Here is a 72089-nt window from a genome sequence, read left to right on the forward strand (position 1 = left end):
TTAGTCGGTTTGTCCTAATTTAAATGTCAATCAACATGATTTTTTACAAAAAAATAATAACAAATCACGCAATATTGTAATATTGCATTTAATATATTATAAATAGCGTTGGAACTGGGTTGGGTCGGTTAATTACCAGCCTAAAAACCTACCATCCAACAAACAAAATTTGCTCATATTTGAAAACCATTGCCGATCCAACCTTTGGGGGTCGGTTAATGGTTGACAACCAAATATGTTGTTTCGGAATGGGTCGATTGATGGTTATGCCCGCTACATTGTTCACTTCACAAAAAATAAAAAAATTGGCGTGAAAATACATGCACATTATATTCTGCCTAGGGCCACTCCCCGTGATCGTTTATCAGTTCAAAATAGTTAATATCAATTAGACAAAAAAATCTAATTCCGAAATTTTATGTCAACCTTTTTTCCTTGTTAATTTTTTTGTTTAATTTAAAATGCTAACTATTTTGGTAATTTCAATACCCACTTAAAAAAACAACACCCTTAATTTTATATTTTTTTAATATCGTTTTACTACTATAGTTGGTTGACATATAATTATCGGTCAACCGACTTTTTATAATATTAGAAACCGTCAACCGATCCATTACAGATGGGTTGGTCGAAATTTCCGACACGATCCAGTCGGCGATTAAAAAAATATTATCTGCTTAAAATATGGTTGATAATGGATCGACTGTTGTGTAAAAACCAAACCAGTCTCAGCCACAGCCATAATTATAAATATATCACATTACTATTTTATTTATCACAATTTGTGCATCTTAACTTAATACTAACTATATAGATATAGATTAATTATTCAAGCTGGTGATTTTTTTTTCCTATATAGTGTTTCATAATTCGAAATCAAGTGTTTGAATAAGATTACATTAATAAAAAAAATCATGTCGAAAAATAAAAAAATAAAATCAATAAACTTTTATAAATAATTTATTTGTATACAACTTTAACATAATATAGTTGCCAATTTTATATACTTATTGCTTACCTATGATATAGGTTTACAAATAAATCCGTCAATGGGTATTTATTCATAAAAGGATACAGACAAAAAACTTATTTACAAAAGAATCTACACATTTTTCAGAGGTTTGTAAAAATAGCCCCTCACAATTAATATGCTCCAATTTCATCATTTAATTTAATTTAGCCTTAATTTGACCCCAAACTTCACAAATTATTCAATATTGACCCAAAACACAATTTTGAGTATAATTTCGTCCGTCGCCGCCGTTGACTTTTTTTTTCTTCCTGATTCTTCCGTTGGTTTCCGGCTTTGACTTTTTCAAAAAAAAATTCCTTCCTGATTTTTCCGCCGGTCTCCGGCGTTGACTTTTTCTATTTTTTTTTCCTTTAAAATCTTTTTGCCCCCGTTTAAACAGCAATATTGCTGTGGTTGACAGTATTATTAACTATATTACTGTTAAACGAATGGTTGACAACTTAAAGAGAAGGTGGAACTATAATGGGGTTGCTGTGGATAAAATTGGTCAGTGTGGGGGTTTGGTGATGATGTGGCATAAAGGAGTAGTGGTCGATCTTCAGAGCTTTTCGCGGAACCACATTGATGTGGAAGTGATCTGCCCACGCACTAATTTCCGTTGGAGGTGTACGGGATTCTATGGTTTTCCCGAGCTTCATAATCGTCATCTCTCTTGGGCATTGTTGAGGGACTTAATGCAGCATAGTACTCTTCCATGGGCTGTTGGGGGAGATTATAACGAAATCGCGTTTAACTCGGAAAAAGAGGGAGGCAACCCGAGACTTCCCCACCATATTGCGGAATTTAGAGGAGCGCTCGACGACTGTAATCTGTCCGACATAGGCTACGAGGGTTTTCCATTTACCTGGTCCAATAAACGAGAGGCCCCCGATACAGTTCGATGTCGTTTGGATCGAGTCTGTGCGAATAATAGTTGGACGGCTCGATTTCCGCATGCACAGGTTACTCATCTGAATTATGCAGGATCAGATCATTTACCACTTCTTTTGTGTCTCGAGCCGGAAGATTTGCGTGTTAGATTTAGAAAGCATAGACCATTTAGATTTGAGTCTATGTGGATTAACAAAGATGAGTGTGAGGAGGTGGTCAGACGTGCATGGGAGGATAGTGAGGGTACTGATCCGATAGAGAAACTTATCCAAAACACTAGAGCGTGTAGAACGGCCCTCATTCAGTGGAATCGTTCGGTGGGTTGCATGCCTCAGAGAGAAATTGCCAAAACCCAGCAACGTATCCATTTACTTGACTCGCGCAATCAAACATCAGAAGTTAAGAAGGAGTTGAGGGAGCTCCGTAAAAAACTTGAGCATCTGTACAATGATAACGACGCATACTGGAAGCAACGGAGTCGAATTCAGTGGATGAGAGAAGGGGACAGGAATACTAAGGTCTTTCACGCTAAGGCGACGGCGAGGAAGAGGGCAAACACGGTAGATAAATTAAAGGACAAACATGGAAATTGGCAGACTCGGGGAGAGGACATTGAAGGGGTTATAGCAGAATACTTTGATCATATATTTCGTTCGACGAGACCGGAAGAGAGTGAGATAGATGGGGTTTTAGACTGTGTGACTCCAAGAGTGACAGATGAGGCTAATCAGATTCTCTCGTCTCCTTTCACGACTCAAGAGGTAACACATGCTCTTTTTCATATGGCCCCTTTGAAATCTCCAGGCCCAGATGGCCTTCCTGTTCTATTTTTTACTAAGTACTGGCACATTTTGGGCTCTAGTGTCATTGCATGTGTGCTTGATTTTCTTAATAAACGAATTCTTCCATCGACCCTTAATTTCACCTATATTGTGCTCATTCCCAAACTATCATCCCCGGAGAAAATTACTGATTATAGGCCCATAAGTTTGTGTAATGTGGTCTATAAAATAGGGTCCAAATGTATAGCTAATCGTTTGAAACCAATTTTGCCTGGTATCATCTCTCCAACCCAATCTGCTTTTGTGTCGAAACGCCTTATAACAGATAATGTTCTAGTCGCTTTCGAGGTTAATCATTTTATTCGAACAAACACTAGCAAAAACTCGAACTTTATGGCGGTTAAACTTGATATTAGCAAAGCTTACGATCGAATTGAATGGATATTTCTAAAGAAAACCCTTACCCGACTTGGTTTCTGGCCTGATTTTATTGATCTTATAATGCTTTGTTTATCAACCGTCTCTTATTCCTTTTTGTTTAATGGTTCCCAGTTTGGAGCTGTCACACCCTCTAGGGGTCTCCGGCAGGGTGACCCTTTGTCCCCGTATTTGTTTATATGTTGTGCAGATGTTCTTATTGCATTAATTCAGCGGGCAGTGGAGAGAGATGACCTTAGTGGCGTGAAAATTGCACCAGCAGCACCTATTATTTCCAATTTGTGCTTTGCAGACGATACTCTTCTATTTTGCAAAGCCACGGAATCCGAGGCTTCGAAACTTAAGGAAATTCTGACTCAATATGCTTTGGTGTCGGGTCAGGAGATAAACTTTGAAAAGACGACAATGTGTTTCAGCCCAACGACCGATCCGGACATAATCGATCGTATTCACGGTGTTCTTGGATTTCATGTTGTGGACAGTCATGACAAATATCTCGGCATGCCGGCGGCATTGGGAAGGTCTCGTAGAGAGATCTTTTTACACCTCCGAGATAGAGTGTGGAGTAGAATTAAAGGATGGGGCGAGAAACATCTATCTAGGGCGGGGAAGGAGATTCTAATCAAATCCGTTCTACAAGCAATCCCATCATACTTAATGAGCTGCTTTGTCCTTCCGAATGGGCTACTACAAGAAATCGAGTCAGCTATCGCAAGGTTTTGGTGGGGCGAGGACTCAAGGCGAAAAATCCATTGGATTTCTTGGCGCAACTTGTGTGAATCCAAGCGGAATGGTGGTATGGGCTTCCGGGACCTTAGGATGTTTAATTTGGCTTTGCTGGCGAAACAATTATGGAGAGTGTTGACGTCCCCGGATTTGCTTCTTTCACGTATTATCAGAGCTCGATACTTTCCAAGTGGAGATATTTTTAGAGCTGTTGCAGGCAAAAGACCGTCGGCGACATGGCAGAGTATGCTCAAGGCTCGCCCGTTCCTAATTAGAGGGCTTCGTCGCCGTATTGGAGATGGCAAGGACACTTCAATCTGGGCCGATCCTTGGTTGCGAGATGATGGTAATTTCCAGATTATTACTAGACGGCCCATTTATTCGAGCTTCCCAGACAAAGTTGCTGATCTGATAGATCCATTGACAAATACATGGAATGTCGAGCTCATTCGGGAGCATTTTTGGGATATTGATCAAAATAGAATTTTGGAAGTCCCTATTGGAAGTGTATACGCTAAAGACCGATGGGTATGGCACTATTCCAAGAATGGCCTATTTTCAGTTCGGTCTTGCTACCATGTCGTTATGCAGGGGACTCAAAACTGGAATGGTAATTGCCGAGGTGGGATAGAGTCGACAAGTGGTCTTCATCCTTGGAGATGGCAACTTATTTGGAAGGTTAAAGTCCCACCGAAAATTAAGGTTTTTCTTTGGTATGCATGCTGGGGCATACTTCCGACAAACGCGGAGCTACGAAGACGCAAAATTATTCACTCGCCGGAGTGTCCTCGATGTGGGTCTCCCGTGGAATCCATTATGCATGCTCTAACTGAGTGTGGTGGAATGAGGGAAGTTTGGGAATCGGATCCATTTAGACTAGAGCTGGAAGATTACTCATCTGTTTGGAAATGGATCGAAAAGCTACAAAGTAAACTTCGCGAAGAGCTATTCTTACTAGCTGTGGTGGTTATGTGGAAGGGGTGGGAAACACGGAATAAAGTGGTGCATGGAGAGACAGGGCTGAAGTCAGAGCGGATGGTGGATTGGAGTCGGGACTACCTACACGCATTCTGTCAGGCATTACTTCCATCAGCAACTAGAATCGAAGCTACACACCAAAGTCAATGGAAAGCACCTCCTATTGGGTCGATAAAAATTAACTGTGATGTTGGATTTCCATCGGGGAAGAATTTCTACACAGTAGCGGCTGTGGCTCGAGATAGCGAAGGCAATTGTTTGCGTTGGGGTATTCGAAGTTTGGAAGGCCGTCCACGGGTAGAGGATGGTGAAGCCTTTGCTGTTCTTCATGCACTAAGGATGGCCCAACTCCAAGGTTGGAGCTCAATCATTATTGAAGGAGACTGCTTAGAGGTGATCAACACGTTTAAAGACGGGATTCTCACGCTCAACTCTTTTGGCTCATTTGTTGAAGAAGGTTTAATTATTGCTCGTTTATTTTCTCATTGTGTATTTCAATTTGTTAAACGTTCCGGAAATCTTCTCGCTCATAGACTAGCTACTCAAGGCTCTTTTATTTGTACTGAGGATTTCTCGTTGCCTCTAAACTTGGCCATGGTGGCCTAATAATATTGCTATTCTTGCTGTCAAAAAAAAAAAAAACTATACTATAGCTTAACAAAGTAATATTGTTATATTAATTTCTAGCACAATAATATTAACACAACAAAAGTCATTATTATTGTGTAATAGAGTAATATTAATATGTTGACCGTTCAACAAAGGTAAACATAATGAAAAGCCAAAAGAATATTGATGTGGTTGTCAACTTGACAGTAATACTACTGTAACAACAGTAATATTACCGTGAACCACAGTAAGATTATTGTGTTTACAGTAATATTATAATAGTAGACCATAATATCATTACGTTACTCCATCAACAACTCAAACAAACAAAAAGCCCAAAAAAAATAATAATATTGATGTGGTTGACAGTAATATTATTGTATTTACAGTTATTTTACTGTCAACGACAGTAATATAATTATGTTGACTTGTCAACAAATCAAAAAAATTTAGAAAAAAAACGTCAAAGATAATAATACTGTCGCTGACCCTAATTGTACTGTCAATGACAGTACAATTACGTTAATGTACTGTCAACGACAGTATAATTACGTTAATGTACTCTCAGTGACAGTATAATTACTGTTAATGACAATACAATTATGGTTAACGTTTAGCGGCTGGCGTAAAATATGGATAAAAATTTAAGGAAAAAAAATCGAAAATGTCAACGCCAGAAACCGGCGGAGGAAAAACATACCACAAAAAAAATCGAAAAAGTCAACGGCGGCCAAAAAATAATTTTAGAAAAAACAAAGTTTAAAAAAAAAGTCAAAATTTATTTTTGTGGTCAAAATTGATTAAATTGGAGTTACAGTTAAGAATTGCATGTAAATGGTTGGGGTAATTTTATCATATATACATTAATTTTTCTTTTATTTATAATACATATTAAAAGGATGAGCTTATTGGCGAAAGAAATATAGCCCTTGAACCTAGAATAATAAAGAGGGTTGGTCAGGGACTTATGCACAAAAGCCCCTATGATTTATACAATTAATGAATTTCCATCAACCGGATTTTTAAATTTCCAAAATTAAGCATAATGTTGACATATTTTTTGATGATTTATTTCCACCAATTAATTTGCCACATTGGATGAAATTGAGGACATATCAGTTATCACCAATTTTGAAATCGTCAAATATCAAACAATTGATGGTAAAATTATTTAGGCCCGATTTCCATGTAACAAGTAATTATATTATCTTCGACAACCGATTTATTTGATAACGTATTCTATTATTTTGTACATTAACGCGCACAAAATCATATTCCATCAAATGTGTTAGTGTAATATATAATAATCTTCTTTTATATATATACATATACACACACTGACACACACATATATTCAATTCAGCTCGTGCCGCTAGAATTTTTGAAGAAGTACTCACACTTTTTGTAAAATATGCCATTTTGAGATTTAGTAGTGGAAACACTGGGTCGGTTCGCGTGAAGAAGATGATGGATATTGGATACGGGTGAAAAAAAAAATTCTTAGATCGATAATAACATTGAGAAGCACGATTTGTTGCATGACTCGTTTATTACCGAATCGGTCATGTGTGTAATTGCTTATGATATTAGTGGGTATGAGATGCCAGGATTTGGCGCCAACTTCTTAGATGTAAGTCGATGTTGAGCAAGAATTGAATATCCAGCATGTGTGAGATATTGAGGTGGTTACCGGACAACACCTTTCACGTGTACACATTTACGCTGCGAATTTCACAGTACACCTTTATATAGTAATGTAATTTTATTAATTACCTTGATGGAGATATTCTTTTTGCTTATTATTGTACTATTAGTATGATGTTGACGAAATGATTGACAACTACCATGAAGAACCCAACCATGACGAAGAAGCGGAGGTTGACGGTGAAGATGCTAATGACGAAATGGATGAAGAATATAATACAACCATAATGAAATTAAGTTTGAGAAAAAGATGACATATCCAATAAATCAAGAATTGTAAATTCATCGGCTGATTAGTTATTATACATATGAATTAAGCCACAGTCTTTCAATTAATAATATAACTCTTACCGATGCAGACCATTTGCACTGGATTTTGTGAATGCGGCAGCTAGCTTTCACAAAAACAACACACGTCAGTGTGGTGTAAGGAGGGCAACAATCTACGTGATGAATCTCTACGTCAGGGATAATAATGGCACCTGAAGATTTGAATTGACGACTGGTTGGCGAGCACTTTTCAATAAGCATAAGATGATTGTTGGAAAAACGTATTCGTTTAAGTACATTGATGACAAAAAGGTTGTTGAGGTGAAGTCGGTTGGTGGCAATTAGCGTGTTTTGTTAGTAATTTAGTTTGAGACTTTTGCTGAACTGATTTTTTTTATTAAAGATATTAATTCTTGTTTTTGAATACCATTACTTGTTAGGTAAGATTATAAGTTTTGCTTATCAGTTTATTTCACAGTTGATATGAACTAAGTTTTTTATTAACGACTATTTAATTTGTGTTTTATCATTCTTATTATTTGTTAGGTAATATTATGAGTTTTGATTATTATAAGTTTACATCACAGTTGAGTATTATTTTCTCGTTTTGCTGAATTATGTAACGAAACAAAAAGCTAATATGCTAATTCTGTAAGATACAAGTTCGTATAAAATAGAGTAATGGTAAAAAAAAATTAAAAATAAAATAAAATAAAACACAATCAATCAATGCAAAATCTGTGGATATGTACATGTTCGAGTTGAATTCGACCAAAACAATCGTCGGGGTAGGGGTGATGTATATCTAATACACGTTAAGCTTATTTAAATTATATTATTATGAGTTCAGACATGAGTTTATGATTCCGTTTTAAAATTTCATAATTCTTGATTAGTAAATTAGATTAGTAATTAAATTAGATTACTAAATTAGATTAGTAAATTAGATTAGTAATTAAATTAGATTACTAAATTAGATTAGTAAATTAGATTACTAATCTAACAATCTAATTTACTAACAATCTAACAATCTAACAATCTAATTTAATTATGTTAAATATGTAAATTAGTTTAAATATGAATACAATATGTAATAGTTTCTCCTCCATAACAATCTAACAATTATTTAAATTATTCTAAATTTAATTAACAAAATATAGGGCTTCTTTTGCATTAATTGAAATTTTGGGTGGGCTAATTAATAAAATTTGGGTGGGCTAAATAAAAATATAGTATAATATAGGGGGAAATTGCAAAATGAGGGTGGGCTTGAGTCCACCCTTACCAAAGGGTGGACTCGCCCATATATATACAGTAGAACCTCGATAAATTAATAACCTCGCTTAAATAATAAATTTTCCCGGTCCCGACTCGGGGACAACGTGCTAAATTAATAATTCGCTAAATTTATAAAATAATACACATTTGAAAATTTTAAGAAGTCCCATATAATATATAAATTAATAATGTATAAAAATAATTCTTAAATTACATGGTACAAATACATATTTTATAGATCTATGAAGGCTTAATACAATATAATTTAATTGTCGATTGTCTCTTGTTGAAATTCACATTTCCATCAATCTCGTCCCTCACTTTTCTTAATACGGTTAGGACTTTCAGTATAGTTTTCTCAAAACTCAACATAAAATCGTTCTATACCATTGTTGCTTTAAGAGTTTCCGTTCGTGAAATGGGCTCTATAGTGCATTGAATTAATGGTACAATAAATAATATACACGTAAAAATTTAAAAAAAAATGTATTTATTGAAAATAATAATAAAAGTAATTTCATAAATTAATAAGTTATTAATTAATGTATAAATTAATAATTATTAATTTATCGATAAGTTAATATTTCGCTAAATTAATGAAATTTTGATGGTCCCAACTGTATTAATTTATAGAGGTTTAAGTATATATATATATATATATATATATATATATATATATATATATATATATATATATATATATATATATATATATATATATATATATACTTATACGCTTATCTATTAGCCGTCTTAATAGGTATCCTATAGCAAGAAGCCCGCATGGGTGTAGCTCAACTGGTTCCGGATAGGGATGGCAAAAAAATCCGAACCGCTAGCTATCCGCGGGTATCCGCTCCGTTTAAAATCCGTTACCGAAACCATTAGGGTTTGGTAATGGTTTTGGTAAGAGAAAAGAAAACCGTCATGGTTTTGGTATGGTTCTGGTTTTACCTTCACGGTCATGGGTACCCGACCATTTAATATATATATATATATATATATATATTAATTCAACAAAATATGAATAAAAAAGATATTTTGGCAAAATTTTAAATAAAGTATTAAATAATTTTGGGAGGATATATTTTTTTCTCTTTTCTTTTTTTCTTCATCTTGACTTACTTAAACGTTATCGGACCAAAAATTATTTTTTATTACCGTAATTTAAATGGTAAATGGGTACCCGTGGGTACCCGGATATTCGCGGTGATGGTTCTGGTTTTTCCATGAACTTTTTAAATGGGTTTGGTATGGTCATGGTTTGAGCTATATTAAATGGTAATGGTTCTGATATTGCACTTTTTCGAGGGTACCCGCTCCGCTGCCATCCCTAGTTCCGGAGGTGGTAAGTTGGTGCAAGGTCCTAGGATCGAATCCTGGCAGCCGCAGTGTGGGAATTTCAACTCCAATGAGATTGGTTCCTTGTGGGCACCAGGTCCGGGTCCGCTACCTTAACGGACCGTTGAGTTACCATGATTTACATTCCTCCGTCAATCCTTGTCGGGCCAAGGGATGGGGGCCCTGAGGGCGAATGATTTCACCTTTTGATACAAGGTATCCTATAGCAACGACTTTAAAATACCGTCACAAAAACTCAATTTTCTAGTAGTCTAGACTATTTATCTTATCTGACATAAAAAAATCGCATGGGGAATGCATTGTAATTATGTGGGACTGGGGTCCAAGTCTGTCGTACAAAACACTATTTTATTCCGGACACAAATTAAATACATACTAAGTTAAGATGGAATACAGATATATTGTATTGGATGTAAACAATAAAATATTATAGGAAGAACAATAAAATGTAAACAATAGAGATATTTAACTGTGGAGAGGGGTAGAATTTACAATAAAGTTTCACAAAAGAGCTGAACAATGAGGTGTTTACATAAATTTTAGAGTTAAATACACTTTACACCCCTAAAGCATACTTATGTAACACTTACCCCTTACAGTATCATTTGTGACACTTACCCTCTCAAGCACCATTTAATTTGCATTTAATAAATTTTCATACCTTAATATTTTCTCTTTTATTGAAAGGAATAACTAAAAAGAATAATTAAATTATATCATTAAAAATATCTATTAGAAAATGCAATATTTTAAAATTTAAAAATATTGTCTTGCTTTGGGTACATATTTAATAAATAACATTCACTTATTATTGGACCAATTAATCGGATATATTCATATCCATAAATTTTAAGAAAACAATACATAAATAATAATAATAATCTTAAGTATTTTAGTTTATTTTAGTTCAATAATTTCTTAAAAATATATTTTTTCATGCATTATTATTCAATAATGTTTTTATTCCAATAATTTTTTTTTATTAATTTTAGATTTTACATAATTCAATAATTGTTAGACTGTTATGTTATTTATTCTACCAAAGAAATATCAAATTTTAAATTCTTTCCATTGAGTTTCAATTAATATTTTTGATGAAGTATTTAAATCATTTTTCAATTATTCCATCAAATGAAAGTGGAAATATATTAGTATTATTATTAGGTTTTAAATTTAAAATACAAAACAATTGATGTTGAGGGGTAAGTGTTACAAATGTTACTTTAAGGAGGTAAGTGTTATATAGGCTATATTTTAGGTGTGCAAATTGTATTTAGCGCTAAATTTTATTGTAAACACATTAGGCCTTCACCGTGTAATTAGAAAATCATTAATTTTGATACATTTAGAATATTTTTCCTCTCAATAAAGTTGATATATTTAGAGCATGTTATAAGTGGTATGATATAAATATATTAGTAAATAATTAAATACATTTAATTTCCTTTAAATTTGGAAAATTGTGACATGCTTTATTGCTTTTTGATGATTTATTTCCACGATTTGTTTGATGTTATACCTGGTGAAATACATCGAGTGATTATTAACCGTTGACATGTACTTAATTTCATTGTTTTCATTTATTCTTTACTAAAATGAAAAAAGAAATGTGAAATCAAGAACTGAGTGTTAAAAATGAAAGAAAAATATATCGAATAAAAAGGGACATCTTCTGTTGCTTAATACAATAATACCAACTAAGAATAACTAATTCAGCAAAAAGTTATATGTAATAGTTTGATGGGCAAGAATTTAGAAAATTTATTAATATTTAGGATTTATATAATAAATAACTTTATTATTATACATTTTAGGGGTTATTTGATATAACCCTTCAATATTTTTTTAATAAGGCCATGCCCAAATTATTTTGCACTATTTGAGAAACATTGACTCCTAATTTCAGTTATTTATTTTTCCAATTATGTCTCTTTTTTGCGACCTCATCAACACTATCCGTCCCCACCCATCAGCGTTTCCCCTCCTTTTTTTTTCACTTTTTCTTTAATTTTTTTAATTTTTTATTTTATTTTTCGTTCTTTTTTCACTTTTTTCTCTATCAGGTATATTAATCGACTATGAAGCATATTAATCTACTATGATGAATTATAGTTGATTAAGGAACCGACTACTAAAAATAACAAATCACAACTACAAAAAAATGCAAACTCAACTATATTTTACAAAAATAAAAAACTTACAAGCATTATAATTGATTTATACAATTGGAATCCATAAACAAAAAATCCAAAAAAAAAAAATTAGAAATTAGAGTCGATGAAGTATATTAATCGACTATGATGAAGCATAGTCAATTAAGGAACTGACTACTAAAAATAACAAATCACAACTACAAACAAATGCAAAATCAACTATATTTAAAAAAAAAAGCAAAAAATATACAAACATTACAATTCATCAGTAAACAAAAAATCCAAAAAAAAAAAAAATAGAATCGATTAACCTTAATCGACTATTAGAGCATAGTTGATTAGCTTAATCGACTATTGAACATGTACGTAGTCGATTAAGGTTCCAACCTGCGCAAATTTCTCAACACGCACTGTCCTCCGCCAGATCAACCAAAAAACCCTAGATCTGCCTCACCATGCCGTCGCAACACCACACCATCCCATATCCCATAATCCTTGCAACTTCATCTCATTCCATCCCACACACAAACCTTGAACCCAAAACAAACCATTTTTCTTCCACAACGAGATAAGTACAAATTGTGAACGGGGTTTATAATAGCTAGCGAGTCCTCCACGTGTCTTTCCATCACCTCGCTTTCCTCTTCCACTGCCGTGATATTTATTTTCTGCACACCCAAAATAATTTAAAAACCAAATCGACAACAAATAAAAATCCAATCTACTTCAGTGTAAAAACATAACCTGGTTCCATTGGAGAAGAGAATCGATGTAAACACGAAATTGATGTTTTCTGGTGAGAAGTCAAAGTTTGGAGGCTGATGGATATGTGCAGGAAGAGAGATAATCGGGATTTGATTGCTTGGGTGAGGGAAATGAGGAGAGAGGGGAGAGAAATGGGTAGGATTGGGAATTAAGTTATTAAATTAAATAAGGGTAGCTTACGAATTATTTACAATTCATTTCGCTGAAAATGTACATAAAAGAGGTTTTCTCTAATTATTTTGGGAAAGGTTTCTCTCAATCATATTTCCTAAATGGGAGTTGCTAATTTTCCCTACATTTTATGGAACTTAATTAGCACCTAAAATGATTTTAGTTCTCGAACAATTTTGGCCACGATATTTTAAACATGTAACTATTCTACCTTTTTTCTGTTTGCCATTCCGTCAACTTTCTTGGTTATGATGAATAAAATTTTAAACATGTACACATTTTGGACGTGTTACACATTTCAACTTCCATTCTTACCTCTAACTTCTATTTTGGCTCCAAATTCAATTTGTTGATAATTTTGTCAAAAGTTCACGCCCCGCATTCAACCCTAGACCATCTTGCCCAAATTCCTAATTTCACAAAAGGGGGACTGAATTACAACAATTCGCACTAGAAGAAAAAAAAAAACATTTGATCAAGTTGCCCCAAAATAAAGTAGCATATTTTGTAGCATTAATAAGCCTTAACAAGTGATTCATGTGTTCAAGTGGGTTGAACGAAGTTACGAATGTGGGGAAGATAATTGAGGGCTTTAAGGGCAACTTTTGAAAAAAAAGAACAATTACAGATTAAACGAATTCGCGGCAAAGTTAAATATCTTTATATATAAAAGAAAGATTTGCCCCGAAGCCGTAGAAGCAATTTTGTAAAATATTTGCAACCTTAGGGACTCTTTCATCCATTTATCTTTGAAGTTCTATCTTTTATAAATATTTAGCGATTTCTTTACGCACGATCATCATCTTCTTGAGTCATGTTATTTTTCTCCTCCCCATAGACCGGCTCCTTCGATCCTACACCCGGTGAAAAACACCGGGTGAGTCTTCTGTTGCCACGTGTCCTTTTTTTATTTTTCTAAAAGCCCTACAGGTAAACTCTAGCGGGGAATATATTATAAAATACAAAAAAAAGGATACGTGGCAGCAGAAGACCCACCCGGTGTTTATCACCGGGTGTAGGGTCGAACAAATCCCATAGACCCATATGATTACAAAAAAAAAAAAAAAAAAAAAAAAAAAAAACCGCCCACTAATATAATGGCCATTATGTAAAAAGTGATACACAATTAAAGCAACTCCAATGGTAGGTATTAGAATGAAACATCTAAACCCTTAATTGATGCTTGAAATAATACTTTGGTACTTCGAAAAAACTTATATGCTCCAACCCATAGGAATGAAATAAATTATTTTATTTTAAAAAATGTAATAAACATAAATTAATAGATATATTTGGTCCCTATTCCATAAGAATTTGTTAGAACATTTATTCTTTCCCTGTTGAAATTGCAGTTCCTAATTTCTAGGAATATTTGATACTTGGTTTTTTTGGGTGCATTTTTGCACCTCTAGGAGATGAAGTATCAAAAAAACTACCCATTTGATGCTTCCGTTGGAGAAGAAATTTTGAGTTTTAGGAATCAAAATGAAAGTTTTATCATTTAATACTCCATTTGATTCCCCCATTGGAGTTGCTCGTAGTGTTAACTGATAATCCGTAAAGACCATAACGAATGCCATATAAATTGATGGAAGAGCACTACCCACGTTGAAAATAACTGTTTTTTTCCCTTTATATTTTCCCATGTTCATAATTGTACCCTTGCATTTTACTCAAAAAAAAAATAATAATAATCTTACCCTTGCGGATATCCATATTTTCCTTTTGTTCATCATCCTACTGATGCGATCTCTCGAGTATCATAAGATTTCTTTACTGAACGTAAGAAAACTCTTGTTTATTATTTTTCTTCATAATAAAACCCTAGCACAATACGACTATTTAAAGAGAATAAAACCCTAGAATCCTAATCTAACTAGAAAAGATAATTACCTAAACTAATAAAATACTTAATATTTCTCCTAACCCTAACTCACGGCAATATATATATTATAAATATACTAATCTAATTAATTAATAATAAACTATTAACTAAACAATGGATTAAATAATATATTATATAATAAATCGTATCAAACCACCCCTCTTGAAATGAACCTTGTCCTCAAGGTTCTGCCCAATAATCGTCTCTCTTTTTTTTGTTTCCATCTATGTTTGATCTCATCGACTTGCTTCCCGATTGACTCCGAAAAACACGATGAACGACCAAGCTCTTTAACACATGGCTCTTGCTGACCCCGAGAGATTCCAAAGGCTACTTTTGCGAAAATTCTCAATTTTTTTTCCGATAGATAAACTTTTTTAATCGTCTTTTCAGATTTCGTCTCCTCCAAACTGACCATCGGTTCTTCGTCTCCTTTCTTTTGAACACCGTGGAAATCTCTCAATATCCATTGTAGTTCTTCATTCTCATCTTTGGTTAATTCCTCATCTTCGTCCCAAATTACCTCAGTTAAGACGAGTGATTCTTCGTTCTCCTCCTTGGTTGGTTTCTCGTCTTCATCCCAAATTACTTCAACTGAATCCAATAATTCTTCTTTCGGCGAACTCACAAAAAATTGGGGCTCTTCGAAAAAGTCATCGTCTTCTTCCTCTCCCTCCGACGATAGGCTTGGCAGTGGCGGTGGTGGAGATGGCCGTGGCGGTGACGGGCAGCGGTCCCTTCGGCAGCGGTCCCTTCGGCTTTTGTGATGGCGTTGACGTCGTCCTTGACTTTGTTCGAGCAATTTCTGAAAATTAATGCGTAATTTCTCTACGGATTTCTCCAATCGCTCTAACCGTCTTGTTTCTGACATCGTGATTTTCACAAAGTTTTGATGTGATCTCAACTTTGCTCCAGCGTAGCTTTGATGTAATCGCTGCCTTGCTAACGAAGCGTTGGTGTTAATCGCAACTTCGCTCTGATACCAATTGATGCGATCTCTCGAGTATCATAAGATTTCTTTACTGAACGTAAGAAAATTTTTCTTTATTATTTCTCTCTTTCTTATAAAACCCTAGCACAATACGACTATTTAAAGAGAATAAAACCCTAGAATCCTAATCTAACTAGAAAAGATAATTACCTAAACTAATAAAATACTTAATATTTCTCCTAACCCTAACTCACGGCAATATATATATTATAAATATACTAATCTAATTAATTAATAATAAACTATTAACTAAACAATGGATTAAATAATATATTATATAATAAATCGTATCACCTACCCTGAAAAAAATCCACAATTTTTTTTCCATTCCTCTGCATAGATTCGAAAACATGAATCCGTAGCATCGTTTTCTCTTTATTCTTTTTTTTTTTTTTTTAATAAAATAAGTCAATTCTAAATGGCTGAAGTTTCGGAGTTCCACTCCGTATTTTCTACGTTGCCTCAATAAAGAGCCTTGGCAACAGGACCAAAGGTCGATTCGTCACCGGAACATAGTGAAGTTGCTAGGACAAAGATCCTTCTGCTCTTTGGCTTTCTAATTTCTAGCACGATTTGGCCATTATGCAGATAAGTATCTTTATCCATTGTCTTTATGTGTTAAACCAAATTATGCATATGTTTGTATCAAGATATTTGAAATTCAACTCTATTTTATTTAGTTATTAAGGTTGTATCATTGTCTGGATATTCAATTTGTCTCCTTTCTCTATGGTTTTCATGTGAAGATATGCATATCCTTGAAATTCCGCAAGTGAAATATTCATTTTTTTTATAATTATTTTTCAGGTGATATATACAGATTTATTCATATATGCATTTGTAACGATGTACAACTTGAATTAGTTTTTCTTATAACCTTCTAAGTAATGGAATTTCTTAGGCGTATTTTGGAAAATTGTAGAGCTCCAAGAGCTCTCCTAATACACAACTATACTGTGATTCCATATACACCTCACACTAATAAGCTTTATTAGGCCAGATCAATAAGCTTACAATTTCTCTATCTATTGGGCCACGAATCCGATTTTGAAGAACACTATTACGAAAAACTCAATCACATTCAAATAAGGTTTGGGCCCAATAAATTAATCTAAGCCCAATCGACAAGGAATAAATAACGATTTAATTCATTTATCAAAGGTATGCCCTATTATCTGAACAATTCTACAATTCGTATTCTCTCAACTATTTTTACTATCCGCACGTCTGACTTGAGCGTCGGAGGGGTTTCCTCCAGATCAACTCCTGGCATAGTTCACGTGTTCTTTGTTTGCAGGTATCTCAGGACCATCTAGCACGTGAGCAGTGATCCACTTTGCTCTCCCAGCTCCTTCTACCTCAACTACTTAAGTTGATCAATTTATAGCATCATCATAATGGCGTCGTCTGTGGGAATGCGTACAAGATCACGTAGAGCATGATATCCCTGAGTCATCTACTCGGAGAGAACGTGACAATGCTAACACAACCTCCCACCTCGCGGAGGCTCTGGCTTGCCCCTTCCTTCTCGTAATCAAGATCTACCTCGTGATGTCCTAATAAATCCCCCGCAGGATCCACCACTCCCCGCTCCTCGAACGGTTCAGATAATCGAAGAGGCCCTCCAATACATGATTACGGAAGCTTCAGCTCATGTTGCTAGTGAAGCAGTGGCACAATACATTGTTACAACGGGAGTCAACTTTCCCCCAGCTCCACCCATGGCACAACAACCTCCACCGCCACAGGATACCGCATCCACCTCAAATCCTAGGTCTCGGATGCAACAATGTACTCATCGCTATGATGCACGAACTGGGTGACAAGACCCACGTTCACCTCTAAGAGGCAACGCCTCTGCCAACGAGCTCCACCCCACAAAGGTGGAGATGATGAAATTAACAGTCGGATATCTCGCTCGAATCACCTTCCCCACATAGGTTAACCTATTGGTGGAAGGGCAATACCTCCAATAAGGCAAAGTCCCTTCACTGTCGCAATAATTAATGAGATACTACCCCAACAGGTAAAGATCTCGAGTCTACCGTAGTTCAATGGAACTAGTGACCCACAGGAGCACCTTGAAAAGTTCTACGCCATGGCAGATCTATATGTCCCAATTGATAAGGCAATGTGCAAGATGTTTCGCACAATGCTCTCCGAACGAGCATTGAGCTAGTTCAACTCCTTGCCCACTGGGTCAATTGAAGCTCTCTCCCAACTGACGGACCGCTTCACCCACCATTTTGCTATCAACAAAGAATACGCTAAGACCCCCGCGTACCTATTCACTATTACCCAGAGTGAGGGAGAAACCCTCCGCAACTACATTCAACGATCTGTAGAGGCAGCTCACGAAGTTCCTAAATTGGGAGGAATCATGCTCTCTGGAATCATTCAACAAAACTTGAAGCAATCTAAGGAATCTATTGCAGGAAGACTCTAGCCACTCTGGAAGAGTTATTAAGTCGCGCTGCGAAACATGTGCACATCTAAGAAGCTTCTACCCTCGCTCCTCCCAAGAGAAAAAGAGATGAAGATCACTTCAACACCCGACGACGAGATGGCCGACGACAATCGTCGCCATCTCATTGAAAATCTCCTTCTACGTCCCTAGACTTCCAATGATGTCAATAACACTTGGAGTCTCTCGAGTCCATAACATTGTTAGTGATCAAATCATCCTAAACTGGGGAGCTATTCTACCTTAAGGATGATCCCCTCACCTCTCTACATCAATTGGACGAAACAACTACATCATCTACTTGGTACAAGTTTAGTTATTTCGAGCGATTTGCTCCCTACTTGTTTATTTACCTTCACCACAAGTAGGCTTGTAACCTTCACATATTCAAGCCGTGAATATAGCAAGTTATTTCCCTTACTCTCCGTGTTAATGCTATTTCACTACATAATTATCAGCTCAAATCAACATTAACCATGGGAACACTTAGAGATGTTATGATAATCTATATAGCCTGGCCAGCTTGATTTCATAAACTTCTCTACCTGTTTTCATAGGGTCCTACATTTAAAACGTGACCACGGTCCTAACATACTTACGACCCATGAGGTCTAACAAGGGGCACGATCACCATCAAAAAATATTGAGAGACTGATACCCTCATCAAGTACATCACGCAAAATGCTAAATGTAAACACATACAAGGAACGCGTCAAACCAATGACAATGTCATACAATATAAATATCAAATGAAATAGTAATTGGAAAACCCATTTACTCCACATGTGAAGACAAAATGAAGAACCTACAATTTCGAGCCCTTCGGCCCACGTGCCCTTCACAAAAAAAAAAAAAGGACAGCCTCGTGCTCGGCTCCGTCCATCGGATGATGTCCTCATCCATCCCACCCGCGTCACGAAGGCGAAACAACCCCCACGAGAAGATAACTCGTCCAACATCGCTATCCCACGGCAAGACAACTCCCACGAAGGGACAGCTTGCTCAGTTCCTCAAACTCATTGGACGAACTCGACTTAAGTGATTCTTCACTCACTCCCAAAATCTACAAATTGGGACCTAAGACGTCGCCTAATGGTACCAATCTCATTGATAGTATTACAAATATTAACATTCGATACCAAATTATCACTCCAAGAAGCAGCACGTTGTTGGCCCCCAAAAACGCCCGAAACAGCCCTACCCACGTGCCCACACGCGTCGGAGTCAGCCCCAAACGCGCGTTGCGCGTCAGCTGCACCAAGGCGCGTCGCGCGTCTCAAGCTCTTTGCAGCGCCTGTTGAGCTAAATACGTAACACGCAAGTGCACGTATCGCAAACAAGTAGTAATAGTGGACTCGTAAGAGTCGGATGTTGATCCCACAGGGAATACTCAAATTATCTAATCCTAAGTACCAAATTCTAACAATTATAATTTTTATCCAGCCTACGCAAGGTTGACAAATTTAATCTACTAAATAATTAAACTAATTATAAAAGCAAATAAACACGAGAAAATATCAATAAAAACGGATCTAGGATTTTATCTTCCCCCTATGCGATAATTCAATACCCAATTAAACCTCTATCATGCAAGTTACGATTCCCGATTATTAACCCGAGACACTCAATCACTCATAACTCGTTGTCGCGTGTATTATGAGTCTATAATTTATAACCGCTTCACCATATGTCTATGCAAACCAATTATGAATAAAGCATTAAATAACAAGTCTCGTAAACGGCTACCTAAGGTATTATCTATATGTCTACGATAATACATGCAATTAACACACTCATCCGGTGAAAACTACTCGAAGGCTCTTCTATCCCTGTTCTAATTATTAAAATGACCTGTCAATCAATTCTAACAATAACATATAGCAACATAAATTAGCTAGGTTCATGCGCTAAATAAGATCAAATAGAAGAAATAATCATGGAATTTAAACTTGCAAGATATTAGAAAAATAGGTTTGAATCACCACATAGGGTTCCAACAAAATCCTAGATTAAAAACTTACCTACTCGTAATTCTTATGATAAACAAAATAGAATAAATAAAATAAATAAGAAATACTATGCTTGAGTCTTCGTTGATCTTCATTCTTCGCGTTTTTTGGTGTAAAATTTCGCGCGTATGGTGTAGAGACTTGTTGCTTTTATAGGCTTTTTTTATAAGGAAGTAGTGGAAACCTAATAGGAATCAATTTCCGCCACTTTCCCCCATCAGGAGTTGTTCTTCGATTTTCGCCATGTTGGAGTCCGAATTTTGGAATGTTGCGTGAATAAGAACTGTAGCCCTTGAAATTAGCTTTCCATTGCCCTCACAATCAGCTGATTTGGAGTTCGTATGAGAGAGATACGCTCGATATGGTGGACACTGCCAAAGCTGTGGCGAGATTCCTTCTTCCAATTTGATTTATTTCCCTATTTGCAACTTTTTCCTTTCTTTTTGATTTTTTTTTTTTCCTTCATGGACACCTAATTCTCGTTTTTCACCTATAAAATACAAAATCAATCAATTAAAGCACAAATATAATTAAATCTAAATAAAAGATCCACGTAAAGTAAACGTATTGAGCGTAAAATCTACACTCAATAGCGCCCATTTCTCTCTTCTCGCCTCGGGCTCCGTGCACGGCTCCTCCTCACAGAATATTCGCGCGGCTTCCAGCCGCGCGGCTCCCCTCTCACATGGCAGTCGCGCGACTCGATTCCCCGACTCGTCAGTCTCCTTCCCTCCATTCAATCGCGCGGCTTCCATGGCTGTCCAATCCGTACGTCAGCTCCGTCTCCACATCAAATCACGCGCAAATTTCAATGCGTTCCATCGAATCACGCGCGAATTTCAACGCGCTCCACCAAATCGCGCGCGCTCTCGAACGCGCCTCACCAAGTCGCGCGCGCTCTCCAACGGATAAACACAAATTATTATTTCTCCACGCCACACATACGATTAACAGAACACTACAACAACTATCTACTCTCGACACGATCCGGTACCCTTTTCGACTTGGCTCCCACATCAACTCAAGAGTGGGGGCTAATGATATGCCTAATTGGGCCAGCCCAATAAGCTTACGATTTCTCTATCTACTGGGCCACGAACCCAATTTTGAAGAACATTATAACGAAAAGCCCAATCACCTTCAAATAAAGTTAGGGCCCAACAAATTAACTTCAGACCAATCGACAAGATATAAATAACGATTTAATTCATTTGTTAAAGGTACGCCCTATTATCTGAACAATTCTACAATTCGTATCCTCTCAATTATTTCTACTATCCGCACGTCTGACTTGAGCGTCAGAGGGGTTTCCGTCGGATCAATCCCCAACCTAGTTCACGTGTTCTCTGTTCGCAGATGTCTCAGGACCATCTAGCACGTGAGCAGTGATCCACTTTACACTCCCAACTCCTTCTACCTCAACTATTTAATGTGATCAATTTATAGCAGCATCACACACCCATTAATTATTTAAGTTAAATACATTGAATTATTTGTTATAAACATATTTTTTTTAGTGAAATCTAAAATTGAATATCTTAGTTGGTTTGCATTACCTAAGACCATTTCAATTGTTTAAAAATATATTTTTAAAAAGGTATTCATCAATTGTGTTGAATAATTTTAATAAATCCAACATTTTGTTCACCTTTTTACTATCATAACTACAAATAAGAGTTTTAATTATTAATTTGGTTATGTTCAACATCCTTTATTTCTTTGTTATTTCATTCACTGTTATGATATTTGCATTTAAAATATGTTAACTTTGTCTTCCTAATTTTATCCAAACTATCATCATCTTAATACATGTTAACCGTTTTCTTTTGTAGAATTAGCGTCGATTGTTAAAATTATTACAACGCCACAAGGAATAGAAAATCATTTTTTATGTTAGTATATAAATGTGTAAGTGTATTAAAATTTATATTTCTAAAGTAATATATATATATATATATATATATATATATATATATATATATATATATATATATATATATATATATATATATATATATATATATATGATTGCAGTTAGTGTATTTTTTACATTTTGATATTTTTTATTATATTGGTTTTGAACATGACTTTTATCAAAAATAATTTTCTTTTTATCTACTTGTATTTTGCGTTCCTTTTTAATATTCATTCGTGCAACGCACGGGGTAAAATACTAATATAGATAACAATTGGGGTTGAAAGAGGTGAAAAGTCTAACATACAAAAGTTTTAAGGTCGAATTTAACCCATTGTTAGTGCTAATCAAGTGCACTAATACGTGTTCATACAGACGAACAATTGAGCTAACTTTGAGCATTATATTTGCATGTGAATCTTCTTATATTTTCGTATTTTCTGCTTTTTGTTTAGTTTTTATTTTGTTTTATGCTCTTGTTTATTTTATGTGTTTTTTAAGTAGTTCAAGAATTCGAGGAACATCAAGGTCCAAAACGAAACCAAGGCAACGGGGCAAAGAAGTTGGAGAAATTAAAAGTGGAAATTTTACTATTCTCAAATATTTATTTTTGAACTTAATAAATTGTGGAACAAAAAAAATTATTGACTACACTTTTGAAGTAGCCTATTTTTGGTAACTTTTAAACCAAGCCCTCCTTCTTAGTTTAGAATATAGTTTTTACTTTTCATAAAATATATATATATAAACATTTTAAATTATATAAATATTTTTAAAGGTTTTAAACCAAATGAAATACATAGAAAAAAATTAATAAAATAACTAACTAATTAATTAACAAACCAAATCCTCAATGAAAGAATATTGTCAATCACAAGTGCACTATGCATATGTGGGAACATAATATTACATGTATGTATAGGGTGAAAATGAAAGAGTTAAGAAACCAACTCAGCAAAAGTAATAAACACTAGTTGATATTTGATAAAAAGACCATTAAATCAAATCAGGTTTTGTTTCTTTAATTAATTTGGGATGTATTGTCATAGAGGGTAAATTTCTTCTTACGCATCTTTCTATATAGCCTCTATCTCCGATATCAGCCATTGCATTTCCCTTCTCTTCCCATGGATTCCATACAATTAAAAAATAAACATGTAATTAGGTTGTGTGTATTTCCAAATGGGAAATAATAAAATTTGGACAGAAGTTTGACACCAAAAAAAATAGTCGAGTCAAGAACTCGGTTCTTTCTCCTTAAGACAAATTTGTAACATGCAGTGTTTTCGATTTACGACAATTGTCTGCAAGATACAATGACTATTTCAGTTCCAACAAAGTAGCACAACAATTATTGAAACACGCCGAACAAAACGACGTTTATGACTTTATAAGACACGAAGAAATGAACTTGATGGTTGCAACAATATACAATGATATGCTTTGATGAGAAATGAATTCAATTAATGTATTGAATTCTATGTGAAAAATGAAAGATTCAAATGGTGGATTTTAGAATCTATTTATAGATTTTGAAAGGTTATGATCACAAGTCACACCTCTAAATTTCATGAAAATGTATATCACATTTTCTCATTAATTAAACACCTACTCCATTTAATAGGTGCTTAAATATACCTCCATCTTTTTCAATGGTGACATTTCACTTTATTATTTTCCATATTTAAATATTTTAAATGATTCATTAATTTATCATTCATCAATAATTAATTTTGAAAATCGAAATTAAACCACTTGAATATTCAACAAAATTTGACTCCAATTTCAAAATTTCCAACAATCCCCCACATGAATGAAATTTATGCATGTAGGAACATTCAAAGTCCAACCAATTTGTTATTGCATCGGGAGAGGTAGCTTTCGGCTTTGAACCTTCTTTAGTAAAATGCAGTTGGATTTACTTGTTGCTAACGCGATGTCTTGAACTGATCAACTTTTGTGTAAACAAAGACAACAACACGTACACAATAACATATCTAACGTCTTTTGTTCTCACGTTGTGTCCATTTTGGCCTTGGACCAATTCTTGGATTCATAAGTGTTTCATTGAAGCGACGCTATACTTCACACTTATATAGGTGATCTGCCATAAAAAATACCGTGCCGTATTCTACCTTAAAAGGTCATAGGAATCATTAATAGTCACTAGACCTAACCTCACCACATCCGATAGGTAACAGTTGAATTTTAGGGAATGGTAGGACTTATTTTCAAGTACTCGGTTTGAATTTCCACAACTTAGTTGTCCCATTGAACCAAGATCATGGGATCTCCAATCTACAAGGATGGGTTGCCATCATGGATTTTTGTTTAGTTGTGGGTTTTTAGACCATTCCCATCACTAACTTGCACATTTGATCTCGATCGATTTCTTTCGTCAAAGGATCGGCCAAATTATCTCTTGACTTTGGAAAGTCAAAGTTTATAATTCCATTAGAGATCAATTGGCAAATGGTGTTATGTCTACGATCAAGACTTTACCATTTTAAATATTATTTTGTACTATTTGTATAGCTTACTGACTGCTACAATCATTTTCAAGCACCAATGAAGTCCATCACATACTATCCTTTAGAAAATTATAGAGTTATCCAACATTTTTCTTTAACATAATCCAATGAAGGATTCTTTAACATTCCAAACTCGAATTCTACAGTGCATCGAGTTATACGCATTTATTTTGAGGATACACTTATTACTTAAAGGATTACCTATTTACTTGACTTGCTTAATGAGTCAATCAACATGTAGTTCATTAAACCACAATATCTTCAAGAATATCTTAGTTGAGCCATTGTTCACCATTATTTTTTATAGTCTTATATTGATGATTTCAATCGGCTTTAGAACTTATTTAAGTTCATAATATACGAGTTTTCACTAATTTTTTTCTTTGTCATAAAGATAATTAACCTCCAAGTGGACAATACTTCATTAATTGTCTGAGGTTCATTTTCTAACTCATATATTAGAAGGTAAAGTTAGCAAGAACCCCCCCCCCCCCCCTAGGAAATGTAGTTAAGGAAAAGCCCTCTCCAAAAAACAATTAGAGAAAATCCCCTTAGCTAATATTCTACATAAATGCTATTTTACTAATTTCCAAACAACCGTCATTGATATTGAATCCCATTTTCACGTTTCAGAACCCTAACCCATTTCATTTCCCGTTTCTCTCTTCTCTTTTTCTCATATTCTCTTCTCAACTGAAATTCGAAGGAAAAGCAATGCCTCGTCAGAGAAGGAGATCAGACGGTGACTCTGGAAGAATGTTTGAAGGCGACCGGTGGTGGTGGAAGAACGTTTGCCGCTGCATCCCGCCGTCGGGTGAAGGGTGGTGATAGATCTGTATTTGGCGGCGGTGGTCTCCACCGACAACGCTAAAGATGATGACATGGTGCTCGTCGTCTAGGACGCAGTGGTTGACGGCTACGGGGATGGGACAGGAGAAATCACTGTTGTTGTTGATGTTGATGAGGTTTTTTTATTTTTTATTTTTTTTAATTTTATAATTTTTTAAGGGTTGGTTTTTTGAATGTGTTCAGAAATTGTTATGGAGTGTCCAGTAATGGTTGACAAATACTTGGAATTGTTCCTGTATTTTTTTTTTTGACATTGAAATGCTAATTTGTGTTTTTTTATGAATTATTTATTTTATTTTTGTTAAGGATTGTTTGAGTAGTTTGGTGGGGCGGCGGTGTGGTAACGATGGGAGGTAAATCTAGGGTTTTTTGGTGGAATGGGCGGAGGACGGCGCGGGTAGAGGAATTCGCACATGCTGGAACCTTAATCGGCTACTTACTTGTTACTTAACGAAGTTGCATAATAATTTGAGTGCAGTCACCAACAAAAGTAACAAATACTTTCTTCATAAGTAGTACAATATTTGTAAGGGGTTTTTGTGCATATATCCCTAACCAAGCATCTTTATTATTCTAGATTTAGGGGCTATATCTCTTTCACCAATAAGCTCATCCCTTTAATATTTATTATAAATAAAGGAAACATTCATGTATATGAAAAAATTACCCCCAACCCTTTATACACAATTCTTAATTGTAACCCCAATTTAATCAATTTTGACTTTTTTCAAAACCTTTTTTTTTTCAAAAAAAAGTTGTTTGCTGGCGGATTCCGGCGTTGACTATTCAATTTTTTTTTTCGGGTCTTTTTTTTCCGCCGCCGGATTCCGGCGTTGACTTTTTTTTTTTTACGTCCGCCGCTAAATGTTGACCGTAATTGTGTTGTCACTAACAGTAAATTAACGTAATTATACTATCAATGACACTACATTAACGTAATTGTACTGTCGTTGACAATAACCCTATAAGAAAGCGTTGAATGTAATGAATTCTGTCTTGTAGGCACTCATTTCATCTTTTTTTAGTCAATGAGATATATTACTGTGTTAAACTGTAGTATAGTTAATTTTACTGTGTTTAACTGTAATATAGTTAATATTACTGTCAATCACAGCAATATTGATGTTTAAACGAAAAAAACAGATGTTACAGAAAGAAAGAAAAAAGAAAAAAAAAACCGAACAAGTCAACGCTGGAAACCGATGGCAGAAAAAAAAAAAAAAAAAAGTCAACGGCGGTGACAGACAAAATTGTCCATAAGAATGTGTTTTGGGTCAAAATTGAATAATTTATGAAACTTGGGGTCCCATTGAGGTTAAATTAAATTAAATGATGAAATTTGAGCATATTAAAGTATGAGGGACTATTTTAGTCTTTTACAAAAATTTGGACCATGTGTGGATTTTTTTGTAAATGAATTTATTGTCTGGATCTCTTTATGAATAAGTACCCATTGATGGGCTTATTTGTAAAGACTGTTTTTTAATCACCAATGTGATTTTTTTTTTATACGTATTGTGCTCATTTCGTTTCAATAGAACACACAATAAGAAACTTCTCAAGATAGTAAAATCAAGAAAGTTCTTATTAAAATGTGATAATGTGTACACAATTCAAATCTAGAGTTTAGAAACTCCCACCGTTCACAATATCCAACGATGCAATTTTCCAAAACAATCTGATATAGTTTGTTTGACATTTTCCTAACAAAAATAACCCTTATTATTTACGAATGGTTCAGTATTCACACCACAAAATTTGGTCTCCATCATTCATAGTATAGACTTTTATGTCTTATAGATACAACATCAAAAAATCAAGACAATCCAACGGATCGGTTATCTTCGATATTCTTTTTTGATAACTACTCAAATATTCCTTAAGAATTGAGCTTTTTGACTTTCGATTTATATGAATTTCAAATATTACATGCCACTAGTTGCCGCTAGGCCAAAACTGCACTCTGGCGACGATTTTATTAGCGACGATTCAAGTTTCGTCGCAGTATTGCGACGTTATTGTACCAAAAACGTCGCAATCAGTTTAAGATCCAATTTAACTTCAAACATATGCGACGATTCTCCGTAATCGTCGCAATTGAACGACGAAAATTAAAAATCGTCGTAACAATTAATAACAAAAAAAATACATACATCAGTTGCGACGATAATAATCAAAACGGCGCAATAAAAAATATTTCAACATTTATAAAATTAAATAATTGCGACGAAACTAGAAATACGCCGCAAGTTGCTCCATAAAATAATTTTTTGACATGATTGCGACAAAACTAGATAATCGTCGTAGGGAGAAGATAAAAATTTTATTTTATTAAGCATAAGTTTGCGACGATTTCGATAGTAACGTCGCATATCTTCCCAATTCAGAAATTCTTGTGTCGAAAATGAATACGTCCACATATATCTCTCCACAATATATACGATAGTGCTTTTCTCCATTCTTTTCCAGTAAATATATCCATTAAGTGAATTGGGTTTGTTGTTGTTTGATTTTTATTTGATTGAAGATGATTGTATCAGTATATGGTTGTGAATGTGATGTGAGTCTAATATTCTAAAAAAACAATATTTTGAACAATCTGGAAGGCATAATCACTTATACCTTGGCATGTGTCTTTAATTTTCATTGATTTCAATCTCAAACACAGTACATGGATTTTGATCTTCCTATTAGTTATCTAAGAAATTGCATCAATATTTTTGCCGAGTTATTAGCTTAATATAGAATTTTGTAAATATGTTAGTTTATTAGTTTTCATCAAGGATCAGTGGTGATATGTGAGCAATTTCATTATATGTCTAATCTTGGAGGTAAATGGAAGGTAAATTGTACTTTTAATATTAACTCAGGATATTCGTATATATAGTACGTAGTCTATTAATGTGCTCTATGTTCACAGTCCAAATTTAGTAAACGTAAGGATTCACGAAAGGCTGCTGCAAAAGACCATCATTGGGGTCGAACTAGTATCAAATTCTCAGCGACCAAAAGTAATTTGGTAGCAAAAGTCGGTAGGGCTAAATCCTTTTGCGACCGGCGAACATTTGGTGGCTATAAGTGGTCACTAATAGTTTGACATCTTATAGCAACTAAAGTTAAAGTTTGTAGCGACAATTTTTATGGTCACTATAGCTTAGTGTCAATAGTGACCAATTTAACATCAATTTTTTTTACGGTTGCTACAAGTCTTTAATTTAATTATTAACGACCATCTAATTGAGTTGCTACTAACCACTTTAATTTGGTTGTTATGAAACTACTTATGAAATTTTAATCGATTTGGTCAGTAATTTAATTTTTAAACAAATCAAGAAATGAAAAGAATGAAAAGAAAGATGGAGGGTGAAAATGCAAATAATGGAAAAACACAACGAATTCTCATTCTTTCGTTACACGCGTTTCTTTCATCCCAAATCATTACTCTGTTCAATCTCTCGCTTACATTCTCTCTCTCTACCAATTCTCGCCTGATATTACTGAGTAGCAAGACAATGAGCCAAAGTATTACCAGAAGTTCAGAACGTTTAACAATGGAAAAATCGCAAGAATTGAACGAGATAATAAGGGAGAAACAATAAAGGATTATGTGAATGGGTTGTTCTTATAACTTATAAGTTGGTGCAAGATTATGCTGTGATTATTTTCATTAATTACTTGTACGTTGTTCTTTATCCGCTTGTACATTAATTTACATTAATTAATAGGGTAAATAGCATTAAACCACCTAAACTTTTTAAGTTTTTGCGGATCACCACCTGAACAATTTTTTTTTGCAAGAGTTCACCCGTACTTAATAAATTGTGCCACTTTGCCCATTTTTGCCCGTTTTCAGGTCAAAATGACCGGTTCTCAAGACATGTGCGTTGCACTTGATAAATCCAAGGCTATTAACGTCTTTTCCATTTTAAAAATGGAATAAATGTTAAATAGAATAAATAAACTATTTTCTCTCGATTTAGGTTTTTTTTTTTTGCCCTGTTTCATATTTTTCAATTTCTTCAAGAAAAATCCCACAATTATTTGAACATTACTTACCGAATCACGATTTTGTTCAATACATACGACTATCGCAATTTTGGGGTGATTCAAGCTCGATTTGATGTGAATTGCTTGCGATTTCGACTGGGTAGCGTTGTTTTTTTCGTGATTTAGGCACAGTTCAGGCCGAATTTAGTGTGTTCATGTTCGATTTAGGTCGGGTTTGTGTGATGTAGACTGGGTCTCGCTATTTAGAACTTGAATGTTGAAACTTGAATCTAGATTTGTTTTGAAATGCTAATTGTTAACCGATTTGTTGCGGGATCACTACAAACCTATATCACTGGGTGTTATATTTGTTCTATTTCAAATGTCTATATGTATGCAAATGTGGTTACTCATGCAGTTCATAATTTCTGTTACTGGTTGTAATTTGATGCTGTCTTTTCCAGGATGTAATATAATCAGGATGCATAATCTTTTTTCCGGACAAAACCCATCTCAGAAATCCGAAATGTCGAAGCAATCACCAGGAAGCAGATTCAGAAATCCGTATTTACAGAAATTGGGTTATATGAACACTATTTTCTCTTGATTTCTTCCTCCGAATCAACTAGATCTTCTTCCAACGAATGGAGGATTAGATGATCTTCTCACAATTGAGACCGTCCCATGCCGCGGCGGAGGTGTGCACCGGTGGGCGGTGGATGGTGAGATTGGTGCGGCAGCAGCGGTCTTCCTTGGAATTGCAAAGGCGGGAAAGTACTTATGTAGGTGGTTTGTTCGAAGTTTTCGGGCCATGGGTTCTCAAAATTCAGGCCTCCGTCTGCTGGGAACAAGACGATGAACAAGATGAAGATTCTTTTTTTTTTAATTATTCTATTTTACTTTTATTCCATTTCCAAAAAAATATATTTATTCCATTTTTAAAATGGAAAAGACGTCAATAGCCTTGGATTTGTCATGTGCAACGCACATGGCTTGAGAACCGGTCATTTTGACCTGAAAACGGGCAAAAATGGGCAAAGTGGCACAATTTATTAAGTACGGGTGAACTCGTGCAAAAAAAAATTGTTCAGGTGGTGATCCGCAAAAACGTAAAAAGTTTAGGTGGTTTAATGCTATTTACCCTAATTAATATATTATTTGATTTTTATGTGTTTTAAGGAATTGTGCCTTGTGCATTAGAATACTTGTACTCTCGTCAAAAATAATTTCAAAAAAAATTACCGGCCCTAAAATACACTCAACTCTCTCTCTCTCTCTCTCTCTCTCTCTCTCTCTCCGCCCGCCCTAATTCTCTCTCTCTCTCTCTCAGTACAGAGCCATTTTCTTATTCACCGGCGAATTCGTCATTTTCTTCCGGCAAGACTCCGCATTTGTGTATTTTCCGGTGAGTGTGCGTTCTCCTCTCTGTCACAATTGAAACGGCAAACACAAAATTGGGGAGATTAGGGTTTTTAATTTGTATGTGCCGCAAATTATCTATTTTATGCTTTGATTTTTGATTTTTGATTTTTGATTTTTTTTCTTTATTTTCTGCAAATTGAGTTGTTTTCTGACTGTTCACCATTGTTGCCCTCGTTCAAGCAAGAAAATAAAGGAAACACAATTCATCTCCGTTAAAGCAGTCGACGCCGTCTACGGCTCTCGGAGGGTTTGGATTGCGAATTTGGGAATCATTTCTTCTCAAAACTCGGAGAGAACCGCGAGTGTTATAAGTAAGTGTTACATTATTTCTAATTCGAGCACGTTGTATAGCCTTTTTCGAGGTCAGAATCATACGACCCTGAATCTGTCAAAACAGGGCAGTTTTGAATATCCATCTTACGGGGCTGTTTTTGCTATGTTGAGCTAATAATTTGGGCAGTGTGTCTTCTGAGAACTTGTAGATTACATTGTCAGGTTCAACTTAGTGTATTATTTGAACAATTTGGATAACTCAATAAATTGTTATGATTTTTCAAATAAACAGTGCCAGCAGATGCATTTGTTTTAAAACCTGGCAGTTTCATGTAATCATCTTCCGGGGCAGTTATTGCTGTGTTAGGTTGATAATTTGGGCTCAGGGTCTCAGTGAACTTGTAGATACATACGTTAGCTTTAATTCGATATATCTGTTAGGTTATTCGGATAAGTACGGTGATCGTAACGATTGTTCGAATAAGTTGTGGCAGCAATATATTCTTAATAAATGTTTCAAGAAATTCTTAATAAATGTTTCAAAAAATTGACTATGTGATATAGTGGAATAATACGGTTATATTAGCATTTAGAATCTTATGAAGTGATAAATATTTTTATAGTTATCGAGCATACTAAAGCTCTCATTCAAGACTTGAGCATGACTCGAGAGTAAGGTGTTTTTATAGTACTGGCATTGGACTTCAGGTGAGGATCTCTATTTCCTTACTATTATTTATTGGAAAAATAGAATGCACCTCTTGATCACTTAAATGTCATATATGTTACTTTGATTCTTGAATTGTTGAAAATAATGATCTATTCGGAATCCTCTTGACGGTTCGTATCTTCTTCCACGAACTATTCAAATAAGTTCTCATCTTGATTCAACACTTATTCCAATAATTTATTTCGTATTGTTTTTTAAGCTTCCTCAATTATTATGTAAAGTAGAACAAATGAATTACAATTTTCATCCTAACTAATAATTCTCAGACAATGTATCACATTAAACACATGAATTGGATGAGGTAAGTAGCTATTTCTGCAAGAGCCCAGATACATTATTGCATTATGAGTGCTACTAAGTGACAAATGATTGAAATTGATTCTATCATATGATTTCTTATCTTCTAATTGAATAATTCTTTTTTTCCCTTTCAGGTTTGGACTGTTTGATGAAGTGAAAGAACGTTATTGTGGAGTCATATTTGTTGTCGCTTAACAATTTATGAAGTGGAATTTAATATGAAATAATTATAGCAATCTTTCTTATTATTTGGAATGATTGATTTATTATTGTATTAAGTATGATAGAGACAAATTATAATACTTACATTTGATTGATAATATGTAAATTTGCAATCTTTAGTTTTATTTTAATTTTTTTTATGGGTCTGAATTGCTCAGTAAATTAATGCAATTGTTGAGAAACCATGTAAAAACTATTGCAACCAATAATATGGTAACTATATGTATATATTTTAGCAATCAAGAGATATATTATTTATCAACCAATAGATACCGTCACTATATGTATACTATGTAGCAACCAAAAAATTTGATGGCAACATATATATCCTATAGCAACAATAAAATATGGTCACTATACGTATCTATCATTTAGCGACCAAAATTATATGGCCACTATATATGTTGCTATAGCAACTATATTAATAATATTGCCACCATAAAATTTACATTAGCGAGTCAAAAATTGGTCGTTAATAGTTATATTTTTAGTGACCATTATTAGTTCGCCGCTAAATCTCATCTTTTAGCGTCCAATTAATTTTCTTGTCACTGAGTACTTTTAGTAGCTACCCTGTTGTGATCACCGGTGACCAAGCTTAATTTGGTCGCTAGAAGTTTTAGCTACCATTTTCTAACTTTTAGCGGCCATACAAAATTGTCACTAAAACCAATATTTCTTGTAGTGATATGTAAGTGATTGTAACTATGAGTTTTATTTCTTTAAGATTTAAAATGTCTAATTACTTTGTAATTTATTATTACAATTTAACAAATTTAGTAAAACTCCTACAGTGGTTGATAAATATAAGAAAGCCTATATGGGCATTGATTCATTACAAGCAATGGGGTCATCCACTAGTGAAGAGATGATATGGATCAACCGTTTACTAGGACAGCTACTCCCGACCAACTTGCTATTTCTGTAAGCACAATATTTTTAATACTTCAATTTTAGTATCTCAATCATCCATGTTTGCTCTTATTGTTGAATGTTAAGTTGGAATTTATTTCAAAACTTATGTATCTATGGTGTAGTTCCGATCTATTACTTGATTGTACATTGATATGTTGATATGTTGAATTAGTAGTTGATATATATGGATTTATGTATTTTTTTTTATATGTTGGTTATTGTATATTGATATGGGTATTTTTTTTTGTATGTTTGTATTTTAGTCGTTATGCCGCCGAAATTTGGGTTTAACTTGTGCACTTAAGTTGTTTAGGCTGAATTGAAGAAAGTTTATGAAGAGTGTAGACTTGGTGGAAGTGACGAAAGTACGGCCAACTCATTAGCTTATGAAAGAGTGTTGGGAAAGTGTAAAGGAGTTGCGATTAAACGTGTGGGCGCAAAACAAGGATTAATTCTTGTTTATTAAATAATTCTTGTTTATTAAATGCATGCACACACCTACGAAGTTATCATGTTAAAGGTAATGTGCATCAACTTGATCTTCAATATACTAAATAGGGGTTACAAATAAGTCCATCAATGGGTATTTATTCATAAAGAGATCCAGACAAAAAACTCCTTTACCAATAAGTCACACATGGTCCAATTTTTTGTAAAAGACTAAAATAGCTCCTCATACTTTAATATGCTCCAATTTCATCATTAACTTAATTTAACTTCAATTTGACCTCATATTTTACAAATTATTCAATTTTGACCCAAAATTATTTTTTTTCAAAAAAAAAATTTCAATTTTTTTTTTGCCGCCAGTCTCCGGCGTTGACTTTTCAATGTTTTTTGTTTTTTTTTCTTCTTCCGGATTTTTTCGCCGGTCTTCGGCGTTGACTTTTTCGATTTTTTCTTCTTTTTTCTGTAACATTTTTTTTTCGTTTAAACAACAATATTGTTGTCATTGACAGTAATATTAACTATATTACTGTTAAACACAGTAAAAATAACTAAACTACAGTTTGACACAGTAATATTGCTATATTAATCTCTAGCACAGTAATATTAACACAACAAAAACTCATTATTATTGTGTAATAGAGTAATATTACTATGTTGACCGTTTAACAAATGTAAACATAATAAAAATCCAAAAGAATTAATATTACTGTGAGTGACAGTAATATTACTATAACAATAGTAATATTATTATGTTACTCCGTGAAATAATAATAATATTGATGTGGTTGACAGCAATATTACTATAACAACAGTAATATTACCGTCAGCCACAATAATATTATTGTGTTTACAGTTATATTACAATAACAGACAGTAATATTATTACGTTACTCCGTGAATAACTCAAACAAAACAAAAAACTCAAAAAAAATAATAATATAGATCTTGTTGACAGTAATATTATTGTGTTTACAGTTATTTTACTGTCAACAACAGTAATATAATTACGTTGATTTCACAACAAATCAAACAAAATAAAAAAAATAAAAAATAATAATATTACGTTAATTTATTGTCAACGATAGAACAATTACATAAATGTATTGTCAACGGCAGTACAATTACATTAATTAACTGTCATTGACAGTATAATTACATTAATTTACTGTTAGTGACAGCACAATTACGGTCAACGTTTAGCGGCGGACGTAAAAAAAAAACAAAAAAAAACACTAAAAAAAGTCAACGCCGGAAACGGGCGAAAAAATCCGGAAGGAAACAAAAAGTTTTTGAAAAAAATAAATCAAAATTGAATTTTTTGTGGTCAAAATTGGATTTTTGTGGACAAAATTGATTAATTTGAGGTTACAATTAAGAATTGGATATAAAGGATTGGGGTAATATTGGCATATACATAAATGTTTCCTTTATTTATAATAAATATTTAAGGGATAAACTTAGTGCTGAAAGAGATATAGTCCCTAAACCTAGAATAATAAAGATTTTTGGTCGGGGACTTATGCACAAAACCCCAACTAAATATTGGATTTAAGCACAATATATTCACAAATAGCATGAATTATTTTATGATATACCATAACATTTGGAACAAATCATGAACTTATAATATAAACATGTAATCATAATTACACAGTTCCAAATATTCTACACATGCATTGTACATAGTTTGTTTGACATTTTTCTAAGAAAAATAATCCTTGTTGTTTACGAATGGATCAGTATTTAACACCACAAAATTTGGTCTCCATCATTCATAATATAGACTCATGTCTTATGAATACAACATAAAAAAATCAAGACGATCCAAATATTCCTTAAGAATTGAGCTTCTTGGCTTTCGATTTATATCAATTTCAAATATTTCATGCCACTAATTGCTCACATCTATGAAGTTATCTTTAACAGTTAAAGGTAATATGCATCAACTTGATCTTTAATATACTAAATATTGGATTTAAGCACAATATATTCACAAATAGCATGAATTATTTTATGATATAACATAAACATTTGGAACCAATTATGAACTTATAATATAAACATGTAATCATAATTACACAATTTGAAATATTCTACACATACATTGTATATAATATTTTAATATATATATATATATCATACTTATGTACTTTGAATTTTGTAATTAACATAAAATAATTAATCCTTTCATACATTAAAGAATAATAATATTTTATTTAATTCAATAATTCATTATCCAACTAAACATCATTATTCATGTTGAAAATCATTTATATTCATAGCAGAAATATTCATATAATTTAATCATGTACTATAATATAATCTCCAATTCATAATACTATAACATCACAAAAAAAAAATTGTTATATGTTACTTCAAGTGTGCCACAATACTAACATCTTATAATAGCACCAATTTAATTTAAAATGATGCATACGAATTTCAGCAAAATCTCAAATTATCTCTGCGAATCAAACATTTAATAGTACTTATAGTAACTATCTATGCTTTGAGCATAACAACGTTGAAGGTTTATCATGCTCTCATAAATAAAGTTACCATGTCAATTATATCAATGAGTATAATATTATAATGTCATAATTCGATCATGCAACATAACCATGTTTCTCTCTCATATAATACGATATGATTTATCATATCATATCATCACTTAATTAATAGCATGCGTTAGAATTTTATAAATAAAAAAGTGTACCCGAAGAATTATGAATTCGTCATTTCAAACGTATGGGCGAATTTGAAATTCTTGCGTAAGGAATGCATAGGCAGTTTTTGTAGCACGAAAAAATGTTCGTATAGTTTGCACCCGATGTCCGATTTTGTTGGTTCAATATGATCCGAATAGCCAACGAAATTTCCTACAACCTTTTTCCTTAATGTTTCTGAGATTGGAAATGGATTATGATCAAAGTAAGCCTCGAAGTTGGAATATGTGTCTTGTGTAAGAATGTACCTACTATAGAACCATGAAAATGTTAAATAATATTCATGAATTGAGAATATTATAAAACCTCATCATATTTAGGTTATGATTCCATCATTATTCTTTGGTTCAATCCTCTTTCACCAAAATTTCGTGCATTGAATATTCGTGAGGCGTGTTTAATATGCGACAAATTATATTGGTCACGAACGGTTGTGTTTACATGATAAGGTGCATTGACAGCTCTAGCACTCTTTCGTGTTTTTAACATCACTCCTCCGTATGATCTTCGATTGGGATGATTTAACATGTTCTAGAAAGCCAACTTCATTTTCTGTAACTTATGTGAATATTTTTCCATATTCTAACTTTATCACCTTCGAAAATGGATTGGAACGTAAACTTTGTGTTCTGTCTGAAAATTTCCTCTAATTTGATTTCGTAACTTCTATAATTTTAGGAAGAATATCTTCTTCTCCATCTCGAAAATACGAATAAAAAATTTGTCATTAATGTTATTACGGTGTGTGTATTTTAAAACGGGAACGAACAAAATTTGGATAGAAGTTTGACACGAAAAAAGTAAGCAAAAATTCAGTTCTTTCTCCTTAATAAAGACAAATTTGCCCCATGCAGTACTTTCGGTTTACGACAATTTTCTCCAACATTCAACGACAATTTCAGTTTAAAAAAAAGTAACTCAACAGTTATTGGAACACGGTGAACAAAATGGCATTTAGGACTTTATAAGACACGAAGAATGGACTTGATAGTTGCAACAATATGCAGTGAGATGCTTTGATGAGAAATGAATTCAATTAATATATTGAATTATATGTGAAAAATGAATGATTCAAATGGTGTCTTTTGGAGTCTATTTATAGATCTTCAAAAGTTATGACCAAAAGTCACACCTCTAAGAAAAAATAATATCATAAAAAGGTATCACATATTTCTCATTAATTAAAAACATATTCCAGTTATAGGTTTTTAATTACCTTTATTTTTTAAGTGGTAGCATTTCACTTTATTATTTTCCACACATCAATATTTTAAATTATTCATTGATTTATCATTCATGAAAAATTAAATTTAAGAAAATAAACTTAACCATTTAAATATTCAATAAAAATTGGTCCAATACTCAAAATTTCCAACAAAAAATATACACATAAGCATGTTTTATTAAATTCTTTGAATTTAATTCTATACTACACCGTAAAGAACATTTGAACCTTACCAAAGTAAGGAAGAACATTTTCACAATTACAATAGTTTGACATATAACATAAGTCTGTGATAGTCATACTCTTCAAAGGTGGTATGTTGACATATGCCTTGTCAACATAGGCTTTGTCAACCTAAGTTGAAATGAGATGTGGGTAATTGCTTTGACACAGACATAATTACTCAAGTAATTAAAAAGGCTTTTTATTATTTTATATATACTTGCTTCATATTCAAATGAGATTGGATCGCCGTAGTACACTTGATTAAATCGCATGCTTTTCTAATTGTTAAGATACTCCACATTGTCCATTAATCATTCAATCGACATGCCACTGAAAAGAGAAAATACACATGGTTTTGAAGAGATTAAGTTTATAGTTCCAACAGTTAACAAAAAATGTATTAATCATTATTACAAGATATGCGAGACAACCAAATATGTCTGATAAGTGAATTGGAACGTAAGAGGCATGTACTAGTCGACATTTTAATGCAAGATGTCATCGACACATATCCGGTGTCTCCGAGCTCAAACATCATATGCAACACAAATATGCAAAAAAAAATGTATTAGCCATGGTTCACAACAGGAATCGTCAATATTCCAATTCCCCGTAATAGGTCTCTTGACATGTCCGTTGTTGAGAAACGGGTATGATATCAAATCGAATAAATACAAGGTAAAATGAAGTTCAATTGAAAGGAAAAAAATGCAATGATGAGAAACCAAACTACTGGAAAGAACATTGAAAAACCTACGCGGATTAATTCTTATAACTGAAAGTAGACTAATAAATATATTCATAAATATTAATTCCCAAACAATTTCATATATCCCATAATCACCAAACAATAATCACAAAAATTCAACCATACCTGAATGGACACCAAGCAATTTTTGTTTACTGAGTTCGTTTATGAAAATATTTTCATCTTCATGAACCTACTTTCTTCTTCTCTATTTCTTTCTTTCTTCTTCCTCAATCTATCTTATTCACAACTTATTTTTTATATAAGAAAAGACATAAAAATACCAGAAAAAAAACAAAAAATAGTCAAATTCTAACACAACTAAGATCCTTGTTCAAAGTGTAAATGTCAAATTAATAAATTGTGACCAAGTAATCAATTCTACTTACGATCTCGGAGAAACACATAAGAAAGCTTAATTACCAACAACTATTTCATCATCATCATCATCATCATCATCATCATCATCATTATCTGGGTTTTCGTGCTTGAGTATGAAACCTTCAATTTTTAAATCTTAATTACCAACAACTATTTCATCATCATCATCATCATCATCATCATCATCATCATCTGAATTTTCGTGTTGAGTATGAAACCTTGATTTTTTTAGAAGTGTCATGCTCTAGAGTATGAAACAAAGAAAAAAGTTCATGGTCTAGAGCACATAAATATCAAAATGTATTAAGATTTCTTGTTGTAGAGCAGGAAACTTTCAAGTTTTTTTATAGTTCCATGCTCTACAATACGAAACCCGTGATATTTTTTGAAGATTGGGGTGTGTCGTGCTTTTCAATTCAAAGTTTGAGGGGGTGTTCGTGCTCTAAAACACAAAAAGTTCAATTTTTTTAACGTTGTGTGCCCTAGGGCACAAAACCCCTACAATATATAATTTTTTTTTCTTGAACTCTTAATCCCTAAAGTTTTATCTTAAGTCTTAATTTGTTTCGTACATCATAAATAAATTGATTCAAAAGTAATATTTATTGTAAATTGTGTGTCGTAAGTGCCAAATTGAATGTCGAGAGTTTGAATATTTTCCGAATGTTGGAGAGAGTTTTGAAGTTTAAAATGAACAAAATCCCATCACGACTAGTAAAATGGGTTTTTTTTCTAATCTGTTTCACGCAATAAAATCAAACAACATTCAACAATGTTATCGTAAACCGAGATTGTGGTCATCCCTATTGATAATTGTTAAATCGTTAACAATGTTATCAGAAAAAATCTACTTATATATAAATATTTTTTTATTTTGTTTTGTCAGTTTCGGAATTTAGAAGTTATTTGAGAAATTTAGACATCAAAATATATTATTTTTATCTATGTACAATACAACATCGGTAAATTCCCAATAAATTATTAAACTCGTTTAAATAATATTTTTTCTCGGTCCCAACTTAGGGACAAGGTACTAAATTAACAATTCGTTAAATTTATAAGATAATACATATTTTTAAATTCTTGTAGACCCATATAATATTTAGATTAATAAATAAATAGAAATAATGGTTCAAGTGCATAAAACATTACATTTGTGATCAATTTATAAAGATTTAATAAAATATGTTTCAATTATCTCTTGTTTCTTGTTATAGTTCAATTTTATCCTTCACTTTTCATAATATAGTAAGAACTTTCGGTGTACCTTTACCATGGCTCAAAAAATGAATAAATTATACATTGTTGCTTTAAGAGCTTCCGTCCAAGAAATGCGCTTTCTAATAGTGCTCTCATCGTCAAATTCATCATCTTTCTCTGTTCCATGATGCTCTCAATTGTTTTTTCGTCGGTCAATATCTCTTAGGTTACGATGTTTTCTGCAGGATAGTTCAAGAGATATTTTACATCCATTTTATTACGATAATTCAATTTCGGTAGAGTAACATATCCAAATTCAAATTCCAGATTTGAGATAACCCCTTCCATAACAAACTAAGAATTTTCCCTATAGAATTGTTATGGAAAATGAACTAAAAGATTTATAGATATACCAATCACCCAGATTATATCATAATATCCCCCTAAAAGAATGTCTCATTTGAATTAATGTTGTTTTCATCTTTTAATTTTCGCTATTTGTTTTTTATTTTTTATTTTATTTTATTTTATTATAAATATTAACAATCGTTTTCTTTTCTACAATAGATTTACCAGATAATGAAATTCGCTAAAATTCAAATTTGTTATTTACTGAAAGTAAAACTTTGAACACACTAATCCCTCAGGGCAAGAATTTGAAACTATTAACTAATAGCAATAATTATTTGAAATTTATCGAATACCATTATGAAATTAACGTAAAGTTCACATGAAATTAACGTAATCCGCTTTAAATAATAATATAATAGTGGATTTAATAATGGAAATGGCAAAATCTACTCTGCACAAATAGTGGATTTAATAAATGAAAATTACAAAAACCACTATGCGCAATAGTGGATTTAATAATGAAATATCAAAATTCACTATGCGCCATGGTGGATTGACTTCGCCAAAATGGTTATCTATTTTAATTTGTATATGCTTGTGTGCTCCGCTTGTCTTTCGGAGATTTCAAGGTTGTTGATGATGAAAACCAAAAATTACCGCCTCATAAAATTAAACAACGACAAATTGCAATATTTAGGAGAACACAATTACGAAGGTGCACGGCGATAGCGGTTTGTAGAAGGAGATATTGGGCGGCAGCTCTTTGGAGGAAAGATAGGAGAAAATTCAGATCGTCAGAAAAAGTAAATGGACAATCAATAGTGACTATAATTAAACATATAGTGACTATTGTAGAGATATTAAAATATAATTTGCTGGACAAATATATATATGAATTTATTTTAAAATAGGAAAAATGATCTCCTTTAATAATGCAAAACAAATAATGGGAGTTTGTGAAATAATCTCTTTTACTATTTCTCAACTACCATACCGACCTTTTTTGATTATGACAATAATAGGCGCATCTCAAAATATCGATGTAATAATGTATCTAAAGCTCAATAAGTAAGTTTAATAATACCACTACCATGTGTTTCAATAAGTATTTGTTATGGCCCATTTATGTCTAATTAATCAGTGTCAAATGACGCTTTTATCACCAATACTAGTGCTACTACGGTTGGGCATGGGTCGGTTTTTATCCTCCGATCGACCCATTTATATCTCTCGATAACATGTAATTAATCGGGCCACATAGTTGGGCCGATTATTTTAACTGATCCATATATAAATGAGTCGGTTGATGGTTTTCAGTTCACTCAAAATTCGATTGGTCGGATAATATCGGTCAACCAACGTTTTTAATAATAAATATTTATTATAAATATTTAATTGTAATCTGTATTTTATAAATATTTAATTGTAATCTGTATTTTATTCGATTGGTTGTATATGTTTTTCACATTCATTTCATATAGAATCGAGTGTAAGTTGCATTTTTGGATTCTATTCAGGCAGAAAAGTTAATGAATTAGTAAACTTGTTAATTTATTTTAAAATTGAAGTTGGGCATGATCATCAATTAATAGATTAACATTCCGACTGCATTTTCTGCTACTTGTTTGATAGTTTTTCAAATCTTTTCCGATTATGCATGAGCACATAATTATGAGGGGTATAACAGTCTGAGGTTTAGGAGTTGAGTTAGAATTGAACTATGTTGTTCACGATTCAAATTGTGGCTAAAATTTTATAAGGGTCTATACACTTTACGTTTTGTTGTAATTTTGTGCTTTGTTAGTCGTGTTCTGGTATCCTGGTTCTAACCAACAGTAGGCAAGATGATCCAATCCAAATCCCAACTGGACCAGCAACAAGGACTCGAACTAAGCAATTCAAGGAGAAGCTTGTTGCATTGATCCAAAATGTCTTAACTAAGAAAACTTCATTCAATAGTGATAAACAAGGATGGATTATGCTTATTCAAGTGGTGGAGTCACCGGGCAAGTGTGGGAACCATTCGGGCTAAAGATCAGTCCAAGTTGAGCAAATAAGCGCAAGAAGATGAAGATCAATGCCCACCCTACCTTAGATTCGTGGGTTTCATCTTAATCAGCTCATATTAGTGTGTTTATGGGCCTTTCCTAATTAGGCCTTCTTTAATTTCGTGGCTCACTTGTTTAGAGCTTTTTTTTTATTAAGTAGCTTAAGGGTTTATTTTCCTTTCTTCAAAACTAAGTTTTGGGGCTATATATATGCTTTCTTATTCATTGTGAAAGACAACTTTTGATCATTAATTAAATCGTGACATTATTCTCTCTAGCTTTTTAAGAACTCTTCGAACATATCGGAGGATTTCGTGCGTTCACACCAACTTATCAATCAATCTTCCACAATTGATTGTGGCGTCTTCATATACCAAGGTTCTTGTCTCTTTTTAGATCCAACGGGCCGCGGTTCCACCCCTTTTGATTCCTTCTTTTGGACGGTCCAGAAGTTCATAACCGAAGTATTGTTATCGTGTCTCGTCACAAGGTTGGCGTGATTCATATCAAATTGGGTGCTCGATCACTCGTTCTCTCGGGCTAACTAACTTGGGAGTTTCTTGGACCAAAATTTGTTACGTGGGTCATGAAGTTAACTGAGTAGTGTCAAGCATATATAAAAAGAATACATTGATATCATATACATAAATGAAGTTATACATCCTTTATATATATATATATATATATATATATATATATATATATATATATATATATATATATATATATATATATATATATATATATATAATGTTTAAAAGACAAAAATGTGATGAAAATCACTAAAGAAAAATATTATGTTATTTTATCGTTGAATAAACAGACTTACTTGTGCCTAATTAGAGTTTATGAATTAACGGCGGCTATATGCAATCGCAAAATTTACTTAGGGCAAGACCAAATTAAATTTTATTCCAAATTAAGTGTAAAAAAAACTATAATTACCTTGGTAAAATACAAACATAATAAAACCTAATTATACCAATTACTCTTGCAAGACCAAATTAAAAAAATAAAAAAGATAAAAAAGAACAAAAAAAAAAAAATAAACCCAACACAATTGAAGAACATGAGGAAGGGAAGAAGAGAACCACTTGCAACTTCGCCGTCGCCATCGCCGATGAAGTCGACCACCGTCGCCATTTCCATTGCAGTCGAAAGCCGCCACAAGTCCATTTAGAACATAGTGGATGATTAAATACCACCACCATTTTTGAAGGAGTTTTGGTTTTAAACATATCGACATGTACTTGTTGATTCTTTTTTTGTAAAATTTGGACGCATTGGTGTCAAAATTTTCACTAAATTTGGACAATAAGTTGTTGTCAAGTATTTTCATTTTTTTCGACATTTGCGTGTCGATATTTTGTTCAAAATTCGACATAAGTGTGTCGATTTTTTGCAATTACAACGACATCATGGCGTCGATTTGTTCATAAACTTTTTTATTGCTAAATATCGACCTGTAAACGTCGAATTTTTGTGTACGGGAAATTATTTTTGTAAAACGAAAAAAAACGATCACAAAGCTACAAAAAAGTACAATATTTTCTTATCCCATTGTGTTATTCGACCTTAGAATCATCCATATTGATGTCTTGTGTGTCCATAATGTCCTCATTTGCAAGTTTTAGTAAGATTTAAGGGTTTTGTTTGATGTGGGTTTTTGGAGAATATGAAAGATTTTTTGGAAAAAATATGTAGAATGATAGTGAAGAATAAGAGGTTGGGATTTGTTGGTGAAGAAGAATGGTCGTTTTACATATATTTTTTTAAAGTTTTTTTTTTGGTCTTGCAATAGCAATTAAGTCTTTTTTGAATCAATAATAGCAAAATTAATATTGGGGTTATATTTGTAATTTTCAGTCTTGTTCTTAGTAAATTTTTCTATATTTTGGTCTTGCGTGAAGTAAGGTCTTATCCTTAGAAATTTTGAGATTGAAAATAGGTGCAAACTTATGAATTTAATAATTGAAACTCTCTTTATGTTCAAATTTCTACTAAAATCCCTCGATGATTGTGCTATGTAAAATTTCGGTGTAGAAACAACTAATTGCGTCGGTCGGGAATTCGAATATCTTAAGCCGCATGCTATTCTAAGATTTTATGTGATCTAGCTCTTTTTATCTTCGGAATTAACTCCAATGCTTTGACCAAGGCAACTTTGTGGGTGTGTTGTCTGAAAATCGTCACGAGACACAACTCGTCGTTTAGGGGTGTAAGGGCTTGTTACATACGCTAAATGCAATCGTGATTCCCTATGTTAGTGGCTTAGGTTAAGTATTAATTTGCTTTATGTCGTTTTTTGTTTCTTTTTGGGTTGTGGTTTTGTTTTATTTACCCGAGACAAGTAAATATCTAAGTTTGAGTGTGTGGTAAGTGTTCGTTTTGCATGGTTGCGACTTATCGAATCTTCAAGTTTTGGTCTTAGTTCGTCCGAGTTTTTGGATTTATTTGTATATATTATGTCTTTCTTGTTTCATCTCAGTTTTATGTAAAGAGAAACTATTTTTGCCAATTCGAAACAATTTTGGAGGCCAAGTTGACAATCAAGCTAAATAAGTACAAAGTTGCATTCTAGAAGACTGTGGTAGTGTTCGGTATTTCAAGCATAACTCTCTCATTTGACCTTTTATTTAGCTGATTAATGTTGCGTTAGAAACCCAACTTCAAGGGATACAACTTTGGTGAAGTGCATATTTGTTAAATCCGGGTTCCAAAAGGATCAAAACAATTTTGAAGTTGAAGCAGAAGCCAAATTGTGATCCAACACTCCCTGATCGCGATCTGGGGTGACTTGTATAAGTTTTTTCTTGATCCATCACGATCAAACCTTCATGTATCACACTCTGGGGGTCTTACATAATGTTTTTTTATCAAGACCCAGATCGCGATCTATCATTCCCTTATCGCGATCAGAAGAGGCGGTACATAGTTCCCGAGGCGGCTAGATCGAGATCCAAGAAGCCTAAATCGCGATCTCGGCACATAAATTGAGATGAGATATATATTATTGGTTTTGTTACTATAAATGGAAGGCCTCTTTTCATTTGAAATTACTTCTCAACAATTCTTCGGTTTCTCTTCGGTTTCCGCCACTTATTCGCGGCAAGCTTCACGAGAGGTTCGACTCGGGTTTTTCATAAGATTTTTCTTTATGTTTAGTTTATGATTTCTCGTATTCTTCATTTTAATGCTATGTTTGTAATGAACTACACATTTTTTTTAAGAAAATGAAACGTTGTATATATTGATTTTGATTTCCAGATCTATGATCTATTTGTCATTCTTTGATTATGTTTATGTTTTCCAGTATTAACTGTTTTCGATTGTTTGGCCAACAATTGGATTGATTGTAATTGGGAATGAAATCGAGGGAAGATTTCTCGTTTGATTTTAGGAAAATATAGCTCGGGTTGTAGAAACGAAGACGTGATGTACCTCGGGTAGTCGTTAAGGATTTTGACCTAAATGTTCTCTTAATATCTGGTTCTAAACGTAGACGTCGGACCTGTTGGTAGACTCTAAATACACTGGAGACGGGGGTTAGGGTATTTTAGTGTTTGGGTTAGCATATATAGTATTGACATTAAATTCGGATTTGTAGAATTTTATTGATAGTACATTGGTGAATTTTACCCTTAAAGTCACCACATGTAGGAATTCCTGGATTGTCCTGGCGGATCGTTGTTTTTATTATTACATATTTGTTTTTGGTTTCATCCACCATCCTTTCGATTGTCTAGATAAATTTTATGATAGTATAATTACGATACTTGATAAATTTAGGAACTTAATTTCTTGTGGATCGGTATGTACACTTGCGGTTATACATACTGGGTTTTACATGTATCAAGTTTTTGTCTGTAGGAATGCAAACTAGATACAGAAGGAGGTGGTAAAGACAGACTCAACCAGACCCCTCAAGGTACCAGTGGGATCCCGGATCTGCCTCAAATGAAGAGAATGACGGGAGCGGCCCACCACAGCAAGGTCTTCAGAGCCAGTCATTCAAATGTCGGCGGAGAAGTTGCAAGACATGATGGATGAAACGGTGGCCAAAGCAGCAGCCTAGAAACGGTGGCCAAAGCAGCAGCTTGGGTTGCGGTTGAGGCGGTGGTGCAATATGTTACTACTCAAGGCAGAACCAGCTTGCAAGAGCCTCCTCCGATGGAAAATGATATTTCGGATTTCGTCCATATCCACTCTACCCGCAGATCATGGAGCTTTATGACTCATAATAGAGAGTGTCACTCAGCGATCAGAGCTTCTCCTCCGCACGAGCTCCTCGAAGATACGCTCACCGTCAATCGCCTCAACACTACCCATCCTTGGACCGCCCCCTTAAAAGAAAGCACATCCTAGATCAACACAAGGAAAAGAGCTCCATCGAGGGAGAAAATGACACGTAGTCGTAGGGAGAGAAGCAATTCTTCTCGACCGGACGACGTACGACGTAGACGCCAAAGCGATAGTTACTATGAACACCCGTATCGCCATGGAGACTCTCCTCGAAATGAAACTTGAAGTAGAACTCTCCGGCCTGAAAGAACAAGAAAGTGTCCTGCGAGCTTTGAAGACTATGATTCAAGGAGTCCACGGCACAAAGCTTCAAGGACAATAGCAGCTCCCTTTGTGACATTCCCCACCTGAATTATCCCATTTATTCTGGATATTATGGAAGAAGTATTTACTCTTGGGTTTAGGATCTCCAATCTCCCCCAGCTAGACGGGACTGTGGATCCCCAAAATCACTTGATCAACTTCTACGCCAAGATTGATCTCTACGGACCCAGTGATGAAACTTACTGCATGATTTTTCAGAACACACCAACTGATCAGGTATAAATTTGGTTCAACAGCCTGCCCGGAGGGTCTATAGACTGCATGGATCAGCTTGTGGCATGTTTTCTTAGCGAATATTCAATAAATAACGACTACACCAAAATTGGAGCGTATCTTTTCAAGGTCGTACAACGCGAGGGGGAGTCGCTCAGAGATTACAGGCAACATGAAGTGCACCATGTTAATCACGAATTACTGGCTAGCATCATGCAAAATAACTTGAACACACTCTTTGAGAGTCCATTGCGGGTCAACCCCCATTAACCTTTGAAGAACTTCTGAATCGTCCCGATAACTACATTCGCATCGAGTAGACCGCGGGGATAAGGGTTCCCCTTAAGAGAAAGCATGAATAGTAAATTCACAACTACAATAAAAAAAAAAAGTGCATCCCGCCCAAAATCGGAGTTTTGAGAAATTCTCACCTCTCAAAGCTAAACTTGTTCACATGATGGTCGTCGCTGAGCAGAAGAGTATTTTACAACCGCCGAGAAGGATGAAGGAGAATCCAGAACGACAAAGTTCGGATGAATACTGTGGTTGCCATAAAGATCGAAGTCACACTATTGAGGATAGCTTTCTGCTTAAACAAACGATGAAAAGACTTATCCAAGACGGGCATCTAGGAAAATTCTTGGAGCACTCGTAACTCTGAAGAATGACTTTACTTAGTGTCGTAGAGCTATCTATCATTGCCCCACCCGGGCCCCATGTAACTTCCATTTCAGTAATAAGTGAAGGACATACTGCCCCGCGCAATATTTTTAAATATTTTATAATTCCGAGGCATACCGTCAGCCGCATGATTCTTAATAAACTATTTTAGTCAGGGGTGTACCGCCCGCCGCTATTTCTTCATCAACCACTTGTCTTCTTTATATATTTTCGTTCAACGAATTTAAAATTGATTAATAAATAATCAAAAAATAGAGAAACTAAAGCTCAAGGGAGTCCTACCCGCCATAAAAGTTCAAATAAAATACTTAGGCAAATGGGAAACTTCCTGCATCAAAACCTTGAGGGTCTGATCAACCACCAAGTATAAAAATACGGACTTCTGGCAACAAAATGAAACTAAGGGATACGTTACTTGAAAAGTTAAAGAACCTTATCATTGGCGGAAGGTGAATTTCTCACTAGGCGATAAAGCCAGGGGATTCAATCCGCCCAGAAAGATCAAGCACAACTCATTCTTGCAAGATGCAAACTTCTCATTTGGCAATAAAGCCAAGGGATATAACCAAACGCTCAGTCTTGGTGGGAGATGGACTACCAAATTCACGAAGTCTCGAAGACCTAATTGACTCTCGTGTACACTAACATGAATACGGGAACAACATTTAAAGTCTCAACAAAAAAATATTCAGTTTGAACTTACAAGAAACAAAATTTCGGCAATTTTACGGGTCGACACCTTCGAGATCAACAAGAGCAAACTCGCTCGCCATGAACCTCTTAAGAAAAAAATATCAACTTCCTCCTTGGGAGCCACGCTCTCTGAGCGCTCCGCCACTACAAGTTCGCATTTCAAGTTTCATGCCATTGTGGGGACTTGCTCCACTCCACGTGAAGTCGCACCCCACCGCCAAAAATTGACGCTCCGGATGGACCCCATCAGCCATTGAGCGCCCAATTATTAAAAAAAAATAATAAAAATAAAAGGAAATAAGGGAAACAGACACCAGGCCATAGGAAAAAAATAAAATAAAATTGCGATAAAGGGTGGGGTCTGCCACATGGCATCGTGCTGACCCCAGTTCATGTCACACCCCACAACTGCCTAGACGTTTGGCTCCATCAAACATCCGAGTTGACCCAGCCGATCGAGTCAAATCGCTCGCCAAGGTTTCCTGTTCCGCATGTATCTCGAATTCGAGCCCCCCTTTCCTCCCTCGAGTTCAGTGTCGTGCCCCTTTTGCTCTCCTCTTTTCCTCAACATACATGACTCCAACTTATTTTCCACGTAAATTCTACCAATAATTCCGAATTTCGTGAAATTTGCGATCGCATATCCGAATTTTTCACACTACCACAGTGCGAATCGTACCTTAAGTTGTCCGATGCAACAACTTTCCCAAATATTTTCGGTGCCTAACCGCCGCAAGCCGTCAACTCCCCTGAGTCTTGGAAAATTCAACAGGCAACTTCTAAAGTTTAAGCTACCTTGGAACTTCGACAAAAAGAGAACTTCTACCTCTTCGGGCGACTATTTTTAAGTTACTCCCAAGAAAGCCCACGAGCCCAAGAGTCAATGAAAATTCACAAGAGGTTCAAGATTAGCCGAGGAGTCAATGAAAATTCGCAAGAAATTCTAGATTAGCCGCTTTTAATTTTATTAACATTCTTTGATTAGATTCGTTTAAAGTGGAATAAATCTAATCTAGCAACTTACAGTTTTTGCGAGCAGATTCGCTTTTATCTTCGGCGCACGAACGAGGATCCACGTCAAGCCGTCAATCCTCGACAAAAACTGTTGTCCAGAAATTTCCGGCCCTCTTCCTTCACCAATATCTTTGAAATGTCTTATCTGATGGAAAACCCATTATGATGGATTATAGTACTATGGGTAAGGAAGCTACTGTAAAAATTTCAAACATATCGGATGAACATTTGATTTATGAAAAATTTCTTCGTAGAACTGCTCAGAAATTTCGGTCCTCCATGTTGCCGATGATAGGGTCCCTATTCCAGCGCTCAAAATATAACCCTCCGGAAAGTCTCGTGCTTTGATGATTTGTGACAACAAAAAATCAGACAATGACGGAACGGATTCATGAATACAACGGTTGTACTCATCACATATGCGCTCAAGATGATAAGTCAAGTTACACACTTGACTATAATAGAATAGATCACTAGTTTGCTCTAAAACCCTATAATCTTCTATTGTACATCCGAGATTAATAATTCTTCTACATGGGTGAGCTTGTACTTGAACAAATCTAAATCTATAATTGAGAAACTTAGAGAGAAAAGAAGAAGAGAAAAATCTCTAAAACCCTATAATCTTCTATTTTATATCCCGAATTAATAATTCCTTCTATTATATATCCCGGATTAATAATTCTTCTACAAGGGTGGGTTTGTACTTGAAGACATCTAAATCTATAATTGAGAAACTTAGAGAGAAAAGAAGAACATAAAAATCCTTTCTCTTCGAACGTGTAAAACGTGAATTGGAGTTCTTGTTTTCTCTCCAATCAAATCTTATATATATATAGGTCTCTAGAAAGAGTTGTACAAGAAACAAACTAAGGAAATAAATTCTTCTTCCACAAGCAATGTTAGAAGAACCGAACCGGACCGGCTAGTCGGACCGGTCCGGCTGCGACCCGCCACAAAAGCGGTTCGTTCTGACGCTGAAAATCGGGATATTCAAGAACTCGGGTCAAATGGCAAAAACCCGGTTCGACCGGCGAAATCCGGCGAACCCGGAAACTGGTCAATGATCTTGGTTTTTATCTAAAACACTTCACGGTGGCTGTTAGTGGCCGGATCTGCCGCGAAATTCACCGGGGGTGGCCAGATCTGAGTGGAGTAGGCCGTGGGTGGCCGGAATTCAATAGATTTGGTTGTGGGTGGCGGAATTCCACGAGTTTGGGTCGTGGGTGATTGAAACAAGTTGTATTTTTGGATAAAAGAGAAGAAGAAGATGGACGAAAAAAACCGAGGGAAAACAAAAAAAGCAAAAAAAGAGAAAGGGGAGAGAGACGAGAGGGTAGAGAGAGGTGATACACAGGAAAGAAGGTGGATAGAGGATATAAAAAAATAAGTATAAAAATATATAAGACAAAAATTGGTGTGGAAAATAATAAAAAGGAATAGTTTATATATTTAAAATGTTAATAATAAAAGGCATGAGAGTGTGAAAAATAAAATAACATATATAGAAAATATAAATTTAAATATTATAATTGATAAAATAATAAAAAAAATAAAAAACCTGGGTCGAACTCGGTTGAACCGGTTCAACCGTGACCCGAATGCTTATCCGATTTTGTGTCCGGTCCGGTTCTGACAACATTGTCTACAAGTAATACAATGACCGAAAATTCTCCTACACAAGGAGTCAAATTTTCGGCTGATCTTCACACAAATTAATATATTATTCGTTGAATTTTATTTTCTCAATTAGAAAATCCATTGGGATACAATAGGGACTAAAGGAGAAAATATAAATCATGCAACTAATAATAATTAAACTCAAATTCTTAAAAGAATTCATTTAATTAATCATTAAATAATTAATTTTTTCCACTATCAAATAATTATTCAACTCCCGTTTATATTCTCAAATGTTATATTCGAGCTCCGGTCGATCATTACTTAGATTCTCCCCACATTAAGATATCTTATAACCACCAAATAATTTAGTCACTGCTAAATAAATTAAATGGTTTCTTTTCATGAATCTTACCCGCTTACCTTATTTGAGTATGCCGGATACGAAATCCACCTGGCCAGGACTTGGCATAAACAAATCTCATAAGCTACATAGGGTTATTATCAATCCTATATTTCAGAGATGTGGATTTTTTTCAATAATTAATTTTCACATATTAATTCTTAACGTCTCTACCCAACGCATTGGGGCCATTTGACTCAATATAGGAATCTCTCCCATTGTGACATCAAAGTAAAGATCATCAATTAAATGCATATATTAATTATCTAGGGATTAAAGAGTATGTAATTTACTATCAACTAGAAATAATACAGTTTCATTTATGAACGGTGATGAAACAATTATTTCACTTTGGCCGGTTCAACACATGCCGGGTGTACTAGCACAATAAGTTATACAAAAGTTATCATTTGTTTACCGTGATCAAGACCAATCACTCAATTATTATGCTACAATCTTTTACCAATGGTTAGTTCATTTCCAACTAGATTGTGAACGTTTATCTTTATATTCTAAACAAATTTTCGAAATGATCTTTCTATGCGCCGTAGCACACCATTTCGATTACTATTAGAATATTAGACTTGTACATTTAATTCATTGACAAACCACCAATAAAATGCATTGAATTCCCTAGTGCAGATTTCCATTATAAAATGATAATATACTATCTATTAATTCAGTAATAAATTATGTGGCTAAAAACGAGGCTTTTAGTCTACTATCCTAACATAAGCTGCCTTCGGGACTTAATGATGTGCTTAATTGGGTTTTTAGCCATAAAGGCCCAAATCAACTCAATTAATATTAAAATCTCAATTATTACATACTACTAAAATCCCATATTAGATACAACGTATTGTCCCACATCGGATTTATACAAGAATTCTCTCTATTCCATCACTTATAAATATGTGATCTAACTCACATAATGAGGTACACACTATTTAGGCAATTAATTAATATTATTTGCTTATATTCTGATAGTTTTCTGACTTGGGCATCGGGGTTGGTTTTCAACTCTTTTGTAGGTTAATGGTCGGATCTCCATTTTTGTGTGTTCGAATACTCTTGGGTGCCTAATCGACATTTGAGCAGCAACGAGTTGACCCATCCCTTCGACTACCTCGAGACACGTGGTAGTGACTCTCGACATTCTCTACCATTTTGGGCTCCTTCAGCACAGTAATCCACCGATAGAGGCTTTTATCGAGAGGTGGCAGCCAAACACTAACACGTTTCACATGCCTTCTAGAGACATTGCTATTACACTCCATGATGTGCATTATATCACGGGATTGCGAGTTAGTGGACGTCGTCCTTACACTGATATGGATAAAAGCTTGACAATTGAATTTGGTGTGAGGGCATTCGGTCTCGATATTCTCCAGATGGATAATTGGTGGTTCAATGGCGACCCCCGATTAGAGGACTTGTAGGTCCAATACGGAGATCTTTCTACCGCTTCGACCAAGTGTAATGTGCAAGAATACAATACTTACTTGCTCGGATCATATTTATTCGTTGATAAGAGCGGCGCCAAAGTGATGCCATATTTTATCCTACTTATACAACACATCGAGCAAATTGGAGAGTAGTCTTGGTGCTCCGATACATTGGCTTTTCTATACCGATAAGTGGGCATGGCTTTACGAGTTGAGGCGAAGCAGATTTTTGGATGTCTGACGTTGTTAGAGGTAATTATATATTTGTGCATTTTCTTCAATTATTTAATATAATCATGAGGTGGCGTGTATCACACGTGGTTCAGAAGGAGAACAAGCGAGTACTTAAGTATCGTCGACGTCTTGATCGTTTACATACAACGGATGTAAGTAACTTATGTAGCTTATTTAATTTATCTTAATCAACTATTTTTTTTATTAAGATCGTTTATGTATTATGATAGGTAAACTGGACTCCGTTATGGCCCGAATGTGGTCCGTGATGTCGAAAAGACTCTGTTTGGCCCACTGCAACAGTAAAATTAAGACCTCGGAGCAAACACCAATAATCTCAAACAAAGGCATTTTGTACTGATTTATTTTGTACGTACAGTCGAAAAGTAGAACATATGGAAACAATCTCAACATTTCGACCGACTGAAGGTCTGCCCACATAGATCAATAACTTCATTCGTAGTTGGATCACTATGGATCCACTTATAACCAACTGTTGCAGAACTATATGCCAACCCCTAGCCTGTTTTTTTCATTTTCGGCTTTTAATTATATACTTTGTCTCAAATGCACATCATCTGCCAAGTTTTACTCTTTCAAATGTATTAAAATATTCTTTGCCGACACATGACTTTTTGCTAACATTCAAGTAATTTTCACCTCCTCGTGAGTCATTTTACTAGACACATGCCCCCACAAATAAATGAGATCATGATTATGCTTCCCATATAATATTTTAATTTTCCATCTATCCTCGTAGTATTCAACTCCGACCAACTAAAATTTACAATGACAATTTTTTTGCGCCATGTCATCTCTTATTTTCCACATCTATGTTCGTTGAAGTTAATTGCTTCCACCTAAATAAATCACAAGTAAGATATATTATGTTCATAGGACTACTACGTTTCACCAACTTCACCCAAGACTCTTGGCGGCCACTCTCGCCCAATCTATCTACTCATTCATCCACTTAAATAGTTTCGTTACTCCAAAATACTCACTATTATAACTACAAATGTAAATGAATTTTGTTGCTCTTCTTGAAAAAAATATGAAATAAAATAAAGTTAAAGTAGTATAATAATAACAATTCGACAAAGGTTGTCCGTGCCCGAACCGGGCGCCCAAAATGGGTGTGGAAAGGTTGTCTTTGCGCCCAACTTGGGCGTGGATTGGACTTGTACGCACCCACTTAGGGCGTGAAAATAGTTTTTCCGCGCCCGTTTTGGTTGTGAGCCACATTTTCCAGATTTACGAATAAATTTTACCTCATTGTATTGAAAGGTGTTTTTTCTAGACAGATGAACTAAGAGTAGATGGTGAATTATTGCACACCGTTTTCGTAAAAATGGTACCGCGTTTATCAAGTCCCTTTTATAAATCATCATGGACAATTCATATTCCCAAATATACTATATTATATATACAATACATTACTTTTTAGGGTTAATATTGGAGACACCCCTATAACCAAACCTAAAAAATCACAGTCTCTCACCTCCCATTCCATTCTTCCCCTCTCTCATATTCCGCCATCTCCATTCTCTCATATCTTTCTCTTCTGCCCTCACTCTCTTTCTTTCTCTCTAATGCCGCCCAACACCACCTTTCTTTTTTCTTTTTATTTCTCGCTATTTTTAGATCATATGTGAGTTTTTTTTTACGGCGGGGATCTTGTTGCATTTTTTGGCGGCGGCTAGGATTGGTTACGATGGCTAGGGTTGTGATGATGCTAGAAAAAGATCACCTTAAGTAGTTGAGATAGAAGGATCTAGGAGAGCAAAGTGGATCACTGCTCACGTGCTAGATAGCTCTGAGACACCTGCGAAGAGAGAACACGTGAACTAGGCCGGGGTTGATCCGGCGGAAACCCCTCCGACGTTCAAGTCAGACGTGCGGATTATAGAAATAGTCCAGAGAATACAGTTAATCGTATTGCTCAGATAATAGGACGTACCTTAAGGAATGAGTTCAAACCTTTATTTATAGCTTAGATGAGATTGTTGGGCCCAAACCTTATTTGAAGGTGATTGGGCCTCGGTGATAGTGATCTTCAATATTCGGCTCGTGGCCCCATAGGTAAATAAATTGTAAGCCCATTGGGTTGGCCCAATTAGGCATATCATTAAGCCCCCTACTCTCGAGTCGATGTGGGGGCCATGTTGAAATGGATGACATATCGTGTCGAGAGTAAAAATTGTAGTAGTCGCTTGTTGGCGTATGGACTGATGGTGTGCGAAAACGCGTTTGAGCGTGTGTCGGACGAGCGTGTAGGCGCTTTGGCGCGTAGCGCGACCAAGTTGTTCCGATGTGAGTTACTTGAGTCGTCGGTTTTGTCCCGCGACGATGTGGTAGCACGGATCGAGTTATCTCCTCGTGGGAGTTGTTATTTATTGACGTTGTCAATGGTTTGACGCGTTGCTTGTGTGTGTTTACATATAGCCTTGTACGTGATGAGTGGATCAGGCTCTCAAGATGTTTTTTGGTGGGGATCGTGCCCCTTGTTAGACCTCGTGGGTCATAAGTATGTTTGGACCTTGGCCATGTTTTAATCAAGGACGCGTCGAAGACAAGTAGAGAAATTTGAGTAATCGAGCTGGCCAGGCTATATAGATTCCCATAATATCTCTAAGTGTTTCTAGGGTTGTAATCGTGCTAACTTGAGCTTGTGATTGTGTAGTGAATTGTGAGCGAGTTGTCTCCTCAAGAGAACTATCTCGCAGCGAAGTTGTTGGGGGCGTTGGATGATGCGCGACTGAGGAGTGTGCGGATTGAGGTCGCTCTGAGCGAGTTGTACTATCGAGCGAGTTGGGTCCTCGTGGGAGTTGTCTTGCTGGAGGTTGTAGTACCGAGCGAGTTGGCTCCTCATGGAAGTTGTCTCGCTGCGGGTTCGAAGTACCGAGCGAGTTGGCTTCTCGAGGGAGTTGTCTCGCTGCGAGTTGTAGTACCGAGCGAGTTGGCTCCTTCTGGGAGTTGTCTTGCAACGGGTTGTAGGACATAGCGAGTGGTCTCCTCGTAGGAGTTATCTCGCTGTGGGTTCGTAGACCCGAGGGAGTTGCCTCGCAACGGGTTGTAGGACATAGCGAGTGGTCTCCTCGTAGGAGTTATCTCGCTGTGGGTTCGTAGACCCGAGGGAGTTGCCTCGCAACGGGTTATAGGACCGAGCGAGTGGTCCCCTCGTAGGAGTTATCTCGCTGTGGGTTCATAGACCCGAGGGAGTTGCCTCGCAACGGGTTATAGAACCGAGCGAGTTATCTCTTCGTAGGAGTTGTCTAGTTGCGGGTGTTAACCGCAAATTCTCGATTCTGCAAAATATAATAAAAATACAAGACAAGAAAATATGGAACAAATAATTTATTAATCAAAACGATGTGGATTACAATCTCCGTAATTCCCCTGATTCTTCTCCCCTATTCTAGTTTTGATTCAAGGGCTTAAAAGCTTGTTCTTGAATCAAACATATGATTTCCTATCACGAACATCTCGAATTTAAATATGTTATGAATTCAAGGAATTGAATATATGATTTCCTATCATGAACACCTCGAATTCAAATATGTTATGAATTCGAGGCGGAGGCTCGAGACGTGAGCTTGAGAGCTCGATATGTGTCTGTGTGAGTCTGATTTTTACATGCACCGAAAGCCCTCTTTTTATAGCCGCGAGCTAGGGTTTCTTGACTTGTAGGATGGGCCGGTCATTTGTAAAGCCCAAATATATTATGCTTGACTTGTAGGATGGGCCGGTCATTTGTAAAGCCCAAATATATTATGGACTTTGAGTGAGACCCAATTTAATAATCGATTTATTGGATTATTAATTGGTGATTTATCTCAAAATTTCGATGTCTACAAATGCCCCCACTTCTAGTCTCGGCGAAGAACATGTCGAGTAAATGTGAGACGAGACTTGAAGTACTTGAGTTCCCTTTCATTCACTTGCTTCAAAACCCCTTTCCTCAATTTTGGGGTGTAATTTAATAAATCCTTCACCTTGAGGGACTTAACTAATAAGTCATATTCTTTGACTTTAGTGAAGGACCGAACTGCAAATACATTTTTTCTTGACTTGAGGATCTATTTGGAATTATCCTTTCATTTCAAGGGCCCAATTGTAGTTTGAGTCTTGATTAGAAGATTGATTCTTCTACCCGTCTTCTTCATGAGGCCCACCAAAATCATCTTCTTCAATTTTACTGGTACCATTCCACAGCCGGGCAACATATTTTGGTAGTCAACCGCCGCTGGAGCTCAACCTTTTACAAACTCTCGTGCCCTTCTCGTAGGTTTAACAAGCTTCGTACTGAGCTGCCATTTATGTAACGAGTAACTGCGGCGACCATGGCGGCAGCGAGGAGGAGCAGAAATAGGCAATATTTGGCTTGTGAGCAAACGTCTTTGTGTCTACGGCGTACATGCGGCGCGGTCCTCCAGTCGATGGTGATTTTGAGGCGGCGGATTTGAGCGAATCGAGGTTTGCTGAGGTGCTTTGGGCGGCGATGGTTTTTCTGGCCGGCGGTTTTGGGTGATGATGTGGGAGGCGACAATCACATTTTTCAGATTTAAAGCGGCGGCGCTCTGGACGGGATTCTTAGGCGGGACGGACGTTCCTGCAGCCTCCCCGTGCTAACGATGGTGGAGACTGGTGAGAGTTGTTGGTAGCTCTTGGGGCTGCTGTGGCTGGTCTCACGCCTCTTTTTTTTTTCTCTCTCTCTACTATAAAATAGGGATTTTTTATTTTTTTTTATTTTTATTTTTTTTGGGGGGGGGGGGGAAATCTTCCGTAATTGATAGGTGAAGAATTTGTAATCCTTTCAAATTTTTAGAAAGGAAAATACGTCTCCTTTAATTACTTTGCCCCCAAGCCAAAAAAAGGGTTTTACCTTTTCTTTATTCCAATCAATATTTACGAGCAACAAAGCCGGCCGTCGGATGGTTGAACTTTGACGTAGGAGAAAGAGATGAGGGGCGGAGATTGTCCCACTGGGCGTGCCAATTTGTTAACCGCAAATTCTCGAGTCTGCAAAATATAATAAAAATACAAGATAAGAAAATATGGAACAAATAATTTATTAATCAAAACGATGTGGATTACAATCTCCGTAATTCCCCTGATTCTTCTCCCCTATTCTAGTTTTGATTCAAGGGCTTAAAAGCTTGTTCTTGAATCAAACATATGATTTCCTATCACGAACATCTCGAATTTAAATATGTTATAAATTCGAGGAATCGAATATATGATTTCCTATCACGAACACCTCGAATTCAAATATGTTATGAATTCGAGGCGGGGGCTCGAGACGTGAGCTTGAGAGCTCGATATGTGTCTGTGTGAGTCTGATTTTTACATGCACCGAAAGCCCTCTTTTTATAGCCGCGAGCTAGGGTTTCTTGACTTGTAGGATGGGCCGGTCATTTGTAAAGCCCAAATATATTATGCTTGACTTGTAGGATGGGCCGGTCATTTGTAAAGGCCAAATATATTATGGACTTTGAGTGAGACCCAATTTAATAATCGATTTATTGGATTATTAATTGGTGATTTATCCCAAAATTTCGATGTCTACAGCGGGTTGTAGTACCGAGCGAGTTGACTCCTCGTGGGAGTTGACCCGCTACGAGTAGTAGTACCGAGGGAGTTGGCTCCTCGTGGGAGTTGCCTCGCAACGGGTTTGTAGGATCGAGCGAGTTTGCTTCTCGTGGGAGTTGTCTCGCAAGCCCCCCACTCTCAATTCGATGTGGGAACCAAGTCGAAAAGGATACCGGATCCTGTCGAGAGTAGATCGATGTTGTGGTGTGCCGTTAATTATTGGCGTGATGTGGAAAAATTATAATTTGTATTTATCCGTTTGAGAGCGTGCGCGATTTGTTGAGGCGCGCTGGAGAGGTTGCGCAATTTGGTGGAGCCCGTTGAAATTGTCGCGCGATTTGGTGAAGCGCGTCAAAATCTACACGCAATTTGGTGGAGAGTAGTAAAAGTTGCGCACAATTTGGTAGATTGGCTGCAGACGTCGGTTCGAGCCGCGCAACAAGCCATCAAAATCAGTGTGAGGGCGCGCGCTTCGAGGGTGGAGTGAAGCCGAGGCGAGCCGTCGAGTTAGAGGCTTGCACAACTGCCGAGGAGAGAAGAAAGAGAGATGGGGCTTAGGTGACGCGCGGGTCAGGCACGCCGTTCTAGGCACGTGCACGCGTCAAGTGAGGAGAGAGAGAGGCGTACGCCCGTCGGGTGAGGGGTTAGGTGGACGCGCGCGCGCCATTGGTCTACGTGGCGTTGATGAGGCGTGCGTGCCGACGGGATTTTGAAGCAACGCGCGCGCGCGTCTGGCACGGTTGCCGATGGCGACGAGCGCGTATCCGGTTGTTGGGGCAGCTGCGCGTGGATGCACGTTGGGAAAGAGAAGCCGCGGGTGGGGGCGCGTCGGGGAGTGTTTCTCAGGCGCGTGGTGGTGCGTCCGGCGCCTGTTTTTGGTGCTTGTCGTGGGAAAATGATGTACGAGCTGATGGGCGTTCATGTGTTGTTGACACTTTTCATGGGGGGAGTCTTGGATGGCGAGAAATTATTGATTCTTGGAGTGATGATGTAGAGTCGAGTGATAATGTTCTCAAGCAAGTGGATGGAGTTGTAGCTAGTAGGCGTTATTCTCGACGCCAAGTCGTGGATTTTGGGAGTGATAGCGATGAGTCTAATCAATCTCATTCGTCGAGTGAACCAACGGGGCCGAGTAGTGAAATTGATCCGATGGTCGAAGTGGAAGAGGAAGATGATATTCCGTTTTCTTTTTTTTTAGGTGTTTGGTGTCCATCCCCTGGGATGATGTAGGGAAACCATATCCGGCTCTTGAGATGTGAAGCCACCTGGGGTTGAAAGGTAAGGGTGATGTCCAACCATTGGGATGAGATGCCTAACACCTTCGGATGGGATATCTCCCAACTTTAAGATGAGGCGATCACGAAACCTTGGGATGAGGTGCCCAACACCTTCGGATGGGATAGATGATGTAGGTGTTTCGTTCAATTTATGTCGAGATGTGAGGGGATGCATCATCCTTAAGGTAGGATAACCCCTTAGTTTAGCATGATGCGATCACTAACAATGTTATGGGCTCGATAGACTCCAAGTGTCATTGACATCATTGAAAGTCCAAGGACGTATAAGGAGATTATCAATGAGATGTTGACGATTGTCGTCGGCCATCTCGTCGCCAGGTGTTGAAGTGATCTTCATCTTTTTTTCTCTTGGGAGGAGGGAGGGTCGAAGCCTCTTCGATGCGCACGTGTTTCTCAGCGCGACTTAGAAAATCTTCCAGAGTGGTTGGTGGTCTTCCTGCAACAGATTCCTTGAATCTACCTTGCTTCAAGTTTTGTTGAATGATTCCAGAGAGCAAGCTTCCTCCCACGTTAGGAACTTCATGAGTTGCCTCTACAAATCGTTGAATATAGTTGCGGAGGGTTTCGGCCTCTCTCTGGGTAATAGTGAAGAGGTAAGCGGGAGTCTTAGCATATTCTTTGTTGATAGCGAAATGGTGAGTGAAGCGATCCGTTAGTTGGGAGAGAGTTTCAATTGACCCAGTAGGCAAGGAGTTGAACCAGCTCAATGCTCGTTCGGAGAGCGTTGTGCGAAACATCTTGCACATCGCCGCGTCAGTTGGGTCATATAGATCTGCCATGGCGTAGAACTTTTCAAGGTGCTCATGTGGGTTACTAGTTCCATTGAACTGCGGTAGACTCGATACCTTTACCCGTTGAGGTAGTATTTCATTGATTATTGCGACAGTGAAATGACTGAGCCTTATTGGAGGTATTGCCCTTCCACCAGTGGGATTACCTATGTGGGGAAGGTGATTTGAGCGAGATATCCGAATGTTAATTTCCTCCTCTCCACCATTGTGTGGAGGAGCTCGTTGGCGAGAGGCGTTGCCTCTTGAAAGTGAACATGGGTCTTGTCGCCCAATTCGTGCATCATGGCGATGGGTAGATTGTTGCATCCGAGCCCTAGAGTTTGAGGTGGATGCGGTATCAACTGGTGGCGGAGGTTGTGGTGCCACAGGTGGAGCTGCTGGAGGAGCGTTGATTCCTGTTGTGGCGATGTATTGTGCCACTGCTTCAGTGGCAGCACGAGCTGAAGTCTCCGCAATCATGTGTTGGAGGGCCTCTTGAGTTATTTGAACCGTTCGAGGAGCGGAGAGTGGTGGATCAGGTAGTGGAGGATCGGCGAGTGGTGGGTCCCAAGGGGGATTCACCTGGACCTCACGAGGTGGATTCGGAGCACGTGGAGGAGGTGGCAAGCCAAAGCCTCCGCGGATTGGGAAGTTGTTAGCTGTTTCATTCTCTCTCCGAGTGGATGACCAGGAGCATCTTGCAGACTACGTGATCTGGTTTGCATTCCCACAGACGGCGCCATTATGATGATGCTAGAAAGAGATCACCTTAAGTAGTTGAGATAGAAGAAGCTGGGAGAGCAAAGTGGATCACTGCTCACGTGCTAGATAGCTCTGAGACACCTGCGAAGAAAGAACACGTGAACTAGGCCGGGGGTTGATCCGGCGGAAACCCCTCCGACGCTCAAGTCAGACGTGCGAATTATAGAAATAGTCCAGAGAATACAGTTGATCGTATTGCTTAGGTAATAGGACGTAGCTTAAGGAATGAGTTCAAACCTTTATTTATAGTTTAGATGAGAGCTTAGATGAGATTGTTGGGCCCAAACCTTATTTGAAGGTGATTATGCCTCGGTGATAGTGGTCTTCAATATTGGGCTCGTGACCCCGTAGGTAAATAAATTGTAAGCCCATTGGGTTGACCCAATTAGGCATATCAGGTTGGTTGTGGCAGCTAGGGTGAGTGCAGCAGTGTTGTGGGTGTGTTTTTACGGCTCGTCGCAGAAGGGTTGACAAGATTTTTTGACGGTGGGTGTCTCGTTGTTACATTTTTTGGGCGACAGCTAGGCTAGTTGCGGTGGATTCGTGGTATATGATGGTGGTTATGAAAGCGGATATGGTGGTTGGTTATGGAGACGACTATGGTTAGGGACTATAGAGGCTGCTAAGGCGGTGTTGGGGTTGTTATGGCGGTTGCTATAGCGGTGGTGGTCGTGGTTATGGGGGGTGACTATGGAGTAGTGGTGATGGTGGGGCGGATCTAAGATTTTTAATTTGATTTCTACAGATATATGTGTGTGACTATGGATGTCTGACTGCTCGGGTTCAAATGAGGATCTAAAGTTTCAAGAATATGTGACCACAGATAACTGTCTGTGACTACATATTACTACGGTTTCCTACGGATGTCTATAGATGACTACGACCAAAAAAATAAATCATAATTTTCAATATTATATAGAAAACAAGGAATTTTTTTATAATGGTGAAAAGTACGAAAAAAAGATAAACGTGTTCTACGTAAAAATAAAATAACTACAAAAAATGAAAATGTCGTATACAGAATAAAAATGATAAATGCAGTTTAAATATTACTTGGTGCATATTTTTTTTGTGTGGAGGACAATTTGAAATGAAACTTACTAATCATGTGTAACAAATGTTTAATTGTGCTTGTCAGTTAGTTCTAATAAATTTTGTCAGCATAAACCTATATCTTAATGCCCCTACGTTTTAATTATAAATAAATTTCAAACATGAAAGAATGTCATATTACATTAAACCACAATCAATTTAACCAATCTTATCATATTAATAAGGGCACAATTCACTTTGCACCCCTAAATTATGTGGTGTGTTTCAAACACATCCGTCAATTATGAAACGTGCCAAATATCCTCTCATTATTTGATTTTCCTATTTTTTCATTTGAAATTAGTTCGTTGTTGCTAATTTTTTCTTTTTAATTTCACTACAATGTTCAGCTGTAGTTTTGACCGTGAACTCAATTTCATATGACAATCCTAATCAAAGCGCATTAATAATTGAATACCTAATTTTTTTAATTAACCAAGAATCTCAAAATAAGATATTAAATCAGGGTCAAAATTTCTATCTATATAAGTCAAACCCCCAACATATTAAACTCTTTAAACATATCTTCATGATGAATTTAAATTAAAAAAAAAGGATTCGACATTATAACCTATAAAAAAATATGCTCAAGTACTGAGTTATGTTGGGGAAACATGAAGGAGATAATGACTTTTACAAAAAATCACATATATTTTTCATACAATACATGTGGGGGTAAGATTGTAATTTACACAAGAAAATCTTACAAAACTAATGTTTTTATATTTTTGTAAGTTTGACCAAAAAATATATGAGGTATGACATATTTCGTAATTGAATGATGTGTTTGCGACCACCCCTAATTCAGAGGTGGAAAATATAGGGGATGTTTGTTTCTATTTCCAAAATTAATTTCCTGTTTTATACTATTCATAAAACTGAGATCAAGTTTGTTTGATAATTTTATGGAGGAAATCCTATTTTTTCTTCTCAAAATTCTATTGGAAATTCACTATTCATATTTTTTTCAATTTTCAAACCTACTAACTAACATATATATTTTATTCCACTAACTCATTTATCTCTCCTTCTATCAATCACTCCTCATTAATATTTACACTCTCTCTTCTCTCATTTCTCTCTCCTCATTAATATGTACACTCTCTCTCCTCCCAACTTCTCTTTCTTCTTCTTCTTCTTCTTCTTCTTCTAATAATAATAATAATAATAATAATAATAATAATAATAATAATAATAATAATAATAATAATAATAATAATAATAATAATAATAATAATAATAATAATAATAATAATAATAATATAATAATAATAATAATAATAATAATAATAATAATAATAATAATAATAATAATAATAATAATAATAATAATAATAATAATAATAATAATCACTATCATCATCCTCAATCGGTATATTCTAATTTTGCACGTACTTTCGTAGAGAAAATTCACCACAACTAAACATATTCCCATTTCTACACCTACATAAAACTAAAAATACCCCTTCATCCAAACATATTCGCATTTTCTACACAAAAACCAATAAACTACTTTTTCCATCAGAATTTTAAAAACTAGAAATTTTGATTGGAAACATAACCAAACATCCCAGTACTTTGGCCTATTAATAATACTAAAAAAAAAAGGCATTATTGAATTATGTTGGGATCGTGAATCTGGAAAAAAATCTAGTTAGTCTTGTAGAGAGAAGAAAAGGGGGAAAAACGAAGGTAGGCACGTGTCAACAGTGTCTTGAACACTACTCAAGTTACTGCTGCGAGCAATAAACCCCTCTCACAATAAACGCAGAATTCTTAATTGGAAACGACGTGGCCTTGGTAGAAAAGAAAAAGAAATGAAACTTGCCCATTTTTATGCTCTTCAACTCAAATGGACACTCACATTTCTTTGACTTTGTTTGCCTTTTTTCCCTTTCCTTTGTCGTCTTGACCGGGTACCTTATTACCACGATACACTCCCGCAAGCTCGCATACAAGTACCACGTAGGACCTTCTACGTTTATTTTTCCCCGGGTTTGACGACTTCACTACCATTATCATTCCTAGTCGGTTACCAACTTCGCGCACCCATATAACTAAATTGTCCCTTGTTGCAAACTCCTCATGGGTGGTAAATTCATGTTCATAATTCAAAGCTAATTCCCTACATACATTAGCTCCACTAATCGCGCTAGGCACAAAAGTCTGCAAGAAAAACCAAAAATTTGTTAAAAAAAATTGGAACAACCTAAATTCGACATCAATGTGTCGATTTTTTGCAACATAAACGACATGATGGCGTCGATTTTTTCGAAAAACAATTGACACATTGTAATGTTGATTTGGATGACAAATTCGACTCGCTTCTGTTATTTTTTGTGCTAAATATCGATCTGTAAACGTCGAATTTTTGAGTACGGGAAATTATTATCGAAAAACGAGAAAAACGATCACAAAGCTAAAAAATACAATATTTCTTACCCCATTGTGTTCGTCGACCTTAGAATCACCCATATTGATGTCTTGTGTGTCCATAATGTCCTCATTTGTAAGTTTTAGTAAGATTTGAGGGTTTTGTGTGATAAGGGATTTTGGAGAATATGAAAGTGTTTTTTTGAAGAAAATGTGTAGAATGAGTGTGAAGAAGAAGATGCTGAGTTTTGTTGGTGGAATGAGTTCCCTCTCGTTTTTCAATTTTTTTTGGTCTTGCAAGAGCAATTATGCCTAACTTGAATTAATAATATCATAATTAATATTGTGGTGATATTTGTAATTTTCAGTCTTGCTCTGAGTAAATTTATTTATATTTTGATCTTTCATAAAGTAAGATCTTACCCTTAGAAATTTTGAGATTGCAAATATTGGCTGCCTACATTAAACCCGAGGGAGTGTCTTATCATATTAATAAGGGAAAGTTGCATCCCTAAATTATGTGGTGTGCTTTCAAACACACCCTTTAATTACGAAAGTACCAAATGCCCACTCATCATTTGATTCACTTAAATATGAAGATTTCACATGTTTGAATTTTTTTGTTATCAACATTTATTATAGCCTTTGCATTTTTTTTGAACATTTTACCCCTATGTTGGCTATATATATTGTGTAAGTGCCTTGTTTTTTACCTTTATTTTTTCATTTTTTTCATCTCAATCAAACTGCATTAGTAACTGAGTGTCTAATTTTTTGTAATGAACCAAAGTATCTCAAAATAGGATATCAAATAAGGGTAATTTTTTTTCTCAATGTAAGTCAAACCCCCAACATATTTAAACAGGTCTAGATAATAGATTCAACTTACAAAAAATGATCGAACACTATAACCTACAAAAAAAAATGCTCAAGTTAATAACATATTAAAATGAGCTAAACAATTGCTTAAAAAAACATTGAAGTACTACTTGCAGGATGAGTTATGTTGGGAAAAAAATGAAGGAGATAATGACTTTATATTTCTTATTTTGACCAGAATATTTATAATTACTACACTTGTATTTTTCATAGAACACATGTGGGGGTAAGATTGTAATTGTACAAAAATCCTTATAGAACTAATGTTTTATATTTTTGTAAGTTTGAACAAAAAATATAGGAGGGGTATTTGGTAATTAAGAAAACACACCCCACAATTAGGGGTGCAATTAATAATAATATTAAAAAAATAGGCATTATTGAAATATGGTGGGGCCGTGTATTTGTGTAAAAATATCTTAGTCTCGTAGAGAGAAGAAAATGGGGAAAAACGAAGGCAGGCACGTGTCATCAGTGTCTTTCTTGTACACTACTCAAGTTAATGCTGAGAGCAATAAACCCTCTCTCACAAATCAATAAACGCAGAATTCTTCTTAATTTGAAACGACGTGGCCTTTGTAGAAAACAAAAAGAAAAAGAAAAAGAAATGAAACTTGCACGATTTTCCTCTCTCTTCTACACACCGACTTGCTTCTTTTTTAACAACTGTCGAACAAGAAATATCTCTTTCTCTTTCTATGTGAAATCGCAGAGTTGATTGATTTCGGAGCGGAAGACGATTTGAGAAGATGTTGGAAGATCAGGTTGCTTATTTGTTGCAGAGATATTTGGGGAACTATGTTAGAGGACTCAACAAAGAAGCCCTCAAGATCAGTGTCTGGCAAGGTCATTAATTTTTCATTTTGTTTTTCCATGGATTGTCTATTTGAGATTGAATTCCTCTATGAAATTGTTTAATTCTGTTGCAAATTGATGATAATCCGGCATCAACTGTTTACTACTGTCTTGCTGCTTGAATCATGTGATGAGCGTAGCTTCATTTCGTTCGGACTTTTGTTCGTCTACCAACAGTATGCTTCCAAGCTATGATTTGTCCTATGATCATTGTTTCTAGTTCTCCTGTTATTTTCTTAGGAGAAGTAAGCAGGTACTCAGGATATCCGGGATAATGAAATTGAAGTAATTGAAATATGTTTGTATGCTCTGCTACTTGGAAATACGATTTGATGGTTGGTCGAACAAGTAGGATATATAGTGTGGACAAGAAGAATGTTCCATGGTAGAAAATGACCATTTTACCCCCAAAATGATCTTATTCGCTATAGTTGTGTCCGAACTTGCCGCATCCAGATCTGGAAGTCCACATTTGGTTTTGTGGAGAAAACTAGATAACTCTTCGGAGCTTTGCCAGCGTGAATAAATATCTCTTCTAATTGGGGATAACGGCACCGTGAGGCAGTGCGCATATTTAATTGTAATTAACTGACGGAAACCCTATGCCTTTTGTTGTGTTGTTATGAATGTTTTAGTTCTCTTAAATCAATTGTAAATTGCTGAAATATTTCTAAAACATTCTTGAGATTTGCTGACATTATTGAATTCTGATGGTTAAATGCTGAAACTAAGACAAAACTGTTGAGGTTATTAAGTGTTAAAATGCATGTTATTTTCTGTTATTTTGCATATATATTCAATTATTATTAGAAAACATGCAGTTTGAGCCTTGGGCATTTAACTATGCTGGTACTTAATGCTTGGAATGTTCAACAGGTGATGTTGAACTATCAAATATGCAACTGAAACCGGAGGCACTTAATGCATTGAAGTTACCTGTGAAGGTTAAGGCAGGTTTTCTTGGATCAGTGAAGCTTAAGGTTCGTGGCTCGGTGGATGGATTTTCTTATCTGTAGAAGTCATAACTTACTTTCATGGGTGAACACATTTTATTGCTAAAGTTGGCCCTCACATATGTTTTTATGAACTGCAGTCTCTTAGTTAGCTAAGCCTTTTTGATCTTATATTGAGTTATCTTGCTTATATCATAGATGGAAGAGAATACTTGTTAACAGTCAGCTGTATCTGGATTGTATATTTGTATGTCAGTTGGGAAACTCGTCCAATTCTGGCCCCAAATGGACTGTATTTTTTGGCCTTTCGGATTTTTGGCATGTTCCCGAGAGCTTGCGGTCCCGGTTCGGCCATGACATAATTAGTTTTGATCAATTATACGTAGAGTGATATCAATCATGAGAATTCTATTACACTGTTACTGTGCCACATTTAATTTGTTATGCATCTTTTTGTCTATCCAGTGCTAATATAAGGTGAACTGAACAAGACTGTCAGACACCTTTTTCATGTTTATGTAATCACTTCTGCTCCGTCAATCACAGGTTCCATGGAGCAGGCTTGGCCAAGATCCTGTTTTGGTTTACCTGGATCGTATTTTTTTATTAGCTGAGCCTGCAACCCAGGTTGAGGGATCTAGTGAAGATGCTGTACAAGAAGTTAAGAAGAGCCGGATACAAGTAAGATTGTCTTTTGATTCTGCATTGACCATTTTTTTGCTGTTCAAGTATTTTTAATTAAAACATATTTTGCAGGAAATGGAAATGAAGCTGCTGGAAGCTCAACAAATTCTGAATACAGAAATGGTATGTCCTGGTATTTTTCAGCACATATACCAAATTCAATTGCTAATTCACCATTCCCAGTGCTTATAGATTTTTGATTAAGACGTATGTTGTATTAATCTTGAGTTAACTAATCTTGTAAGTAGCTAAGTACTTGAATTTCAGCAAGTAAGTTGCATAGCATGCTTTTAAATTTTCTTTATCCAGTCTCTTCTACCATCTTGACATCTAGTGTTGCGTACTCACAAGTAAATAGCAATATAGAGGAAATCTCTCTAGTTGCTGGCTACTGCCTGAGTCATGAATTGTAAACTAAAGATAATGTATAGAATTTGGTTTGTGTTCAGCCCTCAAGTTAGGGATGCCAACAGTTGCTGAATATTGTAATACGTGTACATTAGAATTATAGTGCAATAATTAATACATCACAGTACAATATGTCAAAAAACTTATATCATACCGTAGTTGATCGCAGTATGATATGATTATGATGGTAGATATAGTACATGGATAATATAAGAATGTAATAAAATATCAAAATAGCATAAGATCACTTAAACTCCCACCCATTTTACATTGTACACCCTATCCCTTTTCTGTTCGAGTTTTGGATGGTGATTGTTGTGATGAAAAATCATTTGGATTTTCTATGCCGCTACACCTAATAGGTTCAAATTTTTTGTGGACGAACCAAATGTTATTTCTGGAAATTCTTTCAAATTAATACAAATAAGATACTAATGATATAGTCACCATTAGTTTAACTAACTTGATTAAAGTAAGATAATTAGTCATAATCAAATAACAAAAGGGAGAGGCAATAAAATAAATTCTTTTGTTTTCTTCTCTTTTCATTTGCCCTGCTCTCTCAGCTACTGGTTTTCCCATATCTAATTATCTACTACGTGCCACCATTGCCACTTCCTACAAACTCCTCATTTTGTAAGATTTGCCCTTGCTAACCATATACACACCAAGGTGGTTAAGCTCCATATATTGAGTAAAACTAACAAGGAGTTGTAAAATTGGAACAGTAAATTGTAACGTAGAATCGTAAATTTTACATATATTATAAACTTTATAGCTAGACAAATTATGTATATTTCAGTATATAGACTATATCTTTGAACACAAATAAGATTGTATTTTTTCTTGACCTCACACTTCTTTGTACTCATGTGGATTTAATATGCAACTATACACTGTTGATATCTGGACTGACATCTCTAACTCGAACAAGTGGTCTATAAATGGTCAAAATTTCAAACAAATTGTTTTTTTTTTATTTTTTTTTATTCAGATTCATCACTAGAACCCCATATTTGGCTTTAGGATTTCAAGTCCACCAAAATGACACCCATCATACAGATTCTTTGAGCATATGGAACTCCGTTTTCTTCAATCTTTTTTTCTCCCTCCAATTGAAGTAGATGGTTGGCCACTAAAGTTACAAACAATCCACCTCAACTGAGGGGAACATTGCTCCTGATTCATATCTGGACTATTTCCTTCAGATATTTTGTTTTTTTGTTGTTTGTCCTTCTCATTCGCAGGTGACATGGACTAGTATTATATACATTCATAACTCCATATTGAATTAGTCTTGGTTGTTGCAGAGCTGATGATCATCATGTTTCTAAACCCATATATACTCATCGTAGAGGTTTTGTTGAAGTATATTTTGATCAAGATTTTGACCAACTTTTATTTGCTTGTTTATTCTTTCTCTAAGAATAAGTCTTGGCTTGGATCTTTAATCAATACGGTGATTGGGAATTTAAAGCTTTCTATATCAAACGTTCACATCAGATACGAGGATCTTGAGAGGTACAGAGTTTTTTGATGCTTTGACTCCCCCGTACTCTCTGCATCTTTCCTATTTATTTTATGACTCCCACGTCTTCTATGTGTATGCGTTAAGTTCATTTTTTCTCTATCCTTGTATCAATCTCATGCAACACATTCTTTCCAGTAATCCAGGCCATCCATTTGCAGTTGGTGTGACCCTAGATAAACTTTCAGCATTCACAGTTGATGATAAAGGGGAGGAGACTTTTATAACTGGAGGGGCATTGGAGCGAATCCAGAAGGTTCAAATACTCTCAAAACCTTAAAACAAATTATTTGTTTTCCCAACTATTTTGACTTAATGTGGCTTTTAAAATTTAAACTGTTATTTAAATATTTTTGTTTGCTGTTATGTTGTTGCCAGTGAACCGTTGTAAATAGACTTAGGTTTATGATGTAGACATGAAAACTTGATTAGCAAGTAAGCTGGTACTGTTTAAGAATGCATTGTGTTCAGGATACTTCCGTGAGCATAAAATCGTAAATTTTCACTTTATCGTATTACTAATTTTCCAATGATCATAATACTACAAAGACTGATGGACAGATGAAATGAACCTAGAGTAATAAGCCTTATCATTTAAAATATACATTGTTGACTGGGTTCATAGGTTCACAATTCCAGGAATTGAAAATCCTGCAGAAACCTTGCAGGTTAGGTATAAAAGTTTTGGAGTTGAGCACAATCCGGTTTACAGAGTGGAACATAGATAATTAATTTAAAAATACTATACTTGGCAGATCGATCAGGTTGTACCATATAGTGGACTCCCAGTTGCTAAGTTATAATAATTACTTAATTTTTAGTTTTTGTGTGGATGGTTTAGTTGTCATAAGATTTAATTCAGTTTGAATCCAGTTAACCAGCCATTATTAACTAAATCTAAAATATTTTTGTTTTCAGAGCAATTAATTGTGATTGGAAGTAGAGATCAGTATAGATATTACTATGTCAATAATGATACA

The 72089-nt window shown here is 35.4% G+C and overlaps 1 protein-coding gene and 1 long non-coding RNA gene across 2 annotated transcripts in view; both read left to right on the plus strand.

Annotated features, from left to right (window-relative positions):
* Positions 1-31018: 31018 nt before the first annotated feature.
* LOC148770544 (uncharacterized) lies at positions 31019-32784 on the plus strand. The gene is made up of 4 exons (XR_016031402.1): positions 31019-31175; positions 31373-31503; positions 32089-32173; positions 32630-32784. It is a non-coding gene; the product is annotated as an uncharacterized LOC148770544 (long non-coding RNA).
* A 34362-nt stretch (positions 32785-67146) lies between these two features.
* Positions 67147-72089, plus strand: part of LOC105950280 (pleckstrin homology (PH) domain-containing protein) — a 42338-nt gene continuing 37395 nt past the window's right edge. The window contains exons 1-6 of the mRNA XM_088818756.1: positions 67147-67527; positions 68413-68516; positions 69036-69170; positions 69246-69296; positions 71008-71102; positions 71248-71365. Of these exons, the coding sequence (XP_088674882.1) occupies positions 67431-67527; positions 68413-68516; positions 69036-69170; positions 69246-69296; positions 71008-71102; positions 71248-71365 (600 nt within the window). The 5' untranslated portion in view covers positions 67147-67430. The remainder of the gene's footprint in view (positions 67528-68412; positions 68517-69035; positions 69171-69245; positions 69297-71007; positions 71103-71247; positions 71366-72089) is intronic.

Source organism: Erythranthe guttata, chromosome 5 (genome assembly GCF_056151865.1).
Source record: "Erythranthe guttata isolate IM_541 chromosome 5, IM_541, whole genome shotgun sequence".
NCBI lineage: Eukaryota > Viridiplantae > Streptophyta > Magnoliopsida > Lamiales > Phrymaceae > Erythranthe > Erythranthe guttata.